The sequence below is a fragment of the Convolutriloba macropyga genome, chromosome 5 (genome assembly GCF_964194025.1).
Source record: "Convolutriloba macropyga chromosome 5, txConMacr16.3, whole genome shotgun sequence".
NCBI classification, from domain to species: domain Eukaryota; kingdom Metazoa; phylum Xenacoelomorpha; order Acoela; family Convolutidae; genus Convolutriloba; species Convolutriloba macropyga.
In genome coordinates, this window is record NC_134472.1 from 27,202,712 (window position 1) to 27,274,800 (window position 72,089).

The window sequence follows — 72,089 nt, forward strand, 5'->3', positions numbered from 1 at the left end:
ACCTAACGCCCTACCGGGGTTACCTGTTTATCCCGGTCCACTCTAATCAAAAATGTTCTAGGAGCCAAAAAACGCAGAGGCTTTATTTATTCAACGAGGAGCTGATGTGTACCTATTGCATCAGTGATCTGTGGCAACGGCTTCGAATGAAATTTGCAAATTAGAGTTGATATGTTCATTTTTCAAGAGATGATTCAATTTTGAACAGTTCAGTTGTCAATTTTAATTTTAGTTCAGTGACGTAAAAAACATCAGAACGGTGCTTAGCAAAGATTTCATGCCGGGTTTGAGAATTCTGCAGCTCCACTAGTGGCATCCTTGACAGAGCTCTCAGATGGTACGGAGATACTTACTGCAGCAGCGGCCGAAATTGAGACTTCACCGGTAGATGGCACGGAGAGACTATCTGACGAAGAAATTGACTGCGTGACCATCCTAACCAAAAAGGTTCTGGGAGCCAAAAAAAGAAGACGGTTTATTTATTCGATGAGGAGCTGATACATGGAGATATAATGCATCAATGTTTTGTTGCATCAGTTTTATATGAAATTGGCAGAATTGATGGTAATTCTTCAGGAGATTATTCAAGAAGATCGGTCAGCTATCTTAATTTCCCTTTCATTTTGTTGATCGAAAAGCGGGCTGCTGTATATCGATTGGGAAGTTGTGATCAATCCGTAGAAATTCATGACAACAAGTTCAATGTGAAATTAATTCTGAAGGTGAACAAGTGTTGGCGGTCTCTAAATACGGCCCTGGAGAGTTCAGGCGTCAATTTTATTTTTAGTTGAGTAGCCGACATCAAAACCGTGCTTAGCGAAGATGTCATGGAACTCATGAAAAGGTCCGGAATAATTTTTCGTTCTTCCAGAACTAACACAGAATGATGTCACGAGAAAAGCTCAGGAAATTTCGGTCTGTTTGCTTGTTGGTGGATTCTGCATTTTCTGGAATTGTAGTATTTGATAAACATTTCTCGTTGGGAGTTTTTCACGATCTGTGCAGGTTTCAGCTGTTGGAAAGCTGCACTCTGACTGTGATCGTTGCGGCTGATTGTGTTCTTTTTGCGAAGTTCTTGCGCAAGTTTGTTAACCTCAATGATGTCGTTACTTTGATTTTCCGCCAGAAATCAATTCATCAAATTGTTCAAATTTTTTGCCTTACTCTGTGCAAAGAAGAAATTTGCAAGTTCGGTATGTTTGAGTTACAATATTGTGTGATCAGTAACATTAAATATTGCTAAAATTAACAAGCTTTCTTTCGCACATGTATATAATGATCAGGCTATGGCTGAGCATAGTTTTCCTTCTATATGTTTGTTCAGCATCAATACTCCGCTATATTTATCAAAGTTTTCGCCGGTTTCTAACATGGTTTATACTAACATTTGAGTGTATGGCAGAATTGTAGTTTTCTTTATGTTAGTGCAGGCTCTATCTTTGTCCCCACTTGTCTTGGTTCGTTTGATTGTATTATTTCATCTGCTTTGTCGACTTTTAATTTGATTAAATTTTTAACAGGATTTATCAATATATCACGTTTTCTGAATAAACCGTTGCCTTAGAGAAAACAATTTCTTGGCCCAATTCCAATATAAAAATTTTAGTTGGTTTTTCAAATTGCTGGATGCGGGCACGTGTTCTTGCCAGGTTCAAATTAAAAGTTAAGGACAATTGAAGTGAAGCCATCATTTTGGCTAACATTATGGAGTTCAAATATTATTTCGGACTTTTCTGCTTTATGCATTGCTTTTGATGAATGTGACAAGGTTTTGCTTTTTTGGTTCGGTCTCGGCGGGTTAATTGTTTTTGGTTTGTGCTGAAAAAGGGTTGCAATTCCTTGAGAAATGGGATCTTGGTAGAGGACACCGACATGGCCTTTCATTTGGGTAAAAGAAGATTTTTGTAGATTGCGTTGTGTGCCTAGAAAAAAAGACTGGTTCCGTTCGCCCTGTACAGGCTTTTGTGGTTGTAACTGATATGATTACTGTTGTAAGCAATGTTTTAGCTGTTGAGGTGGTGGTGCTCAATGAACAGAAATGATTCTTCCTGTTATAGCAATTAGTTCGGTGTGCTCCCCGGTAAATTCCTTTGTTTTGGTTGAGCTTCCTCTGTATTGTTCGAAATGTATTTGTTGATACCTATTCTAATACATGTAGCTTCGGGCTGGGATTAACTTAAATGTTGCCAGGGTAATCTTGTTGATGTTGGCCAGTTTATTGTTAAGTTTGCTGTTTCTCAATCGTCCATCTATATTCTACGGTCGTTTCTCCCTTTTTTCGGATTTATTGTTCGTTTCTTGAATGCATTTGTTAAGTTTTTGGATATCGCTTTATTTATTGTATTGTGACAATTTTCAGGGAAATCTTCGCTTCTATTATTCTCCGATGGAAATTTGTTGTCCGGCGCCTGTACATCAGTCGTTGAAGCTGGCTGTTCCCTGTTTCGACCTTAACCACCCCAGTATGATTTTCAAAGAAATTAGTTACAACTGTGCTGTCTTAAAGTTTTCGGGTGGTTGCAATCGCTCTCCTCGTGCAGCTGTTTCTCTGTCGAATCTCGTCTGCTCGGCTGCTGAGGACCACCATCCCCTCCTGCTGCTTAGTTCAGAGATGCGACTTCCTGATAAATCGGCGTCGGGTATGATCGTTGCGCTTTCGTTTGAAGGATAACCAGATAATATTCGGTAATATCTTTCTTCGAATCAAAACGCTGTTCTAACTTAGGCATATGAAATTTCTACGGTTGTACGTTACCAAATATATCTCAAAGCTCAAAAACGTATACTGACATCCCCTCTTGTTGCTGCGGGTAGCGTTTGAGAAAGCGTAAGGCTGCGTCAAGAAGATAGGAACCTTGGATGCTGTGCTGCTGCGACATCAGCCTTGGCGATCATTCCGCGAAAAAGTTGACTGAAACAGTTGCGCGCAAGCTTTCGTTTTCGGAACCTCCACAGGCCCGATTTTCACTTGTGCCAGCAGCTATTTGTCGTCATATTTTACGTACTGACTGCGCAGCACTTATGATATGCGATGTAAAGTTATTCCAACTAAGGTGTTATTAGGTTTATGGGGCGATAGCTCCGATCGCCAAGAGAGTAGCTCTTGCGGTTAATTATTCTAATAATTTTTGTGGTAGAGCATTAACTTGAATTGATACAGACAAAACTAGGAACCTGTTTATAAGTTTAGTTCAACTTCCAATTTCAGGATCTCTTCTCTTTGATTTTGTTGCGCTTATCGAGAGATCCAAATTCAAATCCACTTTCCAGAGCTTTAAATAGTTCAGTTCTGGTTTCAGGGCGGTAAAAGATTTTTATTTCCAGCACTCTTTTGAGCTTGATGATATATATATATAGGCACAATCGCCAGAAGTACTGTTTAGAATTTGTTATTCTACTCGATCTTCGAAATAAAAACTAATTAGAAGAAACGCATCATCAAATTTTCAAACGCTAGTTAATTTACCGACTAAGAGTTTAGTGGTCAGAAATTATGATCAATTTGATAATAATTCAAATGAGATAAAAGTGAGAAAACGGACGAATAAAAACTGTTTTTGAACTTCAAAAAATAATTTGAAAACAGCAAGTATTATAACTTTGATTACAAAAGTCTACCTTTTCTTAGGCCTGAGCAGTTAGAAAAATCGGAGCGTGATCGGACAGAACAGTTCTCGTATTTTCTTTTGATATTTAAAGACCCACTGATCGTGAATTTGTATTTCTCCTCCCTCTTATTAAAATGGCGAACGTTTATTGATGTCAGTGATATTATGAATGGCAACAATATAAGAAATTTACACTAACGACCGTTTACATAATCAAGTATCATTGCTCTAATTCAGGTAACATAAAGGTTAAATATGTTGGCGAGTAAACAGCAATTATTGATATTACGGAAGCTTAAGCAATTTCGCTATTCAAAATCATTAGGGTGTAAATAAGGCATTTAAATACAAGGTTGCATCAATCTGTTTAACAGAGGTTTAAGTAGTAGAGAATTGTCAAAGTGCAAAAGTACAATTTTTCACTTTGTAAAAATAACCTTATCAGCAACCCTAAAATAAGTGAACATAAAAGAATCTGAAAGGCAGAAAATGCAGAAGAATTAGGCAGAACAGTTCAAACACAACCTATTTTCTAAAATATTTATAAGCGAAAATCTTAACAAGATCAAAAGGCCACGAAAACTAACGTAAAAACTAATTCTACACAAAAACACTCCTGACGCAAAAACTAAAAAGCGAGTACAAAGAACCGCTAAAAACCATTTCATCTGAAAAAGCGAAGTGAAAACTTAAAAAAACTGCTTAGAGAAGTCCATGCTTGCTGAAAATGTGCTCGCTTAGAAAGTTTCCTCACACCTACTTAAGTTAAAATTATCATCTCTCAACGATGTGCGAAAAATGTCCACCAATTTTATGCGCTGTGCTCAAAATTCATCAAATGAGACTAGGATATTTGTTAAAATGAGAAATGTTTGACTAAATAGCCAGGTTATTCAAAAGCACCTATCAATTGTCTCAGAGAAAGCGAAGACCCTTTCACTATTCTTAAATGTAGAATTAAATTCAATCAGAATTGATCAAACCATGCATTGTTTTTCGCTTTCTCCAAAAATTTAGCAAGTGTACCCAAAATTAACAATTCTACATATCATAAAGTGGAAATTCAACGGACATTAATTTTGGTCTTATAACTGCAAATATGAACCACAGCTGTTCGTCGGTACTCTCAGAAAGATACTTTCACGTAGATCTGGTATGATCATAATCACTTTCAGTGTTGACTCGTGACAGAAACCGAGAGGACAAAATGTCCGCCTTTTTTCATCGCAGCTCTCGATTTGTTTATTGAGAAACCACTTGTTTATTAACTGAAGATAAGATAGATAAGGAATGCCGAGTCACTACCATTTACTGGATGAGGGACGATGGTTGTGACAAGAGAGGGACGAGCGGAATGCTGGAAATTTAACTAGCAACTGCTACATGCTCCTCCTCCCGCTGCTCCTCCTGAGGGGTCGTGTGGGTTGGAGTGGGGTCCTCCTGAACCCTGTTGTGAGTTGGGTCCGCCTAGGTTGGTTCCCCTCTCCCTGTTGGTGGGAAGCGTGGTTTCCTCTACACTCTCTTCTATCCGCTTCATCACCATCCCCAGCAAACAGTTGATTGCCTCTTCTACATTCACTCCAGTCTTCGCAGATGTTTCGAAGTAGGGCAGACTTAACACAACACATACATTAGCTGCACCAAGTACAAAATTGCTTTGTACAAAACAGCCTTTAACCTCAAATGAATAAACTATCCAGAGAAAGAACGGAAAGGCGATTTGTCAATTGATTAATAGGAAAAATTTATCATCGACGATCAGCCATAATGTCAACATTCGTTTTGAGACCTTTTTCAGTAGTTGCAGTGCACACATTAATGTAACTTCTATACGGTACAAAACTTTATGGCACTCAGAATTTCATCGTTTTTAGAGCTTCAAATTCTACCCTCTTCAATTTCAATTTTTATAAAAAAGATTTTTAGGAAACAATGATACACGAAGAGCATGTTATATGACATCTCATTTCCTCGCATTTATCTGAAATAAATTCTCGGCCTGTGAAAACTAACACTAGATACTTTTAGGCAGAAAAAGTTTGTAAGGCAGTGATTCGATTAAAATAAGACATTCGATTAGTCGATGAAAACTGCATAGATCAAAACTAGTCTTTGGACGAAAAAATGATTAAAAGCTCATTCAAATCGGGCAACAGTACGATTATAAAAAACATTGAGCATGAAAAGAGCCTGAAATGAGCATGAAAAAGATAATTGATGTGAGACACATTTCACATAAAAACCTCAATGGCACCTGAAGCTCGATTCAATGTGCATGTATAACCTTCGAAGCAATAGGAAAAGCTTTTGATGAATTGGAACACAAAAGACCACTTACAATTCCGTCATGGCACAATTGAATGTACTTTGTTCCTGATTTCCTTTTAAAGCACTTGGAGAGAATTTAAAAACAAAACTTTTGATAGTCGGTTCAGAATAAGTCATTTCAAGATTGTTTATAGAAAATAACAAGGAGGCTCGGTAATGTGCGTTCCCACATTAAGTTCCAACCCCGCTCATCTACATTTTTAACTTAAGTGTCTACCAAAAGATGGAGATGAAAAAAAACTGACATATCAACAGATAGTTTAACAAACTACTAAACGAATAAGAACAATCTACCTTAAAGTTCCCAGCAGGAGACCTGCAACTCCCATAAAATGACTACCAGAAAAGACGGCGATAAAAATGAAATAGTTACATATATTTATTACGACCAAAACTCGTCGTCCATTCTGTTGAAAACCATTAATAACCACATCAAAGTGGCATTAAATAAAACTTATAACAAGTCGACAAGAAATAAGCAAAAGGGTAAAACATATAAAACATTGCTTTTTTTGAAAAGAATCAATTTCGAACTGATTAGAAATAATATGCATCAAATGAAATCATTGACAGATTCTTTAATAGCTCCATAGAGAGCGATTGAGACCTTTGATTATCTAGGATATGTTATACGACTACAAAAAGAACGACAAATACAGGCAAAAAGGAAAAATTTGCACGAAAACGAAGTCCTAGCCTATCAAACATTAAGCTGTTCAATGAAAACAATAAAAAATTTAAAAAAAAACTTCGAGTGCGTTTTTTCAATTGACAAGGACGCTCATATTGTGCTACTGTGAAAAAACAAAAACCTACAAAAAAGTGGCGAATAAGCAAAAACCACGAATATCTTTTGAAAACTTGTTGTACCAAAACCAAAGAACATTAGAAAATAAACCCTCGAAGAAGAGTAAATTGTATTCAATAGGTAAATGATGTTTCTTGTCTATAGAGTTGCTAAGCTACAATTTAACAAAATAAGATGCGCAAATCTCAAAAATCTATAGTCTCTTCCTAAAAAACAAAAATTTAAATTTTCATAATTCATAGCCAACCAAATCTTTCGACTCAAATGGTTGACAGTTTGTCTTGATACTAGTTGGAAAATTAATTGCGCCTGTAAGTAGTGAGACTAAATCACAAGACTGTAATATAAACCACAGTGTTGAAGGGATAAAGTTTGTACATTAACCACGGGAAAATAAAACTTTATATACCTCTCCCTTAGAATCTTAATATACCTCTCCTAGCAAAAAAAAAAACACAAAAAACGAAAAGTATCTAAATTTCACAAAACTCTTTTGAAACAAATTGTCTAAGCCCTGAAGACATCAGTCAAAACGATTAAACAACAGACATGTTATAGTTTGCGTCAACAAAACTTTAAAAAGAGCTCTAAATAAAGACGGTAAGTTACAAAAATGATACAGCATTATAAAATACGAAAAAAACGCAAACAAGAATAAAAAGGGATAAAATGAAAAATACTGTTAATCTTTTATTAGAAATTTAGTTTGAAAGTCAATAAAAACAATTAGCTATTTAAAGATATCAGTTATTAAGTTCATTTTTTAAATCTACAGTTGGCCACTGAGACGCTTAATTACCCAATTTTTGTCATACGACAAAAATAATTAAAAACAAATAGAGGGCAAAAACAAACTACCAAATTCTGCAAGAGGACGGTGTCACAGCCCTTAAAACCATGTTATGAAAAAAAGAAATATGTTCAGTTCTCAAGTTTGTAAAGCCTTTTCGATTTAGATTGTTAAGTAATGTGAAAATTTAGCAAAGAAACAAAAACAAGCAAAAATGGGCAATTATGCACAAAAATAGCGAAAATTTGGTATGAAAACTCGTAGTACCAAATCCAAGAAAACCTGTTAAAACAATCAAACACAAAATTAGTTTGAATTCTATAACGAAGAAAATTTCACCTGTATTTACTGCGAAAAAGCAAAAAGTTGACTAAATTATTATAAAAAATTGACAAGTGCAAAAAATCACCAATATTTCCATAAAACAAATATATTCAAATATATTCAGTAACCTAAGAGACATTAGGTAACAACCGACTGCATGTTAAACATTCACTTACAGCTCATGAGGAAGCCATTTGGATCTTAGAACGGTTAGATTTAAAAATCAGACCGCAAAAAGAACAATTGAAGGCAAAATACAAGAATTCTGTAAAGGTTTACTTAAACACTTTTTCAAAGCCATAAAAACCCTTTGGTTCTCTGAAAGCAAAAGATATCTATATTCGAACTCGTGCTTACGTAAGTGGGAGCTGTCATTAATGGAGCCGTGAAAAAAATTGTCATAAATATTAAGAAAACAAAAGCAAAATATTTTGAAAAACAGCAGCACCAAATTAAAAAAAAAGTTTCTGATTCTAAGAATCCATGATAATACCAGACCTATCCCTAATTTTGCCGGGGCCCAAATAACCGCCCAAGTGTTTGCAAATAAGACCAATTGTTGATTCAACTTCTTCAAATATTAAAAAAAAACGATGCATTTTCTATAATTATCGAGTTTAATCTGCAAAAACGGCAAAATTTTAACTCCAGAAGACTTTCATGAGGCGCCTAATTTCAACCAGCGCTGTTTTGAAGATTAGAGAGACTGTGTCAAGGTTTGTAGGTGAGTACGTCTGGCAGACTTTAACGAAGTGGACCAAAAAGGTAAAATTTGTGCCAATTTTGATAAAAAGTGCGAATTTTGAAAATTGTGTCAAAATTTTTAGCCAAAAAAACTTCAATCAAACACTTCAGCAACGCCCTTCTATCTCTTACGGTAACAATAACACTTTATCGTTAAAAATTTTAACTTCTTTAAAATTCTATTACCGAAATTGTGCCAAATTTTACTAAAAATTACTGAAAATGTGAATAAAAACAGTCTAATATTCACAAAACTTTAAACCTCGATAAATCCCTGTAAAAAATGGAAATCGAAAAAAGTTTTAATTCCGAATTCTAGGATGTACGTGCTTTTTTATGATACCGCTCACAATGCTCTACGATGAATATATCGATCGGCCAAAATTGTCTGAACAAAAAAAAAACAGTTGAGTATATAGTCCCTCCCTCCCCACTGAAGTGTGGGTCGGAACAAAAATGAGCTCAAAAGTGGTGACGATGTACTCATTAGGTTATTGATCCAATCCAGTGAGGGAGGCGCTATATGCTCCACAGTCTTATCGCCCAGTCATTTTTGACACGAAGAATGATACGAGTTGTAACCCATCAAGCGTAGAATATTTCAATTCCAGGATTTCAAATTTTCCTCTTTTTTCAAGACGCCATCGAGGCTTAAAGTTATGGTAACATCTACTTTGATTTTCACTGTTTTGTTTATTTTTTCAGTATTTACATATTAAACATCAATTTAATCACTTTTTCAGTATCGTTATATTTTGTTCTATTCTGCTAAAATTTGGCGATTAATCGCAATAACGTCATCGGTTTTATTTTCAAAGGTCACAAAGGGTTGCTAAACCTTTCCAGCAATATTTCCGTTAATTTTGATTGAAATTAGATTCTGTTCATATACAATGGAATCAAATCAGCAATTTAGCTCATTTTGTCAATAATAGTCAAATTTAATGTTCTCACTGACACAAACTTATTAAACAAACAAATGATCATTAGCGCTCCAATTTTCCGGCAGAGTGATCTGGAATACATTTCTGCCGGTTTTTGCTAAGTTAAATTAATGTTCATTCATTTAGTAAAGATCTTCAAGAATCTTTTCACTCAATACGAACTTTTTCAGCTTCTTTTCTGATTCGGCTGCTTGAATTCAAATGATGAACAACTACAATGCTTTGGCCAGATATCAGTCAATTTTAATTTTGGTAAATAAGTAGTAATCAACTGGTTTTGCAATCTGTACCAAATACTGGTTTTTATTATTGTAAATATTTTCACTTTGATTGCAGCTACCCAATCAAAACATAAAACTAATATATCAAAAGTTTTGCGCGGTGTTCACAAGGACAGAGATATGATTTTCAAATTCACTAAATCAGCCGGCAGAGTGCCGGACAACAGACGCAAAAAACCGCTGAGATCCTACAATTTAAAAAAAATCACAAACCCGAAGAAAAACACTGCGGTTGAAAACATAAATCTGCTTTCAATTCCCTTATTTTCAAGTTAAATTCATAGCGCTGATGTCTTTCAAGTAAAATAGGTTTAAAATATTCAAGCTTGGGGACCTCTATTCCATTCAGAGGTTACATTCTAAACTTGCATTTCATAAGAGTGCAGCACTCATTTTGAGCGAGGTTAAGTCATGTATGATTAAAAATTAGCACATCATTGACAAAAAAACCCTGGCACAAAGCGGCAATCAACAAAGTTACGCACACAAACCCACCTGCACAGTGGTCGAAGTAACCGAAAAAAGTCGCACCTTGATCGCACGTGATCAAATTGTCTCAACAAAAAAAGAAGACGGCGAGTTAAAATAACAGCAGGACAATCCCGAATTACATTCCAAAGAGTTGAACAAACTAATAACTATCATCAATTAAACGGAAACAAATTGTTGAAACTAGGCATTAGACCCCAATTTAAATAAAAAAGTAAGAAGTTTAAATAAAATTCAATTAATAAAAATAAAATATACGTGTTTTGGTAAACTAGTGGTGTCAAAACCATCAAAAACCAATAAAAACAAATTACCAAAAACAAATAAAAACAAATTACAAATTGCTGATATTAAAACCTTGAAAAACTTTCCATTACATCTAGAAGCTATGCAGTAACCTATAATCAAACCCTAAAGGAAATAATGTGGCTCTTGAGGCCGAGAAACCTAAAAAAAGACAAACATTTTTAAAAATTTTTCATATTAAACAATTGAAAGCTATTACATGGCAAATACATTTTTTTAGTAACTTATTATCAATCCCCAAACGACGTTTTTTGGCCCCAGTGTCTGGAAAGACGTGGATAATGAAAGATAAATGTCAAAAAATTGAAAAAATTTGCACGTTTTTTCAAAAACGCAAAAATTTGGGATGTTAAAATGTTGAAACCATTCCACTACCACTTAAAACAATGCAGTAACCTATTATGAAACCCTAGAGGAGGTTTCTTGACACCCAGGGCTGAAAGAACTCAAAGACAAAAATTAAAAAAAAAACTTGAAAAAAATTGTATAAAATTTCATGTTTTTAGCGATCGGTTGTTCGAACGTAGCCGGGGGGGGGGGGGGGGGGGGGGGGGTGAACGGGGGGCGGATGGGAGGGAGGATGAGGGGGCGTGGGCAAAAGTGTGGTGGGGGGGGGGTCAACAGTGAGGGCGTCTTCAAACTCTAAGAGCCGCCCTTCAGACCATAAGTATAAGTCTCCAAAACAGTTTGAGCTGAAAAGCTCTAAGAGCACTTAATGTCCGCTGGGCGCTTCCTGTTTATCCCTTTTTTGAGGACAAAAGTCAAAAGCGTCAGATGAAAAATCGGTCAAGCGAAAAATAGCACAAAAAAAGACCGACAGGACTAATATAATGGCTACAAACTTCGTTTGAGAGCAATTAATTAAAATGTGCTGTTCTAGGAGCTAGATGAGAACTGTCATCAGCGACAAAAAAGAACAAATAGGGCTAAAACTAAAAAATTAAAATAAATTTTATGAAAAAATATATTGTCAGAGTCATTAAAACAAAAAAAAAACTGACAACGTTAAGCAGATTCATTTACTCTTGGTGTGTAATGAGATTAAATGTAAAGACAAAAAACGAACAACAAAAACGGCAAAACACAAACTCACTAATACTAATACTAAAACACAGAATGTGCAAGTCATAAAAACCTCCGGCTATAGAAAAAACTTTTAAAAGGCTTAATTATGTCTTATTAGAAAACCGATGGGACCTGTCTTCAGAAAAAGTTGAAAGAAAGCAAAAAGAACAGAGAAATACAGGCACAAAAAATTCACTCAAATTTTTGATAACACGTATTGAGTCATTTATGCCTCATTTAACCACGGATAAGGCACGACATTAATGATTCTAAGTAACACAAAAAAGAACAAGATATACGCGTGAAACTTAAAAATTCAACGATATTTTTTGAAAGCAGATAGGGTCAAAATCATTAAATATAAACGCTATAGTTAAAATCATTAAAGATAATGTCATTAATTGTACTAACTCAGACAATAAAAAACCTACCCGACAGATTGCCGGGAAATAGCCGCCGTTGATTCCTATAATCAAGATTGGGATTGAAAGAAGAGAAAAACAAAGGAAAAGAAAAAGATTTTTGTACGCAAACAATTTTGAAGTGCAAACTATTTTGATGCCATTTTGGAGGCGAGCATTTTGAATTGCTTTGCTGAGCAACTGCTGTCTAAGCCTAGAGATGTGAAAAAGATTTCACGCAAAATGTTGAAAAAGCTGTGAACTAAGGTAAAGCGACAAAATTTTTATTCGACGAAGTAAAAAAAAACATATCAGGACAATTCCTGAAGTACAATTCAAAAAATTTTCATTGAAAAAAACGAACAACGAGACCTAGAACGGACTATGAGTGAATTGGGAAAACCATCTCGAAAAAAACAAAAAAAAACAGAAAATCAATGTCAAAATGCCGCATGTGATCAAAAAACCACTAGCGAGAAATGGAAATTTGTTCAAACGAATTTTTGTTCAAACAACGTTTTCTCACTCTACTTTAAAATTAGAGCAAAAGAACTTCACGCCGCAAAACCACTCGCTTTATCGCTCCATTTCCTGTTTCGACGTGACCAAAATCACTACTCCAATTTAACTTCAAAAATCATGAAAATGTGTGAACAGATCTTAAAAAAACAGCGCCCCAATACAATTCAAATTCTTTGAATTGTAAAAAATAGGAGCGCTATGATAGCCGACTGACAAGCTGAGGCGGCTATTAAAAAACAAGACTCACGCGCAAATTCCCGGATATTTTTTGAAAGCAGATAGGGTCGAAATCATTAATTCCAAACGCTATAGTTAAAATATTAGCGATAATGTCAATAATGATACTACTAACTAAACAATAAAAAGAACAAGAAATGCGCGCAAATTCACGGATATTTTTTGAAAGCAGATGGGTCAAAGTCATTAATTCCAAACGATATAACTAAAATCATTTTCAGTATGCTTGATAAAGTATGCCTCAGTATGCTTCATGTATACTTTGTTATTATGCTTCATAAATAAAGCCGACGAGACTTGTCACTTACGATACTAAGTGACAAGACAACAAATAGGACGACAGACGGTTCAGAACGCAAAAAATCACTAAGGTTTTTTGAGACCAGATAGTCTGAAAGTCACAAAAACTATTAGCTGCCCATTGGTGGTAAATACTGTTAAGTATTAGAACTAATATAACACAGGTGTAAAAATCAGTAGCATGCGTGGAAAACTATCATTTCAACAAATTTCACACACTTATGCTCTCTTTTTCGCTCCCTTTAATACTATAGCGCGAATGAAATCACTACTCTAAAAAGTCACTTTTCATTGACGTCGAAAAAATACACGAAAGTTCTGAACGAATCTTACGACAGCGCACCAATACAATCCAAATTCTTTGGATTGCAGTAACCAAGATGAGCCTCACCATCGCTCCACGGCTAATAAAAACACACAACCCGGATATTGTCGGTTATAGCAGTATAGCAGCGAAATAGACTTCCGTGCCAGAAAATACAGACAAACAGATAAAGATCAATTGATGAAGTAATCGACGCTGCATAAAAAACTATGAAAGGAAACTTACAGCAATAAATTGACAAGCCTTGTTCAGTTTCAATTCGCAAAAGTCTCTTTTAATATGGCTGTATTCGCAAAAGCATTTTTTATCAAAACATAGCTGGCAGATTGCCAGAAAAAAGCCGCAATAGCTTTGTAGATCTGCAGTCTCAAAAAAACAGTAAAAAAGACAGACCAATAAAAATTCGTCTTTTCATTGAAGGCCGATATGTTATATTTTGTTTATTAAAAATCTGTATAAGGTTTTGCTGCTTCTATTAGCTGCTCTCAAATAACCTTCATTTAGAGTGACACACACCCACTTGACCTTATCTCTTTGAATTAAAGTAAAAAAAGTCAACTTCAAAGTGAGGAAGTCATTTTTGAGAGTGAGGTAAGTCAAGTGCGACTAAAAATTTAATCACGCGAATGAACAAAAAAACTCGCTCTACTAAGAGCGAAAAATGACGTCACACACGCACTTCAGTTGAAATTGCATGAACGAATGAACAAAAAGCAGATTTGAACTGATTGTGACGTCATATGGTCGTAACAAAAATCGCGACGACGAAACAAATAGACATAGCAGGACCAAGTCCTGACGTACAATTCCAAGAATTTTCATTGACTTAACAGAAAACTAGAACTAGAACGTTTCACAAAAAACATTATTTCGGAGTGAGAGCAATTGAAATCACTCAAAATCAATCAGAAGTGCAAGAAAATTCCTTGAGAAGTCAAAGATTATTCTAGAACAAAAGCGCAAAACGGTCACGCAAAAATTTGCATAAAAAGACACACGTTGACAATAATTTCTTCACAATTGAGAGCAATTAAAAACTTCCTCCAGAGTGAAAAATCACGTCACGCACGCAATTCAGTTGAAATTGAAAGAACGATTGACCACAAAGAAGATTAGAGGTAATTATATCGTCATATGGTTGTAAGAATAATCTTGACGAAAAAAAACATAGCAGGACAAGTCCTGACGTAAAATTCAAAGAATTTTCATGGACTAAACAAAGACTAGAACTAGAACGTACTATGAGTGAATTGGGAAAAGAACTCCTAAGTAAAATCAGATAAAAGAAACAAAACAGAAAATCAATGTCAAAATGCCGCATGAGGACAAAAAACCACTAACGAGGAATGGAAATTTGGTTGAAACAAAAAACTAGGACTAGAATGAACAATGAATGGATTGGGAAAACCATTTAGAAAAAAATCTGATCCAAAAAATCGAAAAAACAGTAAAAATCAAAGTGAAATTGCCGCATGTGAACAAAAAACCAGTAGCGAGAAAGCGAATTTTTGTTCAAACACCGTTTTCTCACTCTTCTTTAAATTTAGAGCAAAATTTTCACGCGGCAAAACCACTCGCTTTTTCGCTTCACTTCGTTTCGGCGCGACCAAATCACTACTCCAATTTGACTTCAAAAATCATGCAAATGTGTGAACAGATTTTAAAAAAAAGACAGCGCCCCAATACAATTCAAATTCTTCGAATTATAAAAAACCAAGAGAAGGCCAATATTAGCCCCAGCTATCGCTATGTGGCTATTAATAAGCTAATGAGTCATAATATATGTTTTATATAAGTTTATGAACTTGACATAAAAACGGGAAAGGTGATTTTGTGAGTGTGCTTAGTCAAGTAAGATCAAAGGCGAGTTCACGGTCAAAAATTCTATTAGTGAAAGGGAAGAAGTTATTCAAAAATTCGACTTTCAGCTCTTCCTTGGACAAAATTCGAACAAGAGTAGGAAAACAGAAAAAGACCGGAAGTATTGAAATATAGCTTTTATAAGATGACAGCTTCGCAGTAGGAAGAATCAGTTCGTTTGGATAATTTTCAGCGAATGCTGTAATTTTCTTGTTAAAAAATTCAGGACAACGGCACAGCTTTACAATGTTGACAAAGTGTTGCTTGCACTCCAAATGTGATACTTTGTTCAATTACTAACAACAACAATCAAACGACATTTTTTAAAACATAAAAATTTAAATTAATCTTCAACATCAGAGCTGAGAGGGCGATGTAAAATTATCCAATTAACATTTCTTCACGTCATTGGTTCCATTCGGAGAAATGTGACAAAGAAGTTAAAGAACAATAACAACAAACTTTGATAACTTTTACAAAATGATTCTTTTTTATACCCCAAAATTTTATTATTTTTCGGCTGTTTTAATTTAAGCGACGCTCAATTACAACGCTTGCTCTAATAACTTGCAAATAACCCTTTTATTTCTAGTTCTGTTTTTATTAAATTAGCAACAATAATCGAAAAAGAGATCTTTTGTTTATCCAAATGTTTTTGAACCAAAAATTGTCTAGATTGATATCCAATTGTTTAATTGAAGCTGGCAACAAAACAGGCAACGTCATATTAATGAACCAATAGTTTTGCTCAATACTGCGTCCGTTACTATAAAGATGAAAAATACTATTTTGAGCAATAAGAACATACCCGGCAGATTGCTGGAAAATAGCCGCCATTGATTCCCATAACCTCGATTCAAAAAATAGAAAATAGAAAAAAAACTTTTTTTTATAAGTGCGAACTATTTGATTTCATTTTATTAGAAATACTCCTGTTATCCTGGTACTTTATGAGAGGATACATGGGCTAGTATCAAAACCAAAGAGCATTGGAAATGGTAACAGTAACTTATATGAACAAACTTCAAGTAGCGGGCATCTAAAATTGGGTTTATCAAGTCTCTATTTCTGATTTTGTTTTTTAAATGACTCCGTTCACTTTAGGTTGCTTTGCTGAGCAACTAGATTGAAACTAGAATAAAACCACATTGATTAGACTGAGCGAAGAATGAAACTAGCCTGAAGAAGTCAAAACGATTTCACGCAATATGCATATTAAACCATGCACAAGCCATAAAATGGGTTTATTGGCCACTGAAGATAGAAATATGACAAACAATTAAAAAACAGCAAAAATTATTGAAAATTTCCAAATTTTGCAATACTACTACGAAAACTATTTTTCTGTCCACTGAATCTGTCCAGTAGCCTATCTGCAAGACCTAGAAAATTTTATTGACCCTTAAAGCTGATAAACTTAGAAAATTACAAAAATTTTCAAAAAGTTAAAACAATTGCCAATTTTACTGAAATATTGCTTAAACTCGTGATATTATTAAAATCTTCAGAACCATTTCATTTCCACTAGAAACTATCCAGTGACATAATTTAAGCCATAAAAAGTTTTATTTTAAAAATTTAGAAACTCGGAAAATGAAAAAATTAAAAAACAAAAAATTACAAATTTTATCAAGAAATTTTTAAAAATCGTTGATATTAAAATGCTGACAACCATTCCATTGCCACTAGAACTTATGCAGTAAACTATTAATGAACCCTAGAGTAGGCTACTTTGAGTCCGGAAAAGCTCGAAAAATTAAGGAAATTTTCCAAAAAATACTTGAAAATTTTAAATTCTATCAAAAATTTACAAAAATTCGAGACATTAACAAAATGAAAACCATTCCATTGTCATTGAAAAAATCCAGTAACCATATTAAGCCCAAAAAACGATTCGTTGCCGTATAGATAAAAATTTAGAAAAAATGCAAATTACAACTTTTTGTTATTAACTTTGCGTTACCAAAACATACTTCAAGAAACTGTCAAGAATATCATTTCTAGCCTGCAAAATAATACTACAAATTTAGGCGAATAGGTAAAGAAAACGCTAAAAATAACGGACAAAAACAAGTAAAATAGCACATTTTTTTGGTAAGAAACTTCAAAAGTGAACTTTTCACCTTGAGTTTAGACGTACCCAGCAACTTCAGTACATTAAGCACCTTAAATACTATTGATGCCAGCAACGGGCCTCTATTGAAACCTAATTCCCAACGAACGTTACCTGCTTATCCCGTTTTGAAAGCAGAAATGTGTGAAAAGATTTCAAAAAAGACAGCACACCAATACAATCCAAATTCTTTGGATTGTAAAAAAACTGGAGCGCAATAATAGCTTTCTGATAAACTAAAGGCAGCTATTAAACACACCAAAGAGAAACTTTATCAAAAGGTGAGATGTTATATTTCAATTAAGAACATGTTCAACTTATTGCTGCTTCTATTAGCTGCTCTCAAATAACTTTCAATTAGAGTGATACACACTCACCTGACTCAGTCTCTTTGAATTAAATTAACGAAAAGTCAATTTCAGATAGAGAAAGTAATTTTTGAGAGTGAGGCAAGTCACGTGTGACCAAATACTTAATCACGCGAATGAACAAAAAATCAGACCGACTAATGTCGGAGAAATTGCTCTCGAAGGACAGGCGGCCGCACAATTTAATTTAGGGCCTGCAGCCTAGATAAATTTTTCTTTATGGATGCGAAAACATCATTCGAAGGTAGGATTCGCACCACGAACTCCTGAATCCAATTTTATCACCTCGATGGAAGTATTAACCACTCGGCGATCAGGTCCTTATCATGTGAACAAAAAACCAGTAACCAGAAAGCGAATTTTTGTTCAAACACCGTTTTCTCACTCTTCTTTAAAATTAGAGCAAAAAAATTTCACGCGGCAAAACCACTCGCTTTTTCGCTTCACTTCGTTTCAGCGCGACCAAATCACTACTCCAATTTGACTTCAAAAATCATCAAAATGTGTGAACAGTTCTTAAAAAAAGACAGCACCCCAATGCAATTCAAATTCTTTGAATTGTAAAACTTCTTTGAATTGTAACAAGAGAAGGCCAATAATAGCCTTAGCTATCGCTTTGCGGCTATAGAGAAATCTAATTTCAAAGATTTTCGCCAAATGCTGTTTTTCAATTCTTTTCAAGCGCAACTGCGTAACATGAAAAGCCTGTTAAAATCAACCATTGACTGGACTTTTACATCATTGATTTCATGCAGCTCATGAACAAATTTGCTCGCTGGGTGTTTACACGTAAGGCATTTGATCTTAGGAAGTTTTGATTAACATAACCATTTTTCATAACAATTAACATAACCAAGTGCGCTATTTCCAGCTGCAAGAAGTCCAAAAATCGCAAAAACGGGTATTTCTCCACCTCGAACTGCCTATTAAATTCTTGAACTGCCAAATGAATTTACCAAATTCATTGCTAATGTTTATAAAATCTTTTCATTCAACGACGTTCGAATATATTTTTCAACTTTTTAGCAACTTTAAATTAATAATGAAAGTAGAAAGTAAGAGACGTTATCGAGTAAGAGGATTTGTGCTCATACTGCTTTCTCATTCTATTTGGATAACGGATAGTTTTGTTTAAAAAATCACGAAAAAAACTTTTCCGCTCGATTTTCCATTAATGCGAGATCATGATAACAACTGGGAAGCATCTCCGATACAGGTCTTTATAATAATATTTATAATTTTATAATATACGGAGCTTGTTTCCATCCTTATTTTATTTGAGCTTCCCAAACTACTGACGTAATACAGCTCGGCTACCATAGAAAACGCGTGTAACAAAAAGTTGATCATCCAACTGATCGAAAAACTATTGCAATCAAACTCACTGATTAACCACAAAAGTTGTTTTGAGCTTTTCAATCGTTTAAAAACAGTCGGAACAAAATTTGACATTGACGACAATCTCAAACAACCCGAAGAACTTAGTGAGCAAGTTTAAGTTAAAAGGGGAAAAATACACCTTTAAGTAGTAACAACCATCAAATACTAAACACTTGACTACTGATGCCACTGAAATTTTCTTAGATTAATAGTTATAATTAAAGGTCGCCAAAAGTCTTGAACTGTATAAGAAACCCTTATCTCCACTCAGCTAAGTTGTTGTTCTTGAATGTAAAAAAGGGGGCAACAAGACTTGGCCACTTACCCAAACTTGTTGGCCATGTCTTTGCCCTGTTCGTATGAGATCTTCCTAATGTCACTAATGTCCTCTTTGTTGGCACAAAGCACTATGTCCGGGTTCTCACAGTAGGCGTGCATCTGTAGCTGAGAGATCCAGTTTCTCACATTCATGAAGGAGGCTTCGTTAGTCATGTCGAAGAGGAGGATGAAGCCCATAGCGTCTCGGAAGAAGGCCGTCGTCAGACTACGGAACCTGAAGACACTCAATGCTATTATGAAGACAGCTTTTCGTACATTAAAACTACTGTTGCAACTAGATCCCACTAGTTCTTTTCTTTTCTTTTCCTTTGAATCAAATATAGTTAACCGGCAAAAAACCATTGCAACACTACGCGCAAAACCTGTACGATTTCTTAAAAATAATTGGAAATATGTTTACAATTTTACCAAGCAGCGAACGGACGCTGTTGCTATGCTACTACGATAACATACACAAAATGACTTTCTTCAACAAAGTCAATGGCACAACACTGGTCCGAACAGGGCCAATAATTGGTAACAGAAAAAGATACGAATGAGTACTCTAAAATCTAATTACGATTGCAGTATTACAAAAAAAAACAAGTCGAAGGCCGCATAATACGTTCAAAAATGGCTGAGACCACATGACAATATTGCAACAATGGCAGGGTCAAAATGAACGCAAGTATGAAAACAATTCAAAAAGGAAAACAATTTTTCCGCAGTAGTTTCAATACCGCGAAAAAAATCAAAATGTTTTAGAGAAACACACAGCTTAGCGACACATACAATTACGCAAGCACATTTCAACCTCAAGACTTTTTGATAACTGAAAATAAATTCCATTTACCTGCATTTTTTTTATTGAATAGAAAATCTGAACAGAAAATTTTCGGTATGAGCTCCGACAGAATGCAAAACAAACTGAAGCTATGCTTGACCTCTGCATTAGAATTTGAAATCATACAATGCACCATATCACATTTGCATTAGCAATAAAATTTTAAAACTTTTTTAAACAAATTTTGAAAACAAAAAAGCTACTGCGAAAATGGCAACTGCTTTATAACTCAAGCCCAAAAAAAAGAAATTGTTGATTTTTCGAAGTAACCAAAATGCCCGAGTAACCGTCCATCACAAAGCAATTTTTATTTGCGCATAACTGCTTATTTTAATTGCATGACAACAAAATAAACAAGTTACGTCTCAATGTCATTTGTGTCAATGACGGTTTTGATTTTCCTTTATCGGGTCATCCCATCTTTACAGATTCAAAGTCAACTGTGTTTGCTACTTTGCGCTTTTCACACTAAATTCATTGTAGTCACTCACAAAAATGGCTGTACAAAGTTCAATAAATTTAATACGAATATAAAGTTTCATCTTGATAATAAAAAACAAACCCAAAAAACTGAAGAGGGAGCATAAGGAGTATGAAAGAGAATGAGGAAACTAGAGTGGTTCTATTGGTTCTGAACGAGTTTGCGAACCACAAACCCAAAAGCCGATATACTACTAAGACAAAAAGAATTTTATATTGAACAACGTTTGGTAAGTCCTAAAAATACTTTCTTTCTTGTTCGAAGCCAAAACTAATCGAATAATTGAAAAGTTTTCAGAATGCTTTTCCCTCAAATTATAATTGCTTATATATTAGCCCGTTAGAATGGGGGTTTGGATTTTATTATTTCCTTCCTTGGCTGAGCATGTTTTTGAGAGTTAATAATTAAGATGCGATGTTTTCGTTAATTGTGGGCAACTCCAAAAGTTATCACCAAAGGTAAAAAGTAGCCACACAAAATATTTCAAAACAAACTTGTCATCTCTCCTATCTATTTTTTCAAATGTACGAGCACAGAACATCCAGAAACAACACAAGCTGCTCACTTTTGCTCTTAAGTCCTTCCTATTTATGAATTGCAGCATCGTATCCATTCCTTGGGTACAGTAAGCACATATAAACAGAACCTTTAGAAAGAACAATTTCATGCATAAAATGGTGAAGAAAATCTCAAATTAATGCCCTCCAAGCATTTTCGGTGTCCAGTCGGCACTGTTTTAGTTTACTCCTCAAATGAAAATACTTTGAAACGTAACCGACTAACATAGGGCGAATCACTCACAAACGACTGGCGAGCGGTCGGCTTCGTCACTATCTACGGTTTAAGGCTTTAGCTTAATTGAAGGAGCGTGGGGTCGAGCGCACTGGGTTACGGGTGCAACGATAAGCAGGGGGTGGGTATTGGGTAACTGGGTTCTGATATGCGAGGAGGTGGCAAAGTGGGAGAGTGACGAAGCAACGGGGGTCAAACTCCGAACCACCCTTCACACTATGAATTTATGTCTCCAAAACAGTTTCAGCGAAATTCATGCATAGATTCTAGTAAACAGAAAGGCTCAAAGAGCCCTTTACCTGTTTATCCCACTTTTGAGCACAAAATGTCAGACGAAAAATTGGTGAGCCGAAAATTTGCATAAAGAGACCACGGGACTACTATAATTGCTACAAACTTTGTTTAAAAATCAACAATAGCCAACTACGCGTGCGGTAATAGCTTGGAAACAAAAAAAAATGAATATTTAAATAATTAATACATCAATGTTGAATATTCGGTTACATCGGATAAATGATAAATCAGCAAAACCAATATTTAATTGAAAAATAACGACCAAAAACATATTCTTTTGCCAAAACTTAAATATTTTGCGCAAAAACTGGGCGGTAAAATACAGAGGTCATCGCACCAATGTTCAATGACATCTAAAGCCGATTCAAAAACAAGTATCAAAATGACAAGAATAACTAAGAAATTAACTAACTTCTGTTTCCCGATAGTTAAGACAATTTAGAATGCACAAAATAAAGGCTGCAATTATGCTTTGACTTGCCTGATTAAATTAAGAAGCTACAAACAAATAACATACCCGGCAGATTGCCCGAAAATAGCCGCAGTTGATTCCCATAACCAAGATTGGGATTGCAAGAACAGAAAAAAACTAAGGAAAAAAATATGATTTTTGTACAAAAATAATTTTAAAGTGTGAACTAATTTGATAGTTTTGTCGTGACACCACACGGGGGTTAGTATTAAAAACAATAAGAATTAGAGATGGTAACTAAGAACAAAGTTTGAGTAACGGGCAACAAAAATTGGGCTTCATGGGTTTATCCCGTTTCCATTTCTGATTTCGATTTTTGATACTGACTCTGTTGATTTTGAATTGCTTTGCTGAGCAACTGCTGCCTAAAAAGACATTTAGCAGAATGAGAGAAGAGTGAAACTAGCCTAGAGAAGTCAAAAAGATTTCACGCAAAATGTTGAAACAGCTGTCAACAAAGGTAAAGCGAAAAAATTTTAGTCTACATCTATTAGAACATATTTTTAGAAAAAAAATAGCAGCGCTATAACAGCCAGCTGAGAAGCTGAGGCTTCTTTTAATAAACCGACTAACGTCGGAAAAATTGCAGGGAACGGAAAAATGACAGGTAAACTTTTCTTTATGGGTGTAAAAACATCAGACAAAGATAGGGCTCGAACCAAGACCTCCTGAGTACCATTCCTTTACCTCGACAAAGGCAGTAACCACTTGGCTATAAGGACTTTCCCATCGCATCTCTAACAATCGGTTTTGTTTGAACAACAAACTTAATTTCGGAGTGCGAGCAATAGAAATCACTCAAAAATCAAAAAGAAGTGATTGGAAAAAGTCCCTTGAGAAGTCCTATATTATTCTAGAAAAGCTCAAAAGCGGCCAAGCAAAAATTTTGCATAAAAAGACACATGTTTGCAATAATTGCTTCTCATTCGAGAGCAATTAATTACGACAGTAAGAAAGAGGAACTAATACAAATCACTTAAGAAAACAGCTCGAAAGATAAGAACGTCCCAATAAGCAGCGCCATTATTATAAAGCAAATACCGTTATTCTAATCAAACTCCAATACTAAGACAGTGATCACTGTTTGAGATCAATTTATCTTGAGAAGTTTCAGTCAAGATATGCCAGTCTGTTCGAAAGATGATTGCTGTGAAAAACAAACCGCCTGCACCTTTTCGCATTTCATTAGACTTATCGTACATAGATTACTAGCATTTTTAAGCCATTCGATATTCACATCATACAAGCATTACAAAATAATTGAATCTGCTTGTTTCAAATACCACAATAATTTTAAAGACTTTGTTGTAGTATTTGCTTTTAGAACAACACGTTAAGTAGTTCAGATCAATGATATTGATTGCACAAAACTAAGCCTTTTTTGTTTTTCCATTCACACAAAATGTATTTGACTAAAAGCACACAATAGAATGCAGGCATCCTTTTGAACTTAGAATAGATTCTCTAAAGTAATTGATTAAAAAGCAGCGTTTTGGCATTTTCATCAATTTCTACTTACTCTTCAACGCTTTGCTGACGTCACAACATGCAACTAATTAGCATGCCAAGTTTTTCTATTCTGAAAAGAAAGAAATACTCAAACAAAATAGCACACGCAAATCAACTAGGTAAATTCAGTTTTAACGCTTCTATGGCTCAAATTTTTTACTATAGTGAAGAGGGGTTTTTGAATACAATGGAAAACAAGACAGACGGAATTAATTCTCGACACTGCATTTCAAACCCCTTCGCTATTTTAATTTAGAGGCTTTCAGGATTTTCAGTCAACAATAATTAACCCTGTTGTTGATATTCAAGTCACTTCATTTCTTGTCAAACGGCTACTAAATGTCAAAGCCGATCTTGAGTTCGAACAGCATACATCTATTATATGTGGGATTTATGACGCTTTGTGCTTTTTTGAACATTTTTCAGTGTATTAGATAAAAATTATTGGAGTGATAAATTCGCAATGCACTAATTCCCTTAGCTTCTTTGAATAAAATTATCTTTTTCTCACAAGTAGGGCTGTTGGAAGATAAGATAAATTGGATTCATTTCAGACTGTCTACTCAATTCCAATTTCCTCTTCAACCCCTTTCCCCTCCCCTCTTCCAATCAAGTCATGGGCACTGCTCAATGAGCCCAAGGACTGCATGTAATTGGGAAACAAGTAGTACCCAACTACAGTACAAAAAAGAAAGTGAGAAAATGCATAACAGAGGAAGAGGGGGAAATGTTTACCCTTATTTTGCCCTGTTTAGTTTACCTCTCTTGGCCTGCCGTGTCCCATAGTTGTAAGTGTATCCTGTATGGCTTCACAGAGGGCGGTTGATCTGCGGGCTTGAAGGTCTAAAACATGCAACATTATACATATATATGTAAAGGCTCAGATAAAAGGGATCTTTTCCGTTTGTGTCCCCCACCCCCCCCCCCCCCCCCCCAGCTTAGTGGGTGCATATTATATTATTTGCACCCACCCGACGCACGTGCAATATTTTTACATAATCGTTTACTATGTAATGGCACGTGTTCTGTAACTGGGGAACTGGGGAGCATAACGTACTGTGGGCACAAACAGAAAAGATCCGATAAAAATGTTTGTTTTGTTTTTATCTGTAAGTCAATAGCACCAAAATAATTACGAAGAAGAAATAAAACGATAACACATTCTTTTTAAATATCTATTGGCCCATAGACAATGGAGTACCAAAAGGGAAAGGCGTATTTGTGTGGTTCTATGAACAGACAAATAAAGGACAAATAAAAAACAGCCAAACTGCATCAAAATTTGAATATTACTAAAGCCAATCAAAAGAGCGAGGCTCTAACTAATTTCTGAACGATTCACTAATTTTTACAGCTGATTAACTTCACTCTTTGATGCAAAATGTAGATTATTTTGTGTTGTTATAGAATACAGAGCTCAGGCCTTACAACTCTGAGCAGTCAAAAATCTGCTTCATATAAAACAGATCAAACAACATCTGACGAGAACACCAAAAATTTTATGAAAACGATTAACAAAAACCGAATAACAATTCATAAGCAGCAGGAAAATGTTTACGAAACAACTGCGATAGAGTTGCATAACTACAGCATTAACAAAACTTGAGAAATAATTGCACTCTCAACCAAAAAGAAAACAATTTTTTTCTAACCTAAAAAAACATCAACAAAAGGAGCTAGATAAAATTTAATTGAACGATAAGATAACCCAAAAACTCAAACCAATTGAAAAATAAATGGAAACAGAACTGCAAAAAAGGCAAGAATATTACTAAATACAACTAATGCTTTGAAACTTTTTTAGCGCTACAATAGACGAAAAACCCAAATTTCAAGTGGCTCCATCACTAGAAAAAAACGAAACCAAATCAGGGCCACAGATGAAATATTTGACTTTTTAGTTGAGCACTAGCAGGTCCGTAAAGGCTATCTGAATGCATCTCATCTTGAAACGTTAACTATTGATAGTTCATTAAACACTTCGTGATAACTGGTGTACATGCGATCGCTTCAATGAATTTTTTTGCAAAACTACTTTGGACACACTAACAAAAAAATGAAGAGAGCCAAATATGTCAGAGAGGAAGAGAGGTTTTATTCGAGTTATTCGAGAGAGTAATAGACGTTCTCACAGAGCGTTAAAAAAATCAAAACGGATAGAATGAGGTATAAAGAGGGAGAAAAAGAGATTGATAGAAGCAGAAATATATAATGATTCGGAGAGCAAATAGCTTTAAAATTGCGAAAAAAACAAAAGACAGAACAAAAGAAGGTTGAAAGCAGTGAAGGAAAACAGAAAAAAAACAAGAGTCTGGGAGAAAGCCAACGGGAGCCAAAAGCGAAAAGGGAATTAACGAGAAGAAAACGAAAAATCAAAATAGATGGAAGAGGAAAAAACAGAAAGAATACAATACAAAAAAACCATAAGAACATCAGGAACCAACCGTAAGAAAAACAATAGGAAACAAAAATTGAATCAAAAACAGAAAAAAGAAAAGAACAACCCACAAAAGAAAGAGAAAGGAAGAAAAAGGAAAGTGAGCGAGAGAAAGCACCCAAAATAAAAGAAAGTGATAGAATGAAGGAAAATGGGACAGCTTTGGAAGAAAGAAGCCGAAATCATGAGAGAACGTACAAGAACAGCGAGATAGTGAGCAGGCGCAAAAAGCAAAATGGTGAGTGCAAAAATATCAAAGTTAAAGAAAACACTTGAGGAGCAGAAAAAATAGAAGATCGCACAACAGAAAAAACGAAAGAAAGAGAAAGAAACTGAAGATACAACAGCTCAAAAGACGAGAAAACAGATCCTTGGTGAGGCAACTAATTCCGGTTCTCATTAAAAGGATGAATGTGCTAATGAGAACACGATGGGTGTGCCTAATACGAGGAATGTGCTGATAAAAAGGAATCGTTGGCAAGCCTTTGCCAATGCTTTTAAGAAGTCATCAAACACAAAACTGAGTTGGACAAAATAAACAATATTAACAAAACATTCCTCGAAAAAAAAACAATGACGGAAAATCATATACCTGTCAGGTTTTGTATGCAAAAAATTATTAGTAACAGCCCTTAATCAGAAAATGTTCTCTACTGAGCGCTAAAAAATTGTATTTATTTCAAGACCTCAGTTTTGTCGTATAATTTTTTGGCACCTAAGTTTGGTTTTTGCATCAGCACCTTTTGGATGTTTTACACTTAACAAATTTTGTTTGCTGAACTCTTCTGTATTAAAAAAACTTCGTACAGGGAAACAAAAAAACAAACTTCCATCATCCAGCTTTTAATCCTTGACATTTTTGGTGAGTGACTTTTCCTGAACAAATTTTTAAGAAAACCTTTTTCATCAACATTTTTTGACAAAGAATCACGGAAAACAATGTTTTTTTTTCGGTTATGAACCCTCTTTGTCTTGACACAACTTCGATTATTTACTTTTCCAGTATCAAAAGAGTTTCGGTCACAGACCGTTTTCTGAAGTTTTGTTGTTACAGACCTTTTTCTGAACAACTAATCGGCCAATGATTTTTTCTACACTTTTGTTTTTGTTTATTGGAACACCGATTATTGTCGTTTTCTTTTACAAAGAGATTTCGGCAACTGGCTTTTTAGCAAAGCATTTTTCGTTAGATGACACGACCTCTTAGCAACATTTTGGGTCAATGACCTTTCGGCAACACTTTCCGGTCAGTGAACTTTTTGGAACATTTTTCGGTCAATGACCTTTTAGAAACATTAATCGGTCAATGACCTTAAAGCACCAATTTTCGATCATTAACCCCATTTAAGCAACCGCTTAACCGTGCTCTTCGGTAGTACTGCTAAAACATGCTGCTCAGTGATGCCTCAAAAACATGCCGCCTTATGTGCTCACGCGATTAATATATAGATGGTGAAGCCACGATTTCATTAATCCAAAAGTCGCGTTCTAAAATGCTCTCCTCATTCTGCGAAAAGTCGCGTTCTAAAATGCTCTCCTCATTCTGTCATTTGTTCAAAAATGGCCCAAGAGCAATTTGTCGACGTTTCTGTTCCGAACTTCAAAATTATTTGAAGGTTAAGAACTTGATGCTACCCTGGCTTTTTTGTTAAGTCATTTTTGGTCGATCGATATCTTTTGCGCTGAGATAAAAAAAAAGTGCTATTATTGAAACCCTTGGAAAAGTCAATTTATTGTTGAAGACACATTTTCTGATTGAGAAAACAAGGCTCAAATATTTTTTAAATCACTTGCCTTTTCACTATCAAAACTATTAAAAACGATGGGCTGTCATGTTAAAATGGATTCATTTTAATATTCCTGATAAACGCTCCGAATCTATTATTGGCCCTCTTTTGATTCTTTACAACTCGAAGAGTTTAAATTATACTGCGGCGCTGTCTTTTTTCTTAATGTTTTCATACAATTATGAAATGAAAATGACGTGATCAAAAAAGGAAAGGTCATTTTAATCACATTTTAAAATAAGGGTCATTTAAGGGAGTTAATTTTTTAAGTCTCACTTGAAAATAGAGTGAGTAAACTGAGTTTCACCATGCCGAGTTTCACAATGCGAGTTTTTTCATTTCACATGCCGTAACTTGACTTCTATTCGATGTTTTTTCTTTTCACTTTTTCTTGACGCCATCAAAAGTAATGCAAGTGTTTTTATTACCGTATAGTTTCAAATGGTTCAACCCCTTGAGGGTCAACGATTGGCTTTGATATATGTTTTTACAAAATAGTTGCAATTTTTGTAAACTTTGCCCCCCGTTTTTGTTCTCTATATTGTCTGAAAACTTAAGACTTAAAAACCTTGCAATGGTTTTTAGCGAAGCATTACTTTAAACTGTTCAATGTTTAAAGTTGACTACTGTTTCTGATTTTCATGACTAAGTCCCAATGGGCTCATTACTGAGTTGTAAAAAAGCTTATTTAAAATCTCCAATTGTTAACTTATATTTTTAATGTGTTTTCATAAAATAAAGAAATTTACGAGTTCTGACAGTATTTATTGTCCCCTGCTGTCTTATGGCTTAGTATCAGCACTGACAGGTCCCATTGCCTTTCTCTGGTGTTATAAGAAACGTAAATTTATTTCAAATGGGATTTAATTTATTTAATTATATTTCTTAAATGATTTGATTTCCAAATTTAATTATTTTTTGCCAATTTCATTTTTGCCTTGGCAGTTGTTCTCACTTATGACAGATGGCATCAACCTTTCGATAGTTGTAAATGAGACTTGTTCTCAGCATTAGCCTTTAGCTACCAATTCATTGACAAACCATTTTTCAAATTGTTAATTGAGATTTGAGTGTGGCTGTACAGTTTCCTAGTTTCAATAAGAACATGTCTCATCGGTATAAACCATTCATCAGTATCATTTGTAGTCAAAGAATTCTTTCACTTTGACATTTGTTTTCGAATATACCTTAAAATTTAGCTCACTATGTCACTTTTTCCCATAGTGGTTTCAGTACGGGAAGTTATCTTAATTCATTCGTCGAATTTGATTTACTTAAAAATTGAAATATTTAAATATAAATCGACTAATGTCAGAAGGATTGCTCTCGAACGACAGGCAGGTGGAAAAACATTTGACCCCACCGTGGTTCGAACCATTGACCTCCCGCTAAATATCCAAATGCACTGCCCACTTCGCTATTTGGCCCTTGTTTTTCCTTTGCTGCAACCTACTAGCAATAAGCTTTATTTCGGAGTGAGAGCAATAGTGATCACTCATAAATGAAGAACGAAAGCGTGAAAAAGTCACTTGAGAAGTCAAAGAATGTTCTAGAAAAGCGCAAAATGGTCAAGCTAAAAATTAGCATAAAAAACACCAACACGTTTTCAATAATTACTATGAACTTCGTTCAAGAGCAATTAATTACTTATTCTGCTCTCTTGGAGACATTTTTTTGACAACATTTCAATTTCTATCAATGTTTTTGTTACTTTGGCTCGCATCAGTTAAAGTAAAACGTATGAAGTTCCAAACGACAAAAAGAACCCCTCAGCCTACAATTTTGAAGCTACGAAAATGCATGTCTGCTCTGAGCGTTTTGACAATTAAACAAGTACGTTCAGATGGAACTTTCAGTCAATTAGTCTTTTTACTTTTGCATTCCGATAATTCTAATTTTCTGATGAGGCTTACAGTTCAAATTTACTAATCCATGCTTATTGGCTATGCTGCACAGAGAGCCAAATATTTATTCAATTTTTAACGAAACTTTTTACTTGAGAGATTATAAACTTTTGTTCCATATTTGGATCTCAAAGCATTACTCAATGCCCATGCCTCCTCTTCAGTCATATCTTGCAAAACACTGACTTAATAGGTTGAAACTCCTGTACGAAGCATAACCGGTGCCGGGTCCTCTTTTTGGGGCCTTAATTATTCTCGATAAGTAATTTTGTTATCTTCAACAGACAGCGCCCTTACTATCCATGCACACATTTTACATAAGGTTCTCAAAACACTAAGAAATTTTCTATTAATTAAACTAGCAAGCTCGGCAATGTGCGTGCGCATAATATTCCGACCCCATATTCTTACACTTTTGTTTGAAGAAAACCCAAGTTGAAATCTAGAACGAATGATTTCATATCTTACAAACTGATTACCTTCTTAGCAGTAAAAACTTGATGTATTTTGAAGCCTCGAAAAATCAGCGAGGCTATTTTCGGTCTGAACGTTTTTCATTTACAATCAGAAGGATTTGGATTGCATTGGGGCGCTGTTTTCTTTTATTATTTGTTCAAAATGGTTTCAACCTTTTGAATTCAAACTGGAGTGGTGATTTAGGTAACGCGAGAGTAAAAATGAGTAGACGCAGCAAAAAACAACTAAATCTAAAGCATGAAAAATTTTCAAGGCTACAGTGAATGAAAATTTCAGGTTGAATGAAAATTTCTGAAAGTTGAAAATTTATGAAAGTTGAATAAAAATTCTGTAAGGCTCTAAGAGAAATTAATGCCCACTTGGAGCTACCTGTTTATCTCAATTTTGAGGACGAGAAGTCAAATGGGCCAGACGAGAAATCGGTCAAGCGAAAAATCGCATAAAAAAGACCAACAGGACTAATATAAATGCTACAAACTTCGTTAAGAAAGTTTAAGACAATTAACAAGAAAGGTTTAGACGCTTTATTGAGGAAGTTAGTTTTTAATTGGAATAGGCCCATTAACCCGAAAACTTTATGATATTAGACTTGGCTGCAGTCAGTCAATAAACCTTATTAGTAACTAATTTTACGATTGTATGGCAAAGTTGTTTAAAACAAATGACGAAAAACGTAAAAACTGAAAGGAATTGTTTCAGATTTATCTTAGCTTCGTATTTGTTCAATTTCCACTCATTTGGCGATCCTTAGGTCACTAATTGTCGAAGAAACAAATAGAATAGGGTCATGGAAATCTGTTTCTAATGATTTGAGCCAAGTTGCTACAAAATTAATATAAAGACCCAAAACTAAGCAAATACAAAGGTAAAATAGACTAAAACTAATGCAGTCAGGCTAACGCCTAAGAAAATTACCCTGTGCAAACTCCACAGTAAGTATGGTTCTACTTCTTTTCACCTCAATTTATTTAACCCCCTATAATTTAACCCCGTATATAATCATCCCTCAGTCATTTAACCCCACAATTTATTCAACCCGAAATCGGTTTAACACCGAAATCTTTCATCTATTTCGGCATCCAAAAGAACAATTAGCAGAGCTAAGGTTCAAAGGACTTAAATAACACAAAACTAAAGACCTTCAAGAGCGAGGCAATGAACAGCTTGCGTTTGTTTGAAATCAAAGAATAATGACGAGAATGCTTTGTAGATTAACGCCTTTGCTCGAAAAAGAACACTTGACACTTCCGACCTCTTTTAAGTTGCACTTTGATTTGAATCAAAAAAGTTCAAAAACTGTCCTAGTCTAGAAGACAGAATTTTCAGTAAACTCCAGATTGATATTTTTGCTAGCAGCTACGCTGTGCAAGCTTCATATCTAAATGTCGCAAAACTGTTCCTAATTAGGGGTCCCATCATAGGGTAAACGCCCGGGATCAAATTCCCTAATTAGTCACGATATGAGGCTTCGACGTAACTCCGTGAGGACGCAAGGAGGGCGCCAACCCAAAAAGATTAAGATGGATTTCAAATTTAAATTAACACGAAAACCAACACAATAAATACACAACTAAGTCAAACTGGCAATAGCCCTGAAAAAATGAATATCAGTTTCATCTATGTAAATCTGCATCAAGTTTTGCACTTTCCCTCTCAAATTCTCATACTCCTTCTTTGGGAATTTTTGCCCGGAGGAGGCATTCAAAATGGTCAATTTTTGCACCGCAGCGTCTTCTTGTAACCAAATTCCGGGGTGGGATCCGCTGAACAAGGCTTGTATCCCATAACGCCAGCCCTCAACAGCATTAGTTGTTCTGACAATTCTCTCAATGGCTGCGTCTTTGGTTCCAAATTTGTGGGGGAATGTGGGAGGACGGTTCAATAGTGGAAACTTGATATAATCTGATTGGAAATAGAAACCAAGCTCATCTATTTTCTCAATAACGAAGCTATCTAAATTCTGTTGATTTGTCACATTAGTTATTTCCTCGACAATCAACTCGAAAGATTTTTCTATTTCCTCATTTTTTTAAAAGCTAGGACAGGGATCATTTTAAGCGCCAGGGCCACTTCATGATTTCCCGATACCAGCTTTCTTAGTTCAAGTTTTCCAATTTTTCTCAAAATTTTGAGTTAAATGGAAATAACAGCCAGATAGCATTGAAGCTGGATGATGTTTTGGAAGGCATTAACAGGGCAAATTTCAAAATCCAACAGAACCTTATCGGGCGTACAGTCTGGGGCAAACGTTTCTAAGGCATGGAGTAATCGGCTGTACGTTTTTTCCGTTTTGTTTGAAAGGAGGGCTTATAAACAAGCAGGAGCAATGCCGAGAACATAAACATGAAGGGTGTATATTTGATAGAAGTTATTGGGCGACAACTTAAAGGTTCCATCCCTAAGCCAAAACTTGCAGCCTTCCAGAACCGATGTCATATACGGATCGCCAAAAACTAAAATATGCTCGTGGTCATCTTTTCTGCCGTCAGACAGCAAAAAATCCTGAAACGTATCAGGTATATCAAAATTCCGGTCCGATGGTTCATGAATTGACACTGTTTGTATATTCTCTCAAGCGCTGCGAGGTTTGTATTGAATTTGGTTTTGGCCGCAACGCAAACTGGGTCGAAAGAACGTCAGTTACTGGTAAGATTGCGGAAGCTACGGCTGCTGCGGGCGTTAGGTTTTCACTCAGGACTTTGATCTCATTTATAACTTTTCGTGTGGCCGGCTGTCCAATCGAAGCATTATGATTGTGCTCACCGTTCACCAAGATAAATTGGTCATCTTGTGTAAAAGCGGAAACGCGGCACTTATATATTTGATATTTCGAGCAATTCCAGGCAGTGGTAAATTTATTTATTCTTTTAACATAAAATTCATGGCCTTCTACAACCAACATTATTTCTTTGTTTTAGGAAGAAATAGTAAACTCAAAGTGGTCAGTTATCAAGCTCAATTCAAAATGCATCGAAACAAGAAAGGTGCTTGAGTTCCATCCACTTTTCAATTGCTTTTACTTTCCCCCATTAAGGACTAGATGAGATAACTAATTCGCTAATTGTTATAGATTTGCTTCAAACTATTGAGTCGTTAGCTCTATGTCCGTGACAATTATGATCCATGAATTTACAGATTAATATCGGGGTGAAATGATTGAGGTGTGAAAAGTATGTTCACGCCTCAGTCATTTCACCCCAATTTTAATCTCCGTTAATTAGAATAAATAGAATTGAGGTAAATAGAATTGAATAAATAGAAATAGGGGTAAAAATATAAGGGGTTAAAAAATAGGGGTGAAAAAACAGGACACTGTAATTATGGTGCTTAATACTTTGCCTTTATTAACCTTATTAGTATTTATTTATTAACCCTTATTTGAAAGGAACCTGCAAGATGGGACCAGAAATCGCAAAAATTAATTGATCCAGCGCCAAATTAAGCGACGTTTGGCTAAATTAGCGAAATATTAGTCTAAAATGATTTTCTTAAAAGGTAGTATAAATACTTAAGTAAATATTGTTAGAAGTAATGGATCTATTCTGTTTCGCCCCCCCCCCCCGTGTTTTTTTTTATTTTATGACCCCCAGTTACAACTTATATGTTGTTATATAGCACGTTACTATGTAAAAAACAGCAAGTCCGCCTGAGGGATCATAAAAGATTTATGCTCACTAACCTTGGGGGGGGGGTGAGCAGAAGAGATCCGAAATAATAAAGGGAAATAAGTATTAGTCGCTAATTTCAAAACTTGGATCTTTTCCGTTTGTGCCACCCGTTACAGCGTAAGTAACATTACATAGTAATCATTATGGAAAAATATGGTACGTGCGTGTGGGGGTGCAAATATAAACCCCTTAAGCTTGGGGGCACAAACGGAAAAATCCAGAAAAACATAAAAGATTAACTGCAGATCATTTGTCATTCATATAGCAGAAAGACTTCTTCTTTGCAACATGAAGAACGAATGTGGTTAGGCTATGACGACAACACTTGGCTGAAAAACTTTTATGATTTCACGTTAAGCCTATTTTAAACATGTTGAGTGGAAATGTTTCACGCTTAGAAGAGTTTACATGCCAACACTAAAAAAGAATTTATTTATCCGAACCTAAATGTTACCTCAATATAATTAATATATCAATATGTCAGCTCAGAGGGAGATTCGTAAAGGATAGGAAACGGGGCTAGAGAGCCCTCACAGTGCTTACCCTAAGAAATTTTAATTAACAAAAGCAAAAACTTGAATTTAATATGAAAAAAAAAATACGCAAAATATTCTACTTTTCTTTTATATTTATCTTTTAAAAGTATTGTAGAGAAAATTATACTAATGGACACAGTTAGTCCTTTGCATTCTGCTATTACTACTCCATTGAAGCAGGGAAGGAAATTTTCGGAAAAAAAAGAATAAAATTTTCCCCACGTCTAAAAATTTTTCCAAGCATTGACAGAAATCGAAAAATTCGATATCTCGTCTCCAGAGGGCACTAGAGGGGATCAAACTTCTGGGCCAAAATCGGGACCATAATTTCGTAGTCCTTTTGAATGCAACCACGGGTGAAGCGAACTTCAATAATTATAAATTAAAATTATGTTCCACTAGTTCACTGTTCTGCGGAATAAACAGAGTTAAGATTCAGTCAAGGTTTTATTGATTATAAAATAACGTACGTAGCTTAACGTACTGGGAGCCACAAACGGAAAAGATCCCCAAATCTTTTTAAATCCTCATATCTTTAGAAAAACGAAATGCGAAAAACTCTTGTCCTGATATTCTAATAATATGCCCACTGATATTCTAATAATATGCAAGTCTTTCTCCAATTTTTTTTGGGCAGGGGGCTTTGACAAACAAAACATCCGGGCTCGCTTATTTTTACTTTACATTTCCTCGTTGAGGTCGGGTCCGAACAATTAATTAGATCTATGTTATTTTAAAGTTGGGTGCACCCGATTGACAAGGTTAACGAACGCTTTATTAAATCATATCTACAGTCTGTCTTTTATGAGAGAATTAGCGATCAAATATTTGTTTGTATTTGAGGTCATCTGCATGTTAAAAACATGGTCCATTCAATTTCCTTTTCCTTATTTTCAGCCAAGTTCACAGCTAGTTACAACTCGATTATTAAAATTCCACAAATGCTGGAGTCTTTTCTTATATCTTGTATCTATATATAGTTCACACACTTCCCACGCATAAGCACACACGCACCCAGACTCAGTTTAAAATATCTCCCTCCTGCCGAGATAAGTAAAAAATTTAGTGGGAAATACTGCTAGTACTATTATCCATCCTTTTGTATCATGTAGCCAGTTTCTTTAGATAGCATTTAGACAGAGGAAAACTTGGTACAGCTAGTCGCTTGTGAACGCAACGCAACGACAGTCAATTTAGTGTCAACTGACACTCGTGAAGTCATTGAAAAGTTATGCATACACACAATACTACATAAGGAACAAATCTACTGAGTGCATTTTGCCTTCGATATTCTTTCCCTCTTCAGACCAGAAGATTGTTAGGAATTGTCCAAAGCTAAAGCTAGAATATGGAATCAATTAAGTAATAATTCAGACCTAATTACTTTCAACATGCTCACGATTTTCAAGAAATATTAAGGACAAGATGCAAGTCACCAAGAATTAGATTAACGCACAGTTAAACTAATGTCAAATATTTAGAAACAATATTGAAAACTAAATCGTAAAGCATTTTCATTTGATTGTTTGGGATTAAAAACATACCCAGCATATTGCCGGAAAATAGCCGTCATTAACTACCATAACGCCGATTGGGGTTGAAAGATAAGAAAACCAATGATAAAAATTGATTTTTTGTAAAAAAAAAACATTTTAGCGTGCGAACTCTTTTGATTGATCTCGTAGTTATACATGCTTCTGTTCCTTAAAAACCGGATGCAGGGGCTAGTATCAATACCAACCTGATTTAACGATGTTAACTAAGACTTATAAGTCTCAAAACATTTATAGTTTACCTCATCAGATTCTAAAATACCTGGATAAAAAATTACCTCATAACGCCAAAGATTTGAGCATTGACATCATTGAAACTAGTTAAAACAAGCACAAAATCAATTAGAGATCATAAGAAAAGACACAGAAACTTTAAAAAAGACCAATTTTACAGAAGACACTCACTGTGATATCTTGATACCGCAAACTTCCATACTACTAGAAATATATACGGTAACGTTGAAAATTGGTCAAAATTCTTAGGATAGAAAAATATGCTCAAAACCACTGACCGGGCTGAAAATTGTCACGTAATAACTAAGGATAATTTAAACGACCCAGAGCTCAGCATTTGCCTCTCTGACCCAAAAGACACAATCGGAGAGCATAAGGCATGTATCATTATGAGAAACTATTTGGCATTTCTCAAAAAAAAAGAAAACTAAAATTTTTATACTCAAACTAAACCATTATAAAACAAGTTTTTCACTGATTTTGCAACACAAAGCCCAAAACTAAACTAAATGTTTATAACACGAGGTTAAATTCGTGCCGGTGCACAGAAAAACTTTTTCTAGTAATTGGAAAACAAAAATAAAAAAAAAATTTAGACAAAAATCGCAAAAAACGGATTACTAGATGTACAATTCTACTTAAACTTATTTTAACTTACTTTAAAAATGTATTTAACTCGTTCGCATTTGAAAAGCATTATAAGGCTCTCAAAACATTGTGGTATCAATCTCAGAGAGCTAAATATTAATGCCGCATTGGTCAAAAACTATTTATACAAAAAACCGTTTCAAGTTTAACAGAAATTGAGACACATCGACAAAAAAACGGCCGAAAACGGTAAACTGCGTCATTTTCTCAAAAACATCTTTCGAAGTCAAAAAGTCATTCACTGAACCTAGAGCATGCTCAAAAGTTTTCTCGCTCACCAGTTTATCCCCTTTCAAGACGAAAAATTTGTTTATCAGACGAAAAACCGGTTGTACAAAAACTCCACTAAAAAGAACAATAGGACTAAAATAATTGTAATTGCTATGCGGATTTCGAACTCTCCTTGCTCAGCCAAAACTGAAACAAAATACAATCTTTTGTAGTGAATTCATGGGTTACCGCAATTATTCCAAAAAGCAAAATTGTGAACTCTGATCGCATTCTTTCCTAGGCAGCGTTTTGCTAACCGCTGTGAGCAGAATTCACTTGCTCCCAGCAGATCAGGGTATGGTTTGAGGTAGTAATGAATTTCATTATCGGCTAAAACATACTTAAGGGAATTCTACTAATGCTTTTGTACCATTAAAAGTAGCTTTGGAATCAATTGTAGAGCATGTTTTCCATAGCCCAACATTTTAATTTAGTTGGACAAGGCAAGGTTTTTATTTTCTAGAGCACAAAGAACTGGTTCTCTAAATTAATTTTACAATTTGGCTGTGTCACTAATTAGATCAAAAATCGCTGACATGTGATTGTAGCCCGCTGAGCATCAAACAGAGACAAAAATCTAGCACGACAAATTACTAAGACAGAAATTTAATGCGCGCAAATTGCCCTATTTTTATCTCTTTATTCGAACCTTTAAAAAGATTTTCTAATGAAGCATTTTCTAATATGAGACAACTAGCCATCAGCAAAGGCGTAAAAGTATAAACTTACAAGCTGAAGCAATGCAGCGAATAGGGGAAACAGTTTCCTGAAACGGCTCATGCAAAATCCATATTTCAAAAATAATTATACATTGTATTTATAAACCTCCTTAATTACTTCACTTCGTCAAAAAAAGCTCGAACTAACATTGCGAAACCATTTCGCGCATCATTTCGTCCATTATACACTGAGACTTGAAATGGCGAGAATTAGAGTACTAGCTTGTCAAGGTGGACATTGTTAGATGGATAGATTACAGCTCTGCAAACACGCTTAAACTATTACTGCAGTGCTGAAAATAAATCTGCGCATGAACCAACGACTGCAACATGGGGGGGAGGGGGATAAGTAGTAGTAACAGGAAGAGAGATTGGACAAATCATGTCAATGTGAGATAATCCATGTTTACATAGCCACACTATGGCCGTAAACATAGTACATGCAACACAATACACATTAACTGAGATAGTCTTAAAGGTATCCGTATCCCGGAAGTTTTATTAGCCGACAGATCACTATAAGGACAGGAGGCTACATGCAAACATTTTCTCCAGCATCCATTTCTCAATACGCATTGAGGCGCCTTACCAAGTTGACCATATTGCGAAGAGTATTGACAATGGATTTTCAACATTACACAACTTTCGAATCACCTGAATTTCTCATACCCATTTGAAGGTAAATATTATCGTTTACCTTGAACTAAATATTCAACGTTAGCAGCAATAATTGTACAAACCAAAGCATTCAAACAAACATGCTATTTTCCTCCAAAAAATTATTCAAACTCCAATGAAATTCTCTGCATTCGGCTGAATTGCATCTCCCATTAATAAGCACTCGCTTGCTTATGCAACCACGCACAAATGAAGTGTGCTATCTAGTTCCTGTTTGAGCTAACAACAGCAGCGCGAATTTCAAACAGGCAACGAACTGATGGAAGGGGAGGGGAAAGGAGGCCGGGCATGGAAAATCAGGGACTACAAACAGCCGTTGTATTTTATGAAGTGTAGAATGAAAACAAAAGGCAGCTCAATGGCGGATATCATAAGTATGAATTAAGCTGCAAATTGGGTCTTCGCAATATTTAAATGGATGTCATAGCTCCCACGTATCTTCTCCGTTGCACAATGACCTTTAATATTATCTTTATTCTCCAACTTAATTAAATTTCAAAAAAAACACTGACCGCAAGGTAATAAAATAATGAGTATAACCGATCCAACCCCAACCTTTCAAACTGATAAAAGCTTGATGACGCAATTCTTTTTTAACTACCTCAGTTACTAAACTGTTGTGATTGACTATTACCAAATAGAGCACATATGAAAAAGTTCTGGTAGAAAAAAACAAAGTAGTTCATGTTCTCTAATTCACGTCTTCGATTCAGAAGCAATTCTTTTATTTATTTAACGAGAAGAGACGATAAATAACTGAAACATTTAAAAATTGATGGCAGAATTTTCGGCCTCCAAAATTTGAAATATCTTCCACTATATTTTCTGAAGAAAGAACACTCCTCAAAGCTTACACCTATTTTTGCTAAGAGTTGTAACCCATAGACAACTTGAAAACCAAATTTTTGGCTCTCATGCAATTTCTTTTATCCACAGATTGTTCATCAAATGATTGAATAAATATTCAGCCCTCTCAGATTATTATTATTCCTCCCATCACATAGGGGGTATTAACATTAACTAAAGGCGGACCACTAAAACCAGGTTATCTGCAGGAAGGGAGGCTGCATTTAAAACTCGAGCATTAGCTTTAGAAATTGAATGAACTGTCAAGCCCACGCTCGTGGACAATAGCAGATCGTGATTTTGCTGAGTTGCGGAAACAGACTGCTCTTAGTTCGGATAACGGATACGACGTCGACATAGGTTTCTCGCTTAGCGGCGATTCGTTTGAGCGTTTTTGTTTCCGTGGCTCCTGCACTGTCGGGGCATGCCAACAATAGATAAATGTGATGCGCTCTTGGTGTGATGACCTCATAATTTCCATGTTCCATCCATAACTTAGCGATAGGCTGACAGTTAACTCTTATCTGGTAAAATTGCAATAATGCTTTGCCCGGGGGAAGCGCATTTAACCCAAGAAATTTTCAGAAGCCAATAATTGAATTTTCTTCTGCGATCCCGATGCTTTCACTAAAAATTATTCGCTAAGATTAATTACACAACACCTTTTATCTTTCGCTTTCTTGTCGCCTTGCTGTTTTTGCACTGAAATTGCCATTCTTCGTCAGTTAAAAATAAGAACTCACAAGCGTAGAGGAAGCAATACAAGTCACTTCACTTCTGAGGTCAGTTGACGTCCAGTCATGGACACAAAAATTAGACATAGGAACGATAGCTTGTTTGGAACTACTTAGGTGAAAAATAAAGTTATAGCCACTATGCAGAGATGTTTTAGCAAAAACTGGCAGCTTTTGTTTAATTTGGTTAACATTTGGTTTCGCACTGATCAGTGCAGCATGCTGCAGTAGACGGAAGAACAGGAAATAAGACGCCCGTGCTACCTGTGCTTTCAACTTCCGTGTCGCGAAAAAATCCATGAGCTTTCTATTTTAGATGTTGATTGGTAGGTATTTTGGGGACGTTAGCAAGGTAACCGATCGGTAGACCGTTACCATTAAGCATATCAAGAGTGGCATGGGCATCATCTGCTTACTAGTTCTGCATGACGTATTCTTAATAGCGAAACTATCAAAGGCGAAGTGCTGTTTAAATACATCACCATTGACGACGGATCACCTCGAGCTCCGCCATATTTTGATAGCAATTTTGTTCAGTTAACGTGGAGGGAGCAGCTGGGTAAAACATAGGAGTTATGAATAGCTCAAGCTACGACAGTTTCACCAGACATTCTCAACAGTCATTTTTGTTCGTTGTTGATTGCGTTTCTTGGATCGATTTTATAGATTGTATTCAGCTCAGTTTACTATCAATTCTTCGATTCGGCAATTTTGCCCCATACAAAGCTCCATGATTTTATCCAGAATCAATATATCTATGGACAGATATGACTGACAGCAATTCTTCTAATGACTGGCAGCAATGCAACGACATCTATAGATCAGACGCCGGGGCACTCTCCAGCGAAAGTTGTAAGATACCAAAATTTCTGCTACATTTTTTTGCAGCAACGTGCATATGCAAGCCTGGGATTGTAGTAACGGAGGTTAGTTGAAGCGTTCCCAAAGGCTCTCTCTCAAAAGACGTCTCCATTAATCAGCAAGAACTGAAGGACGATAATTTTGAAGTGTTCGAAAAGCTACTCTTTGTCATTGCAATTTAACACTAATATGAGGTTGAAATGCAATGCTTATCGCAAATCGATCTTTCAGACGCTAAAAACCTTTAAACGTGAACTGCTGCTAAAAGCTCGGGTAGTAGAAAGAGGCTATATAAAAAAATGAAAAAAAAAACAATTGACAAAGTTTGTACTGTACGAACAAGTGTAAATGAAAGTGCCAACTTCAACCACCATAACCTTAACTTAGAAAAACATCCATGACATTAGTTAGTACTCAGCGTAAAAAAAACATATCATTAAGGTGGCTCAGAATTTCAGAGGACCTGGATATGCAACAAAAGAACTCAAAGGGAAAAAGTTCATCTAATTCACGTTGAAAAAACTATTTTTAGAAACCAGAACTTTCACTTATACGCTGTTGTAACATTATTCGACGTGTGTCCGGGTCTTTTTAAAATTAATGTTGGGCATTTGATGTATTTTAAACAATAATGTAATTTTTGAACCTTTAAATAGGGGTTACGAAATAAATGAAGCTGCCTGTTTTGATGCCTGATTCGATCAGCCACCAAACTTAACGCAACCAGCTCCAGATAACCCAAAATATGGTGAGAAAGAACCACTTGAAATGACCAGTCCAATTGATAATTATTAGCACTTACAATTCTCCGTTCTCTGAAGTCTATTCCGACTGTTGAAATGAATTTGGAGCTGAATTGTTTGTCTGTATATTGGTATAAAAAGCAAGTCTTCCCGACCCCACTGTCACCTAGCGCCAAAAATTTGATTAAGAAATCATAGTCTCCGGAATAGCCTGCAGAGCCTGCAACGCCACCATTTTCCGCACCACCATCACCAGCAGATCCACTATGACTAGACATTGCGATCAAGTCAGAACCATTCACGACACAATAACCGAGCGACTTGTCAGCAAAATATCTGAAATGTAAAACTATCTCTAGCTCAAAATTGATTAACCAATATAAAAGAGTTGCATTTATATCAGAATGCTGGTCTCAATAATTCGGGGGACTTAGAGCGCTGATAGGATTGCGCCCAAGTACAAATGCCCGAAGCTGACCAGAATTTTGTTTTATTTAAACTCCAATATTGCTCCTGTTGTTGTTGTAGCTGTCGCACAGAGCTGCAATTCGCGGGTAATTTTGGCGGGATACTGGCGCTTCTTGCCGTTTTTAACTGGTACTCTAGTTGCATCATATTATAAATAGATATATTAGTAGTAGAGTGTGGCTGCCTATGCACAACTTGCTTGTTGTGCGGCGACCTTTCTGCATCTACGCCATGAGCGGTCCCCGGGTTAGGGGGCCAGGAGGGGAATCGTCAACATCGAGGGAAAGGCGCAAGGGAGGCGGATTAGTTTGTGCAGTGTGGTTGTGTGGACTCGTGGTCGTAAGTCCACGGGCCAATCCCTTTGTCCATGGTGTTCTCACTGCAGTTGAAAATGTGGTTTATGTCATGTGGTTTACGTCGTCAGACATTGTCACAGAACCAACTCAAGTATAGAAGGGGCAGTTCGCAGTTGTGCTAATTGGCTACCTGCAGTTCATGGCAGCGTTTGTTCTTCTATCTTTGGTGGAGGTGTACATAGTTGCTTGCTGTCTTTGTTCAACTGAGTATGGACCATGTGTCGGTGGATACTTTTGAGCCCAGTTTGTATTCTTTGCAATTTAATTGCTTTATTGTTTGTGTGTTGTTTCACGCGATCCCTATAAGTATCATTTTCTGTCGGTCTCATAGGAAAAAACTATTTGAAGAAGTTGTTTATGATCAACACAGTTTACTGCTTACAGTTTTGTGTGACCTTTAACAGGCAATATCTTACCATCATTGTCTAGGTTATTGATCGACGTTTTCACACAGCCAGTAATTTTAAGAAGAACAGTGCTTTATTGTTTTTGCAGGTGCTTGCAGTTTGTATTGCTTATTCTGGAAGCCCAAATGGCAGCACCGTTGTTGCGGAAGAAACTTCCAATAGCATTGTAAATCACTGAGAGTGTCTCTTTTGTGCAGCTCTTGTGACTACCAGGAATCTTTGCAGTATGTTACTACGCTTTTGTAATTTCTCTTTGGTGCTCCTTATATGTTTTCCAAATTTGAGCATGCTATCGAAGGTGACACCAAGTTCTTTAACTTTGGACTCTACTGGTATTCGTAAATTCTTGATAGTGTAGGTGGGTCAAACTTGGCCTCCTTGCTGCAGGTTGTGAACACAATTGCACTTGACTTCTCAGCTGATAACTTAAGTTTTCTTGATTCTAGCCAGTCGTTCAAGGTATTTAGGTATGGGGTTATCAAGTCATTTATTTTTGCAACATGTGGGTGAGAAATAGTTGAAGTTACATCATCAGCCTAAGACGTTATGTTTACATCTTTCGAGGGTAGAGGCAGCTTGCTCATGTAGATGTTGAAGAGCATTGTCGATTTTGCACCAAATTGGGGGACACCATCTTTTAGTGGCATTCGTTAGTGGCAGCAACCCATCTTTTAGTGGCATTCGTTATTGGTGCCTCGAGTATGTCTCGTAGAAGTAGGTTGTAATCAACAGTGTTGAAAGCGGCGGTGAGGTCTAGGGCTACCAGTAGAGTACGGTTGCAGGGTTTCTTTAAAGCATTTTTTATTACATTCATGACAATATTTAGAGGTGTTGTTGCGGAGATTAGTTTTTCTGTTAATTAGCAATGGGGGAGGAGTGCAATTGGTCTGAAGGTTTTAGATTCGCATATGGGTCTGCCCCGCTTGTGTAGGACTTAACTCGCCCAAATTGCCAGATGTTTGGGGTTTCTGCACTGTTTTAAAAAAGGTTTATTATGCCAGTGAGGTATCTCAGAGCTATGATGCTTGAATGGTGTAGGTGGATTGACGCTATTCAATTTGGCTCCAGCACCTTACGTTTCTTTGTGTCTCTTATATCATCTTTCACTTTGATACACTTTAACATTCTGCCCTCTATTTCGAGTTTCGTTTTTGTTCATAGAGTTTTTCTTTTCTGTTTTTCTCATTGTTATTGGGGTGTATTGTTGGTTGAATTCGTTGGCGCATTTCCTTTCGATCATGGTGAGGAGTAGTTATCTTGCCGCAAAAATATATGGCACTGTCTGCAGTTGGTTTAGCGTTACTTGACAGAAGTTTTTTACTGTGCTCCAGAGTTTAGAGCAGTTAACTGAAATCCATTTTCGACTTTTGAGTTTGAAAAAGTTTGATTACTTCATGGTCCTCAATTATTGACGCCTCTACGCGGTAGAACTACGAGAGGACAATCGCTCCCGGGATTCACACGCACTGTACACAGAGTGCTAGAAAGGTGTTTTTGCGACGAGATCAGGCGATAGCAATTGATTAGCACACGATCACTAATTTGATGGCTTTCTCTGATTGTGAGGGGGCTATAAATTTTTTGCCAACCAAGCTGCGGGGCTATCACGACAAGTACCCCAGATTCCTTCAACATCCAACTGACCTTGTTTTTAGGCATGACGCCATCAACAAACTACATTCACTAGAAACAAATCAAAGCGTGCAATCCTGAGGACCTCGTTGAATATCTGCAGCAAAAATTTTGAGGCCCATCTTGACACTAGGTTGCCTAATAGTTATAAAAATTGAGAAGGAAATCATGGCTCTTTTTTGTTGTAGCCCCCCCCCCCGCCTCAAATAGCCAATCTGTTTGCAAAAATTCATTAGTGCTATATTGAAGGGATTTTTGCCCTCAATTACTTAAAAAATAGATTGATAAGACTAAGATACATATCAAATTGATGAAAACACGCATTATTCATCAGTCACTTATATTATATGCGAATTGCAATTTTTTTAAATATGAGTTAATTTCAAATCTTTGCTGCATCTGTAATATCCGTGCACTGTTTACGGTTACGGTTTGGGTTGGATGTTATTCTTAAGCACTTTAAACCTCGGAGTTACTGAGGAAAATTTTCCAAGTTTCAGACTTGAATTTAATTGAACAGAGGCGGCCCGATTGTGTAAGGTTTAGTTTTGAAAATGTTCAGTGGTTTCAGTCCTATCAATGGTTAATTAATCATAGGTTATTTTTACCCATTTTCGTTAATCTCTATGGGATTTTCTCATAGTTATTTTCTACCGCACGGGTCCCTGTTAGTCAAACTATCAGATAACAGGTTTACCTGCTTGACGAATCCCGTCATGAACAAAAATTCCTTGACGTGTCCCGTCAAGATGAAATTCCATGATGATTCCCATCATCATTTATGATGCCTTCTCTATATTGTTAAAATCCGGTTTACTATTAGTAACCATCTCTTTTTGTTCTCCTATTTGTTTGTGAAAATTTCGAATTATGCGTTTAATATGTAATTTATGAGCATGTCATACGTTATGGTTCACTATACTTGCAACGGCTGACGATTAGGTTCAATCCAATCATGACAGAGATCACTTAACATTTTTGCAAAGGAAGCGGCATAGCACTACAAATAATTTGTAAATTCTAAAAAAAAACAAAATTTCTTTAAAACTTTCGAAAACTCAGAGTCGAAGCCAAAAGAACGTGAGCAATTCGATGAAATCGAAAATTTTGTTCATTGGCCAGCATTTGACTTTATATAAAGTTCGTCATAAACGGAACCCCAATTTGAAAAGTGACTAGTCTAAAATGGACTTGAATAACCAAAAATTGAGAAAAAAATTTTTTTAGAAAGAACAGCTCTCAAATAGAATTCCAATTCTCTTGATAGTAATCTTCCTTATGAGACCAGAACTTGCATTTTATCGAGTTTTGTCTATTGGCACCACCAAATTGTTTCATGTTGAAGCGTGAAATGTAATTTTTGAATTAATATTTTATTAGAAAAATCTTTGTTTTTACAAATATATATATAATTATACAAATATATGTTTAATATGTAATTTATGAGCATGTCATACATTATGGTTCACTATACAAGTGGAAACCTTTGCTCTTGAATCAATGACATTTGCTGATGATGCAAGATTAGATAACAATGCCAACGGACTTTGGGAGTCAAGGTTCAATATAACCTATTTTGATTTAAAAATTATCAATCCACTGGCAAAAAATTGCCCTGAAAGGAGTAGCGAAGCCTACAAGCCATCTTTTATTGGCATTCGTTATTGGTGCCTCGAGTATGTCTCGTAGAAGTAGGTTGTAATCAACAGTGTTGAAAGCGGCGGTGAGGTCTAGGGCTACCAGTAGAGTACGGTTGCAGGGTTTCTATAAAGCATTTTTTATTACATTCATGACAATATTTAGAGGTGTTGTTGCGGAGTGCTCAGGTCTAAAGCCATGTTGATGTTGTGGATATTCTATAAAGTAACTTAATTAGTTTTTCTGTTAATTAGCAATGGGGGGAGAAGTGCAATTGGTCTGAAGGTTTTAGATTCGCATATGGGTCTGCCCCGCTTGTGTAGGACTTAACTCGCCCAAATTGCCAGATGTTTGGGGTTTCTGCACTGTTTTAAAAAAGGTTTATTATGCCAGTGAGGTATCTCAGAGCTATGATGCTTGAATGGTGTAGGTGGATTGACGCTATTCAATTTGGCTCCAGCACCTTACGTTTCTTTGTGTCTCTTATATCATCTTTCACTTTGATACACTTTAACATTCTGCCCTCTATTTCGAGTTTCGTTTTTGTTCATAGAGTTTTTCTTTTCTGTTTTTCTCATTGTTATTGGGGTGTATTGTTGGTTGAATTCGTTGGCGCATTTCCTTTCAATCATGGTGAGGAGTAGTTATCTTGCCGCAAAAATATATGGCACTGTCTGCAGTTGGTTTAGCGTTACTTGACAGAAGTTTTTTACTGTGCTCCAGAGTTTAGAGCAGTTAACTGAAATCCATTTTCGACTTTTGAGTTTGAAAAAGTTTGATTACTTCATGGTCCTCAATTATTGACGCCTCTACGCGGTAGAACTACGAGAGGACAATCGCTCCCGGGATTCACACGCACTGTACACAGAGTGCTAGAAAGGGGTTTTTGCGACGAGATCAGGCGATAGCAATTGATTAGCACACGATCACTAATTTGATGGCTTTCTCTGATTGTGAGGGGGCTATAAATTTTATGCCAACCAAGCTGCGGGGCTATCACGACAAGTACCCCAGATTCCTTCAACATCCAACTGACCTTGTTTTTAGGCATGACGCCATCAACAAACTACATTCACTAGAAACAAATCAAAGCGTGCAATCCTGAGGACCTCGTTGAATATCTGCAGCAAAAATTTTGAGGCCCATCTTGACACTAGGTTGCCTAATAGTTATAAAAAATGAGAAAGAAATCATGGCTCTTTTTTGTTGTAGCCCCCCCCCCCCCGCCTCAAACAGCCAATCTGTTTGCAAAAATTCATTAGTGCTATATTGATGGGATTTGTGCCCTCAATCACTTAAAAAATAGATTGATAAGACTAAGATACATATCAAATTGATGAAAACACGCATTATTCATCAGTCACTTAAATTATATGCGAATTGCAATTTTTTTAAATATGAGTTAATTCCAAATCTTTGCTGCATCTGTAATATCCGTGCACTGTTTACGGTTACGGTTTGGGTTGGATGTTATTCTTAAGCACTTTAAACCTCGGAGTTACTGAGGAAAATTTTCCAAGTTTCAGACTTGAATTTAATTGAACAGAGGTGGCTCGATTGTGTAAGGTTTAGTTTTGAATATGTTCAATGGTTTCAGTCCTATCAATGGTTAATTAATCTTAGGTTATTTTTACCCATTTTCGTTAATCTAAGGGATTTTCTCATAGTTATTTTCTACCGCACGGGTCCCTGTTAGTCAAACTAACAGATAACAGGTTTACCTGCTTGACGAATCTCGTCATGAACAAACATTTCTTGACGTGTCCCGTCAAGATGAAATTCCATGATGATTCCCATCATTATTTATGATGCCTTCTCTATATTGTTAAAATCCGGTTTACTATTAGTAACCATCTCTTTTTGTTCTCCTATTTGTTTGGGAAAATTTCGAAATATGCGTATAATATGTAATTTATGAGCATGTCATACATTATGGTTCACTATACAAGTGGATACCTTTGCTCTTGAATCAATGACATTTGCTGATGATGCAAGATTAGATAACAATGCCAACGGACTTTGGGAGTCAAGGTTCAATATAACCTATTTTGATTTAAAAATTATCAATTCACTGGCAAAAAATTGCCCTGAAAGGAGTAGCGAAGCCTACAAGTAACATTAATCTATTAAAAAGAACAAATTCGAACAAAGAATAACTGAGGTTGAAAAAGCAACCTTTTGTCCGCTTGTCTTCGCATGCACTGGTGGAGCTGGCCCATCATCTTCAAAAGCGCAGAAACAACTTGCATCAAAGCTCACTAAAAAAAGGACAGCTACGCTGATATTATATCATATTTAAGGACAAATGAGCCTTTCTCTCCAGAGGAGTTCCATCCTCTGCATTCGTGGGTCATGGCCGGTAAGGCGGCAGGAAATTGTTGATGCTTCAATGGGAACTGTGATTGAAGAAAGCAGGCTGCCAGTTTGACTCATCTAATCTCGTCATAAGTTGTTTGTTTTCTAATGCTGTCTGTCTTTTGTTTTACTTTCGCAGCTGCTGTTTGTATTTACTATCATTCAGATAAGTTGTTATCAGTTAAACTTAAATAAAAACTACTTGTGTGTTTGAATTATTTACTTACGCTTATTGTATATATAGCCTCAGCTATCTCTATTCTTTAATACAGTTTTCTTTCTTCCTCCCTCTGTTTAATTGCCGCACAGCGATAGCTGGGTCTATTATTGGCATTTTCTTGGTTTTTTTCCAATGTCGCAATTTTTGTTACGACCATATGACGTCACAACCATTTCAAATCTGCTTTTTTTCATTCGTTCAAGCAATTTCAATTGAAGTGCGTACGTGAGGTCTTTTTTCGCTCTTAGTGGAGCGAGTTTTTATGTTCATTTGCGTGATTAAGTTTTTGGTCACACTTGACTTACCTCACTAACAAAAATGACTTCCTCATTTTGAAATTAACTTTTGTTTACTTAAATTCCAAGAGATAAGGTCAGATGGGTGTGTGTCATTCTAAATGAAGGTTATCAGTGAGTAGCTAATAGATGCAGCAGAAACCTTTACAGATTTCTAATCAAACTATAAGATATCAACCTTCAATGAGAAGAAGAATTTTTTGGTCTATCATTTTAATTGTTTTTTTTGGGACTGCAGATCTACGAAGCTATTGCAGATATTTTCTGGCCATCTGCCAGCTATGTTTAGTTAATATTCTTTTACATACAGAGGTCAATTAAAAGATGTCATTCGAAAGAGGTCAATTGAAGAGGTCAATCACAATTTTTTAAAGGAAACATGTTCTAGTTTATTTGTATTTTGGACTTTTTTGCCTGACCAATTTTGATTTTGTGAAACTCAGCTAAAAATTAGGAATGAACAGAGTTTGGATACTAACCTGAAAAACTAATTCTGCGATTTCCATTTTTCAGTTGATATGAGTGAAATGGAGAACAATTAAACAGCTGATAGACGGGGCGTGAGCCTGCCAATCAGAACACTTAAACCTAATTTGTTTCTTATTTTCTTATGTTCTCAAGAAGATTTCGTCTCTTTTTTTTTCTAGCCCGCCACGTCGATTTGAACCCCCACTTACACATATAATAGCATTTTTTGGACTTTATACACATGGTCAATTAAACACAAACGTCATTTACAATACAAAGATGTGTAATATCCGTGCACTGTTTACGGTTACGGTTTGGGTTGGATGTTATTCTTAAGCACTTTAAACCTCGGAGTTACTGAGGAAAATTTTCCAAGTTTCAGACTTGAATTTAATTGAACAGATGTATATGCACAATCAGTTTAATACAAAGTTAGAAATATGGCTTGTAAATATTAGAAAATTTGTGAAGATGAGAAATGTAAAGCAATTAAAGAGAGGCAGCTCGATTGTGTAAGGTTTAGTTTTGAATATGTTCTTTGGTTTCAGTCCTATCAATGGTTAATTAATCTTAGGTTATTTTTACCCATTTTCGTTAATATCTATGGGATTTTCTCATAGTTATTTTCTACCGCACGGGTCCCTGTTAGTCAAACTAACAGATAACAGGTTTACCTGCTTGACGAATCCCGTCATGAACAAATATTCCTTGACGTGTCCCGTCAAGATGAAATTCCATGATGATTCCCATCATTATTTATGATGCCTTCTCTATATTGTTAAAATCCGGTTTACTATTAGTAACCATCTCTTTTTGTTCTCCTATTTGTTTGTGAAAATTTCGAATTATGCGTTTAATATGTAATTTCTGAGCATGTCATACATTATGGTTCACTATACTGCCTCCCTCTTAGAATATGTGAGTGTTCCACTCACTCACACAGCAAGAGTTTCAAATGTCCATTTTCGAGTTCATATATTCTTGGGCTTTTTTAATCCCGTACTTGTCATAAATATTACGGGCCTCCTCGTCTTCCACAATTTTCTTTGCTTGAAAAATGATTTTGAACATGTCCTCACGACCACCCTTGTCCGGATGACAGAGCATTGCCAACGTTTTGTAATGTTTCTGGATAGTACTGGTTGTGGCCCCCTGTGGCAGGAATAGAAGTTCATAAAATTTGGAGGTCGACTTAACGGGCTCTGCGCGTTGATCGCCTCCAGCCTCCTCTGTATGACCTTCTTTGAGGTTTGCTCTGTTTTTACTCTACCCCTTAGCTTTCTATTGTCTATCTCGGCATTCTCCAACTCCCGAGCTAAGCACTCCCGCTCGTCCACCAGAGCGATACATTCCCTTGTTTTTGTTTCGGCTACATTTGTAACCTCCTCCAACTCTTTCTTCAATGTTTCCACCTGCCTCCTGCAGGACTCCCGTTGATTCCCAGCATATTCAAGTTGGCGTTTGGTCTCCAGAAATTGATCACCTAATCTTTGACTTTCAACCTTTAACTGCCGGAGCTCCTCTTCAAGCCGAGCCTCGGCTGTTCCCAGCATTTCGCTGTTGTCAATCTTCTTTTGTTGTTCCTCGATTCTGTGTTGCATCTCACTTAACTCCCCAACGCTAATTGCGGCTCTTATTGGGTGGTTGCAGCTGCGTCAGTGGCACCACGTACCTTTTGTTTGAGGTTACTCCAACAATCCGATACACTTGGTGCCTGACTATCGACCTGACCTCGAACAACTTGGGTAGATAGTAGCAATAATCACCGAAATTTGGTTCTGCCATTCCTACATATCATACACGTAAATTAGTTTAATGTATCAACCTCAATTTCTGCTATATCTGGTACAGATTTTGCCTTTTTTGCTTTTATAACTACGATGCTTGTTTCACCATCACACCGTTCGACTGTCCTTTTTCTTGTCACTTTGTTCCTTTGTACGTTGCTTTAGATGATAAAAATAACCTAGTTCCCCCATTGGGTTAATGGGTTGCAGTGCAATTACAGGATTGCTGCCACTGCGTAGCATATCGATTGAAAGAAACACGCGTACCAAACAAAATATGATTTTAGATCCAATAAAAATAGTCATCAAACTGATGGCTTTTTCCCTGGCCACATGCCAGATTTGTTTCACTTCATTACCCAAGTATTCAAAAATTAGCAATTCATGCCACTGATTATTGTACTTTAAGTCCGTGTTGAAATACTCTAGAGTCTCATGCTCATATAAACCTCCTTGTCCCAGGAAAACTTCTCTTTCTGTTATCGTCTTTCTCGAATGCCTTAACCTTTTGGCCCTTTTGCTAAGTTCCAGGTCCTTGTCATTGAAAAACCCTTCCATTGGCGCCGAAGTTGACCACTTGACGTTAACTCTATAATTAGGCATATCATTGGGTTTTTCAATTAATTGTATCCTTCGCCCATATGTTATCCATGACCCATTCTGCAATTCAAGAGCGTTCGGGTACATGGGGTTGCAATTATTCAGTGTGAAATTTCTATAGAATACTCTAGAAATGGGGTCCATGAATCTAATTACTTCTGAGGTATTGTCAGAAAACACCCTAACTGCTACTTCCTCCGTACAGAACTGATTTTCGACAACATGTACGATTACTTTAGCGCACCTATGGACATAAAGTATTCCTCCCGCTCTTTCTGCGTGTGTACCCAGAGCGTTTTGTTGACTTAAGAAAATTTGGTGTGATTTTCCGTTAATTGATGTCGTTAGAACCATAGCTCTCTGCAGTTTTTCTATGTGACAATTTAATAACTCTATTTGTTTCAGGTTTTCAAACATGCCTCGAAAATCCCACACAAAAAGTTGATCGAGTTTTATGTCCCTGAGATCTGTCTCAGATATATCTGTTGTTGAAAAATTTTGTTCCGTGGCGGTCAACTTTTCCGTTGTGTAAAACAAGTTTCTATGGTTTGTTTCAAAAAGCAGAAAATTGTCTATATATTTTGTCTTGTTTTTCAACTGGACAACTAAATTTCTTTTTCTGTCTAATTTGCTCGTCAAGTACTTTTTGCTTCCAGCGCGGACTATTTTTGCTGTTACCGAGTCTGAAAATTTAACGATCGTTAAGATGTTTGGTTTTTTGTCTTGGTCAAACAGATATTGAACTGAATCTATTTCAAATGTGTCTCTTTGATATAACAAGGTCTACTCCTGCTTCAAAGGGTCTTTAAAATATAACCACGTTCCTTCATTTGCTTCCCTAGTTTCAATGAACAAAGTCCCCATGAAAATTTCAGCATTCATCATGATGTTACCTTTCTGTGTTTCACTTTTTGGATTGATCCAATCCACGGGGTTGACATAATTCACTCCTTTCTCATCTCCGCCTTTCATGAAAGTTTTTGATATCTTCTGAACAGATTCAGCATCGGTTCGGTCAACATTCATCTCGTTGAGGACTTCTTTGGGAGCATTGAATTCAAAATCACCAAGACCCGGTAACCGCGTTTTGTGTCCCTGCCATAGATGTTGACAGACTGACTCTTTTATTGGGTAAAACGTTGGAATTATTTGTGATTTTTCGTTTAAGTAAGTTGCGTTGTCACACCAACTACTTTTTTTCAGCACAGTTACCGTATATGCAGCCCTGTACATGCAGTATTTTAGTTTACTCATGCTGCTTTTGGCGTAGATCAGTCCTCCTTTGTTTACCTGCTCCTCATTTATATGTGACGTTTCACAATTTGTCGGTTCCGTCATTGCAAATTTCTGCGTCTGTAGAATGTTCTCAAAATCATACCCGACAATCTCCAAGGATTGTGAAAAACCTAATATGCTAACCAACTGAAGAAGTTTCCAGTTCAGCTGCACGATCCAATGTGGGTTCCACGCCCTCTTCATTTTGTCGTATCACCTTTTAAAAAAATACATCATTATCAAATTTTTCATCTGCATCGTTATCCTTGAATAAAAAATAGTCTTTCAGTTTCCGTGGTCTTGTTATTCCCGACGCACTTCTTGTTTGATATCGTCGTTCGGCGACATTTTGCGAAGTAGAAGCCGTGCTCCTATTTGGAAATTCTTCGCCTTCACTCATTTCGGATGTTGACACAAGACTATCCCCCTTCTGCTGTGTGGCTACTTTGGGCGCAGGTATCTTTGTGCTCCTGTTCTTATTGTTGGTGTTAGTATTTATTGATTCTCTTGTACTACCACCCATAGGTGTTTGAAACGATTCGTCTTTGACTCTCTCATTGTGAGTTTCAGTATTAGGATTAACTTGACTATTTCTTTCAGGTTGAACTTCTCTTCTTTCTGTGTCATTCAATTTTGGGGTCACCACTTCAATTTCCACAAAATCATTGTCCTCCGTAAGGTCGTTTTGTGTTATTCTTGGTTCAATCTTTCCTTTTTTAGGTTCTTTTTTATCAGTGTTAGCACTTCTACTGTTAATACGATTGAGTCGATCGTAGTGGACCTTTTGTTGTTTTTTTGTTTTCACATCCTCAATAACAAAGTTCAGATCGTTTATTATTTCACGTATTACCTGCGGTCCGCTGTAAAAAGATTTAAATTTCTTTGTCTGGCCAATTTTTATTGTGGGGTTGAACACCATTACTAAATCACCTACTTCATATTGTGGTCCAAATGTGCTACGCTCATAGTAGGTTTTTTGTCTTTCTTCTTCCACATCCAATCTTTCCCGTACCATCTCATGGCACGTTTGTAGTTCGTCTTTGAAGCAACCAACGTAATCACTCCAAGTTGGGTAGATTTTGGTTTGTATTGTTTGATACATGCAATCAATCGGCAGCGCGCATGATCGTCCAAAAAGGAGGTAAAAGGGGCTGTACTTTGTAACAGAGTGAATTGATGATCTGTACGCCATCATTACTAGCGGAAGGTAGTCGCTCCAGGTGTTGTGATGCTCACCCACATATTTTGCAAGACTCTCTTCGATTGTGCGATTGGTGCGCTCTATCATTGCGTTTCCTTGAGGGTGATAATCTGTTGTTGACGTCCTGTTAATTCCCAGCTCTTTACACATGTTCTTGAAAAGATTCGACATAAAAATACTGCCTTTGTCGCTATGAAGATTTGCCGGACAACCAAACCTTGAAACCCATACGTTTACAAAGGCCCTAGCTACCGTTGAAGCTTCTTGGTTGCTCATGGGAATTGCTTCATACCATTTTGTAAACTGATCTCCAATTAACAGAATGTATTTGTTTCCGCTGGACTCGGGTAAAGGTCCCATAATGTCTAAGGCAACTTGCCAGAACGGATGACTTGGTTTCCACGTTGTCAGGCTGTGTATGTGTTTTTGGTGTGGAGATTTCTTTTGACAGCATTCTTCGCAAGAACTTACCCACTCCTGGACATCTTTTTTCATCCCGGGCCAGTAGAATCGTTCTCGAACCCGATCAGATGTCTTGGACATACCAAAGTGTCCGCAATGTTCATGAAGGAAACGTAGAATTTCTTTTAAAAGTGATCTCTGAATGACTATCTGTGTTAAGTTATTAAATTCGTCAATACGTTTCTGTCTCTTGATTAGATCATTTTCAATCCGTAAGTTTCTGAAATCAGTCCAAAGTTTCCACAGTGCCCTAGAGGCTCCTGCCATGTGTTTTCTTTGAGGGCGTTTCCTGTTCTCAATCCAGTTTCTCAGTATAATGAGGTCGGCTGCATTTTTCTGATGTTCAACTAGTTGTTCAACAGATTTCCCTAGTCCAATGGTCCAGATATTTTTTTCTTCCGTATTTATTTGGTTCACTTGATCGCAGTCTTTGACTTTGTCTTCAGTCTGTGGAACTCTCGATAGAAAGTCCTCGTGAGGGATCTTTTTTCCCGCTTCGTGTTTGATTTCAAAGTCAAACTGTCCGAGCTTTTCTATCCATCGGGCCAATAATCCGTCTGGTTCCTTAAAACTATATAACCACGTGAAGGGCCTATGGTCAGTAACAATTAAAAAATTTTTGTCCCGGAAGATAATTTCTGAAGTGTTGAGCAAAATAAACTATTGCAAAAATTTCTCGTTTTGTCGCAAAATAGTTTCGTTGACTTTTGCTGAGCGTTTTGCTTGGGTATGCAATAACTCTTTCACCCCATTGTTGTCTTTGGGAAATAATTGCCCCAATGCCAAACAAAGAGGCGTCGGTGGTTAACGTATAGGGATCCGTGTAATTCGGATAACCCAAAATTGGTGCTTTCTGTAAAGCTTGTTTTAGTTGTTCAACTGCTGATTGACATTCCTTGCTCCAAGTAAAACGTTCTTTTTTGTTTAATAGCTTATAAACTGGCTCTGCTATTTTTCCGAAATCTTGTATGAATCTTCTGTAAAAGCCTACTAGTCCTAATATAGCCCTCAATTCTTTTATTGTTCGTGGGGTTTTCATTTTACTGACTGCCGCTACTTTCTCCGGATCCACTTCTACGCCTTTATTTGATACAATGTGTCCCAGGAAATGAGTTTTTTCCTGAAAAAACCTGCATTTTGAGCCTTTTATTTTCAATCCAGCGTCCTTAAGTCGCCCAAGTACAAGATCTAGGCGATTGAGATGCTCCTCAAAGGATCTACCGAAGATGATTATGTCATCCAGGTATACTAAAGCCACTTTGTAGGAGAGTCCCGACATGATCAATTTCATTAAATTTTGGAAAGCTCCTGGCGCTGACGCCAAACCCATGGGTAGTCTCTTCCATTTGTAGAGTCCCATTGGAGTTACAAAAGCTGTCACGTTCTGTGACTCTTCATAGAGTGCCATTTGAAAATATCCCGATGTCAAATCGATATTGGAAAAGAAAAAATTTCCGTCTAGAGAAGCAATAACGTCATTTATTCTTGGTAGCGGCCAACTGGTTTTCTCGATTTGTTTATTCAAACCTCTGTAATCTACCACTAGTCTGTAGCTGCCATCTTTCTTCTTCACCAATATTGATGGTGCTGCCCAATACGAATGAGTTGGTTCAATTAATTTTGCATCCTCTAGATCTTCGACAATTTTTTTCATTGCTTTTCTTTTATCATAGCTCATACTGCAATAACCTCTTCTGAACGGCTGTGCATCTTTGTTGAGTTTAATCTGGTGTTTAATTTTGTCACAATATCCTAAGTCATTCGAGTTTCGTGAGAAGACTTGTTGATGTCTCGTGAACAATTCCTGTACTTTCTACTTCTGCTGGTCATTTAGTTTAGAACCTTCCAAGCTTGCGTGTTTTCCCATTTGAAAAGTTTCCAATGTTTTTGGCTTATTTTGATTTGTGAAAATTCCATTCACAACTAAGTTCTGTTTGTTTTCAAAGTAAGTTCCCACTTTAGTGCTTTTATACACGGTTACTGGTGCGTCCCTTAGATTTAACACTTTTATCAAACTCCAACCATCTTTCATTGATATCATACAGGCGGCTAAAAGCAAACCAGTCGTTAATTCAAAATCTTCATTTACTTCCACTAATCCTTCTACTCCCGGAATTTCTTCTCCGTTTTCATCAGCTAATCTAAGTTTCATTAGACTTTCGTTTTTACTCTGTATATAAGTCTTTTGCTCCGCAATTGCAAAAATTTGAAGACCTTGCGTTTTCTCTGTGGTGAGCGGTATTGAAATTTTAAAGTGACTGCTATATAGTTTCTCTTCGTGTAAGTTCAATACACATTTATTGGTTTTCAGGAAATCAATTCCCAGCAGACATTCTATACCTTCGTCTGCCGTTATCACAAACTCTTGTTCAACCTCCGGTAGTCTTGGTTGCAACTGTACCAAAAGCGTTACTCTGCCTATTATTTTGACAGCTGAGTTATTGGCTGTTAACACTCGTTTTGTGTATGTTTGTACAATTCCCGGTTTTCCCAGTTTTTCGTATGTGGACCAGCTCAAAAGCGATATACTACTTCCACTGTCTATTAACCCAACGCATCTGTTCCCGTGAAGTATGATTTCTGCGTTTAGACATTTAATTGTGTTTGTCGAACAAACTCTAATGACTTTGCAGTTCTCGGTGGTCTTCCTTTTAAAAGGGCAGTTTCTTTTCAAGTGTTGGGAACTTCCACATAGGAAACAATTTCGACAATTCCTCGAAAGGTGTCCTTCTTGTCCACAGGCTCAGCAATTGAAACTCTGCCTGTCGTTCCTCCTAGACGGTTCCTCTCTTCCAAAAGATCTGTCTCGGTGACTAGGTCCTGGCGTTGGAAATCGCCGCCGATCATTAAACCCACGATCTTGTTGCTGTCCTCTGTCACGTCTGTCGGCACCCCACCGGCCCGAGAACTGCTTCGCTCCCTAGATTGTTTTCGACGGTTTTCTCGCTGTTTGTCATCTACTGACAATTGGTTCAGAAGCTTGGTGACGGCCTCCACTAAATCTTTTGTTTAATCTCGTCTAATTACCGCAAATTTGGCGTTTGCTCTTCCTCCTCTATTCTTGTTACAGCTTCCAGATGCAATGCTCTTTCCAAAACTGCTTCAATTTTCATATCCTTGTCGCCGATTTTCTTTCTGAGATCTAACCTCACCTGACTATGGTTGATTCCTTCTAGAAAACCTCTCAGAACGAGATGGTCTCTAATGTCTTGCGACTCCGTTGGGTAAGCTTTCAAAGCCAACTGCTTTAAATCTCCCAGAAAATCTGTCAGTTTTTCTCCTGGTTGCTGTACACGGCGAGCTAGCCGTCCCCAGAAAACAACCGGTCTTTCGCTGTAGTTTTCTCGAAAAGCTTTAACGCATTCATCATAATTTTCTCGTGTAGCTTGCGGTAGAGTGCGATAGAACTCTATGGCAGATTTTTGTAGCCTCAATGCAAAGTAATGCGGCCGTTCATCAACTTCGCGAGCCGGATCTCCTTCAGTTCTCCTCCACTTTTGTAGTTCCGCTAATAGCTCAAAATGCGTCACGTAACTTTCCAAGTCGTTTGAACCGGTAAATGCTTCCGGTAATAGCATTCTAGAGGTTGAGCCCGTTGCCATTTTATTGTTCCCCTACTTGTATCGTGCCCTTTTAAAACTTAGTTAAGTTGTTGAAATTAATAGTTTCTACAAAATAATTATCAAGTAGATTGTAACTGGAAGGTGTTTTCTATTTTTATCTTTTAATTTCTATAGCACTCTCTTTATTTTAATGTTTAAAAAAACTTTTGTTTATATAAATCTAACAATAATTTCAATACGGTATTTCTTTTTGTACTTATTTATTCACTTTTCTTTATTTTTAGCGAAGTTTTATTTTACAGTCTTATAGACGACTGTCCCACCTAATTTCTCTTTTTTATTTTAATATGATTCTGTCTGAACTTTGATTTTCCTTTTTTCTATTGATGTTTTTAATATACATTTTTCTTTTCTGTTTACGGCAAGGATGATATTAGGTGCTTTATTTTTCATTTACTTATTCTGCTTATTGTTACCTGATCAACTTTTTTCGCTTTATTTTCTCTTTTTTTAATGGTAGTTTCAGAAGAAGTCAATATATAACTTTCAGCAACTGTTTAAATTGATTTAACAACGCGACTATCCCGCACTGTTTTTTCCGATGGTTACGCTGCTCGTTTTCTAAAAGTCAATTTAGTAACTAAGGTCAAAAGAAAAAAATATTTCCTAGACTAATAAGAATTACGCAGTGGCGATCAGTTTCAAATACGAACGACAAAAACAAGAAAGAACGCTTTATGATGCGGTCTTTCCTTACAGGGAAGTTTCTGTCTCCACCAACGAGCAAAAAAATAGCACCACGCAATTAATTTCTCACTTGTTTTCCTGCCACTGATGTCTTGTGACTGATGACCTCCGCTGTGGCTTCTCCAATTGATTCCCACAAAATTTGGTGGAAATTGGTGGTAATTGAAGATTTGTTATCCCAAATCTTTGTGTTTGATTCGAGAATAATTCGATTCTCGGAGTTTTTTTGGGGTTAAAGTGCTTTAATTTGCGTCAACCTACCGACAAATTTGTTAAAGATTTTAAAATGTTAACTTCCCATCCCATCTCTGTCGCCAGTGTAATATCCGTGCACTGTTTACGGTTACGGTTTGGGTTGGATCTTATTCTTAAGCACTTTAAACCTCGGAGTTACTGAGGAAATTTTTCCAAGTTTCAGACTTGAATTTAATTGAACAGATGTATATGCACAATCAGTTTAATACAAAGTTAGAACTATGGCTTGTAAATATTAGAAGTTTTGTGAAGATTAGAAATGTAAAGCAATTAAAGAGAGGCAGCTCGATTGTGTAAGGTTAAATTTTGAATATGTTCTTTGGTTTCAGTCCTATCAATGGTTAATTAATCTTAGGTTATTTTTACCCATTTTCGTTAATCTCTATGGGATTTTCTCATAGGTATTTTCTACCGCACGGGTCCCTGTTAGTCAAACTAACAGATAACAGGTTTACCTGCTTGACGAATCCCGTCATGAATAAACATTCCTTGACGTCTCCCGTCAAGATGAAATTCCGTGATGATTCCCATCATTATTTATGTTGCCTTCTCTATATTGTTAAAATCCGGTTTACTATTAGAAACCATCTCTTTTTGTTCTCCTATTTGTTTGTGAAAATTTCGAATTATGCGTTTAATATGTAATTTATGAGCATGTCATACATTATGGATCACTATACTTGCAACGGCTGACAATTAGGTTCAATCTAATCATGACAGAGATCACTTAACATTTTTGCAAAGGAAGCGGCATAGCACTACAAATAATTTGTAAATTCTAAAAAAAACAAAAATTTCTTTAAAACTTTCGAAAACTCAGAGTCGAAGCCAAAAGAACATGAGCAATTCGATGAAATCGAAAATTTTGTTCATTGGCCAGCATTTGACTTTATATAAAGTTTGTCATAAACGGAACCCCAATTTGAAAAGTGACTAGTCTAAAATGGACTTGAATATGAAAAAATGTGAAAAAATTTTTTTTAAAAGAACAGCTCTCAAATAGAATTCCAATTCTCTTGATAGTAATCTTCCTTATGAGACCAGAACTTGCATTTTATCGAGTTTTGTCTATTGGCACCACCAAATTGTTTCATGTTGAAGCGTGAAATGTAATTTTCGAAAAAATTTTATTTGAAAAATCTTTGTTTGTACAAATATTACGCTAAAATTGAACAAATTTTTGCCAAATATCCCGTGTTCACAAAAAAATTAACCCTCGATAATTCCTCGAATAATACGTAAACTTGAATTTTTCTCTGGGCGGGCTTTTTAATGTTACCACTCACATTTCTATACGATGATTATATCGATCGACCAAAATGGACTGAACAAAAAAAACCGTTTACGAGTGGGGTCGGAGCAAAAATTAGACAGTGAAACGTACGAAAACCGATTATACGAATATTTTCAGTCAATCAAAAAATAACAGTGATCAATCGCCATTTTGTCTCAAAATATATCTCAAAAGAGAAAAAAATAGGAATAAGTTTAGTTCAATAGAATTCGTTTTCTCTCGAAACCATTTCATCTGTTTAAATGGCTGTTATTTCTACTATCTATTTACATTAACTAAAACATTTCATCTCAATAACCAAGCTTTTCTTTGATCACTCAACCTTTTCTTTGATCAATCGAAATATTTGTTTGCCGGGTTGAGGTTTGGCCAAAATATAATGTAAGATTAGCGGTGAATAGCAGTGAAAAAATCTTTTTCACCGCAAAGCGCCCGCATCTTTTAGCGTTGAATGCGGTGAATTTTTGCGGTTCTTAGCGGTGAAATTTTTTTTTCACTTTTCACCGCATTCGCCGGAATTCCTACAAAAAAGAAACTGCCGTATAAGGGTTCGACCTCTACCTCCTGTGTGTCACCGACTTCGTAGTCCACTGCGCCATCTGTCACTTATTACAATCATATTTCCTGTGAACGTAAGATGAGCGTTGAATTTAGCGCGGTGAATATTTGCGGTTTTAGCGATGAAAATTTTTTTTCACCGCATTCTGCTGGTAGTGGTGAAAATCTTTTTTTCACCGCGTTCTGCTTGTAGCGATGAAAATTTTTTTTACCGCATCCAGTTGGTAGCGGTGAAAAGTTTTCTTTCACCGCTTAAGCGGTTTAAAAAAATTTTCATCGCTTAAAAGTTTTCTTTTCACCGCACTCATCGCATTGAACGCAAATTTTACACTTTTACTCAAACTCACCGCAAGTCTTACATCTTTTAGCGATTTTTAGCGGTGACACCTTGACCCGGGCTGCCACATGTTGCATCCTAATTATCAAATTTAGGATTCAAAATATATCAAATTACAGATCAAAAATACTTTCAGAAACAGAACATTGTGGATATTTGCACATCCATAATTTTAAGTTTGCTCATTGACTCAAAACAATATGGTGGAATTGCAAGCCAAATGATAAAACGCTTGCAAAGTTCTGTTCTTGCTTATTATTTCAAAACAACTGGAGCAAAGATTTGACTGAGCATACGATTCGAGATGGCTTTTAAATTGAATCAGCTACCTTATTTTGCCTTTCAAGTTTTGGCACCTTTGCAGCCAGATGAAAACAAGGTGACGTGCGCTTGCGCATAATGTTTCGACCACGCTCATCCACACTTTCAGCTTAATTGTCTAACGAATGAGGAACAGATGGACAAAATTCACAAATTCACGTAATGTTCAAAAACCACTTAACAATTTTGCAAAGGAATCGGCATAGCACTACAAAAAATTTGTAAATTCTTAAAAAAAAACAAAATTTCTTTAAAACTTTCGAAAACTCAGAGTCGAAGCCAAAAAAACATGAGCAATTCGATGAAATCGAAAATTTTGTTCATTGGCCATCATTTGACTTTAAATAAAGTTATTCATAAACGGAACCCCAATTTGAAAAGTGACTAGTCTAAAATGGACTTGAATAACCAAAAAAAGTGAAAATTTTTCTAAAAAAACAGCTCTCAAGTAGAATTTCAATTTTTTTGAGAGTAATCTACCCTATGTGATCAGAACTTGCATTTTAACGAGCTTTGTCTATTGGCACCAACAAATTGTTTCATGTTGAAGCGTGATATGTAATTTTTGAATTAATATTTTCTGAGAAAAATCTTTGTTTGTACAAATATTACGCTAAAATTGAACAAATTTTTGCCAAATGTCCCGTGTTCACAAAAAAATTAACCCTCGATAACTCCTCGAATAATACGTAAACATGAATCTTACTCTGGGCGGGCTTTTTAATGTTACCACTCACAATTCTATACGATGTTTATATCGGTCGGCCAAAATGGATTGAACAAAAAAACCGTTTACGAGTGGGGTCGGAGCAAAAATTAGGCAGTGAAACGTACGAAAACCGATTATACGAATCTTTTCAGTCAGTTGAAAAACAACAGTGATCAGTCGCCATTTTGTCTCAAAATATATCTCAAAAGCGAAAAAATAGAAAAGAGTTTAGTTCAATAGAATTCGTTTTCTCTCGAAACTATTTCATCTGTTCAAATGGCTGTAATTAATAAATGATAAAACCCTTGCAAAGTTCTGTTCTTGCTTGTTATTTCAAAACAACTGGAGCAAAGATTTGACTGAGCATACGATTCGAGATGGCTTTTAAATTGAATCAGCTACCTTATTTTGCCTTTCAAGTTTTTGGCACCTTTGCAGCCAGATGAAAACAAGGTGATGTGCGTTTGCGCAAAATGTTTCGACCACGCTCATCCACATTTTCAGCTTAATCGTCCAACGAATGAGGAACAGATGGACAAAATTCAAAAATTCACGTATTGTTCGTTCAAAAATAACTATTGTACGAACAAAAAAACGCTTTAAACTCAAGCCACTAAATAAATACATTAATGTGCATATTAGAGGGCCCCCGGGACCTGCCATTAAAAAGACCACGAGACAAGAAAAATAACAAAATCAAATATAAACAACAAGCATAGTTAATACCAAAATTCAATGTAATAAAAAAACCTAATAACAAAGTTCAAAAAGCATCTGATAAAAATAGTCCAGCAACTTGTACTTCTTAGACAAGATAAAAAATCTGCCCTTAATTAAAACTAGGTAACAATTAGAGGAAAATGGCCAAATTAAAAAATAGGGATGAGTTTTGTGCAAAAAAAAATGATTTCAAAGTCAGGAAAACCATTAGCTATTAACTGAAATCTTTGGATTGCTTCTTTTTACATCAAAAAGAAGCCATTAAGTTCTTTAATTAACAATAACAAGTCATCAACTGCAAACAAACGACAAATACCGGAAAAACCGCGAGGTGGTTGTGCTTTCTACTTTCCAGATTTTGATTCGCGAGGCGAAATCTTAACTTATTTTTTCTTCGTTTACATACGGAGCGAGTTTGCAAAGTAAGAGATTCAACTGAAATTGAATTGGAATTATGAAAGTCTGAACTCAAGAGCTTATAAGCAAAACTAGAAGGTGTGATCAGACATTTCTGATCACGAAGCGGGAAACCAAGAAAGGAAGAACTAAATAATCACGAGACAAGAATTGAACAAATCATGAAATGAAATAGAAAGGTAAACAAAATGAACTAAATAAATTTACATCATATGGAATTTTACTTCATCAAATAAATAAATGGCATATAGTATATCCCCGTGTATCACATACCCTCTATTGCAACAAAAAAATAATTGTTATCAATTTGTCGTGATGATATAAATAATAACAATATTTACAAATGAGTACTTGGTCCCCAGTTAAATAAATAATAACAGTATATTTTCGGTTTATCGTAACTAAAAATTATCTAATATTACAAATACGAAATGAAATCAGCAGTTTCTACAGATTTAATGAGGATCAGAGTTATTCTTGTAGATCTTGATTTTCCTGATTTTCCACCTCCAGAATTGTCATTGATCGCACCAGAGTCGGGGTATCTTGATGATCTAGGGTTGCAGTGGTTATGCAGGTGGCGAAACTTCACCGATTATCTGAGAATTGTTGCACTCCTCAGGTTGTTGTATAGCCATGTGTTGAACAGTCTCTACAACTGATGCGGACGGTGGTTGAAAATTTTCTATCTCCCCCGGTCGGCGTGGGCGCTTGGGAGGAGCTGCAATTGCTGAGTCCGAGAAGGAGTTGAAACCGTAATATGAGGGGCTTCTTCCATTACGATTCGATGTTCGTTTGCTTTAAGGTGGTGCTGGGTCCACTTGCTGTTATGCCGAAGAAGAAGCCGATTGTGCTGGTAGAATTAACTTGCTTGGCGAATCAATTTGAGGCTCCGCAGTTTGATTTCGTAGGGCGGCAAAATCGGGAATTCGCGGAATGCGCCCCCGCATCGCGCGTGATGACGACACTCCACTGCCCGAATCTCGTTTACAATGTTTCCTTTTCTTGTCGCCTTTAAATTTTCGCGTGAATTGTTTATATGCGACTGGATTCGTTCTTCCACTAATTTTTCGCACGTTCGGGGTCCTCTTCGATCTGAATATGCATTTAGTGGAGTTTGTCTTTCCTGCGCCGTTTTAAATTTTGCAATATCGCTATTGCGAACCGTTACAATTGATTTGTCGGGCTCTTTGATGGTCGAGATTGTTGGGCTGGACTTCAATATATGTGACCGTGGGGCCAAAACCTCGTATAGGCCCTCCAAACTTTCTTCGACCTACGCTTTCCGTGAGCTTTTCGGGCCAGTCTGGGTTGCACTGTTCGTTCTGTCACTGGTACCGGTTTACACGCGCTTGTTCGGAAGAAACGAGACTCGTCGTCCGTGCTCGCTTGTTCCCAATTATTTGCGTCTCCCGCTGCGCGAGACACCCCGAGTTCCACCTCAATATCACTGCGGTACCCGTTAACCCATTTGACATCGGGAAAGATTTTCTCGGTTGTTACTGTGTCCTCATCTAAACAATGATTAACGATATTCTCGCAGGAGAGATTAGACAATTTAGGTTTAGTAGCGATTACGCTCAGCAGGGTATTAGGTTTACATCCGAAGTATGCTTCGAGCGGCTAGACCTTTGATGTTTTGTTGTTTGCAAATTCGCAATTGATTAATGACTATCTTTTACGCAGGTCTGACATGGAATGTGTTATTTAATGATTTTTCTTCTTTTATACTTGCCAATCTATTCTTAATCGTTTGAATTAATTTTTCCACTAAACCAATAGCACGATAGTCATTAACTGGAGCTTCAATAATTTGAATGCTGTTCTTATTGCAGAAAGTCTTTACTTGATTTCCAACAATTGGAGCGTGGAATTCCATGTTTTTCAATATACATGTCCAAAAAATTTAGAACATTCGGCCCATTGGCCTTTTCATATATAAATGCAGTTGGATAATTAGGAAATCGGTCTATAGCAGTTAAGAAATATACTTCAGCGCATTTTTCGTCAAAGATATGTCCGCCAAAATCAAATTGCAATTCTTGATTTGGTTCGGCGCATGGTATATAAGGTTTAAAATGCTTGGCGGAAAAAACAGATTTCAAATTCTTACCAATAGCAGTGCAAGGCTTGCACTCTGTCGCTTGACAAAAAGTTCGCGGTTCATATATGGCCACCAGCAGTGCGTGGCCCTACAGTTCATCCCCCACGTACCCGGGTGGCTCGCGTGTATGTCGTCAATGAAAGCCTCTCTCAGTACGTTTGGTATCGCCACCTTGTCATCAATGCAAACGCAGCCGCATCGTACGTGAAGATCTTTCCAGTTTGAGTGTATATAGGGATTTAGGTCTTTTAAACGACTTTCGTTTTTAGTAAGAATGCAATCACGTACTTCTTTTAATACAGCGTCCTTACTAGTCAGCGAGGCGATCTATGATTTGCTGAATATTTTGCTGATAATGTGGTCAAAGGCAGGACATGGGGACCTGGTGTGAGATGTGTGCTTAGATTGGAAGATAATGCTGGGGATGTCAGAGATGAAATTAATCGCGAATTTGCAGCGGGAGTTGCATTTGGTGGAGTTGACGTTTGATTCGCAGTGCGAGTTGCATTTGCGGATTTTGTCGCTTGATTGGTGGCGCGAGAGGAAGTCGCAGACGTTGAAGGTAAAATTGCGCTTTGAGAAGCATCATTAAAACGAACACTAGTGATACGTTTCTTTGGACGCATCTTGTATGTTGTTTTGTTGATATGATTGATATTTACTTTATGGTTCACTTTTGAGAGATTATTTGAAGGAAAGCTAGTCTGCTGATTTGCAGAGTGATTTAAGGCAAAACGCACTGATGTTAACCTTGGGTTGAGACTTTTAGAATTATTTGTGGAATGTTGCTTAATTGGCGGGAAATTAGGCTAATTGAATTGAGTCTCCCGCTTTGCGAGATAGCTATCATTCCAATTTTGGAATGGTTGCTTACAATAAAATGTATTTCGCATAGCGAGTGAAGTGTTAATTGGCAAACGGGATGCGGGATATGCATATTTTGAATTACTCAAATTAGGATTAGTATTTGTAGCTTGCTTTAGGGTTGCGAGAGAGACGTTATAATCACGCTTGTGTACGCGAGCTGCGTGTGTGCTAATTAAATTTATCGCCTTATCTAAAGCCTCATTTTTAGGTGTGATTTGATGTGCGGGATCATGTGCTTGTATTAATTTATGTAATTGGGATGCAGGTTTTGAGTTGTTTAAATCAAGTGAACCAACAGATGCAGAGATTGGCTTTAATTTTGTAACAATAAAGTCCTCATCATAGGCAGAAACTTTTTTAGCTTTTTGATTCGGGTGTCTTGAAATATAGTCAACCAAACCCATTTTAGCACCTGGTAAATGTACAATATCGAAATGAAATGTAAGTAAACGATCAATCCAGCGAATTGATCGGCTGTTGTAAGATTTATTCGAATGCTTTTCTTTCAAAATAGAAAGCACAGCTCTATGAACTGTAATGAACGTAAAGTGTTTACCATATAGATAATTTTTAAAATATTCGACAGACCAGACTACCCCGAGAGGTTCAAGTGCATTTACGCTATTTTGTTCTTCGCAGGAGTTCAAAAATCTGGATGTAAAAGCGATTGGTTTTCAACCATCGACTGTCAATTGTTCGAGTGCTGCCCCTAGACCGGAGCGAGATGCGTCACTTTTTACGCGTGTTTCGAGTTGCGGGTTATAATGACCATTTTCCGTAGTGTTCGCAATGCGATTTTTTATTTCAAGAAAACAATTTTCATGCACACCAGATAAATTTAGACTTTTTTTCAGCAAGGGGCAGAGGGGAGGACTAATTTCAGCTAGGTTCCGAATGATTTTTCCAATATAATGTACTGAACCCAAAAAAGAACGGAGTTACATTAAAGTCGTTGGAGCTTCGAGAGCTAAGATAGCAGACATTTTACTCTCGATAGGTGAGATTCCCGATTGAGAAATATGATATCCTAGCCAATCGATTTCTATTTTTGCGAAGTGACATTTTGAGAGGTTTATTCGAAGATTTTCGTCATACAATTGCTTAAGACAACTCATGACATAACTTTTATGTTCTTCCTCTGACCCCTTACTTACAACCAAAATGTCATCGGGGAACTATATGTGTTCTTCAAACCAATTAGGGTATAATCCATTGCTTTTTGAAATTCTGCCTGCATATCTGTTAACCCATAGAATCCCGTTTGAAATCTGTGTGCCGGTGTTATCACCACTAATGATGTTAAAATTACAAAGATTTGCCGTGTTAAAACCCAAGTTCAGTTGACTGTACGCGTTCTTCATATCTAGCGTAGAGATCTATGTTGTGTTTTGCGACGAAGGAGCAAAATTCTCTTGAGAGATAGATTCAATAAGCGTGTCGATATTAGGCATTTCATATTTGTTCTTAAGAATAGCTTTATTTAACCTTTTGGATTCCAATTTGATTTTAATTGTTTGGTATTTTTTACGATGACAACTATTGAGGATGCAAAATACTTATTGGGGCATATGGAAAATTTTATAACATACTTTTTGTCCAGCAATTTTTTGAGTTCATTATTGACTTTGTCTTGTAGGTTGATTGATATACGTCAGCTTTTCTGATGTCTAGATCGAAAGTTTTTGGGAAGGTTAGATTTAGCAACACGATTTTTAGATCTTCCAATACGGGATCTTAAATTCGGAAAATTTTTTGCGATTTTTTCTCTGAAATCTGACGAAGAGGAAATGTTGTTGACGAGATTACCTTTAGGTGATGAAGATTGTGTCACATCTAGACAAAGTTGATCGATTAAGGCTCGGCCAATTAGGGATTTGAGACCATCTGCGAAGATTGTGAATGTTGCTGAGTCAAAAATCTTACCGTTGTTTGTGATTAGGGACTGTCTCTTGCCTTCAAAGTGAATTGGCTCATTCGAGAAGGTCCTAAGTTGTGGATAATTCTTTTAATGGATCCAGAAGGCGCGAGGATTGCTTTTTACCACTTGAGACGCGAGTGAACGATTCAGAATACTGTAAGCGCTCCCGGAGTCCACGAGCAGTGTAGTAGTGTTATTACCGAGAGGCATAGTATTATTTTGATGGGCATCTTGAGAGTATCAATTTTCTCTATGTCTCTTTCAATTAAGGCAACCATATCATCCTCCCCGCAACTGTAATCTGATTCATAGAGTTTTGCCGGCTGAAGGAAAAAAGGAAAATCACCGAACCTTCTTGGTGTGGCTCTTCGTCCACAGTGTTCAAAGTCCCTTTCTTAGGGTTTTGCGGTTTCGTATTCTTTGGTTTCCAACAAACTTTTGCAAAATGGTTTAGGAGTCCACAATTATTGCAAGTTTTACCTTTTGAAAAACATTTGTAGCGGTGATTTGGGAGCCAGATCCCACCACAATTTGAACAATAGAGTGTGGAGCGGTTGTTTAGTCTCTGAAAACTATTCGAACTTCACAAATTCGGTGTTTGGGAGTTGTTTGGAAACTGTATTGCATTTACACTAGCTGGAAACTGCGTCTTGTTATGTTGTTCAAAGTGGTGTTGATTACGCATCCCACGTTCCATATTAACTGCTAGCTCTATCGCCTGACGCGGTTCCCTGTCTGTTTGAGAAGTTCTTTTTGAATTTCCGGATCAATCAAGTTGGTGACGAAGGCATCACGTATCAGAGTTTCCTCTTTATTTTCAAAGTCACAATTCTCTGCTAACTCTTTTAGCTTACCGTAGAAATGTTCTACTGTTTCTCCCCGGAGCTGTTTTGTAATGAGAAAGACGTGTCAATCAAATGTGATGTTCCGAGGACGGATGAATGCCTCTCCCGCAATCTTCCAAAAGTCTGCATTGGACAGTGTATCGATCATGATGTGCGGGTTCTTGCAGTTTAAGATCCGACGTCCTTCCACCCCGATATTCAAGTAGAGAGGCGACATTGTTTTTGTCTCCAAGTGACCATTGTTTGTCTCCACACATTATGCCAAGTTCAATTAGACGTTGGAACTTGTTTTACCAATTCATCTTTTGCTGGGCGTTGCGAGCATTCCTTTCCCTTTCCGATTGTTCAGAAGAACCGATTATGGTTTCCTCATATCTAGGTTCGAGCGGAAGGTCCACCATCTTGGGATTTGGTCTAAGTAGGGTGCCGAGAATTTTATTCTCCTTTGCCAGTAGTGCCAATTTGAATTGCACTCTCCAATTATCCCAACGAAGTGGGGGGTTGGGTGTTGGTTTATCCCAGAAAGCGTTTATTCCGAGCGGTGTACGCTTGTTTGCTTGCTGCGAAATCTTCACTTATTTATTCTACAATTACTTACGGAGCCAGTTTGCAAAGAAAGAGATTCAACTGAATTTGACTTGAGATTATGAAAATCTGAACTCAAGAGCTTATAAGCAAAACGAGAAGGCGTGATCCGACATATCTCATCATGAACCGGGAAACCAAAAAGGGAAGTACTAAATAATCACGAGACAAGAATTGAACGAATCATGAAAGGAAATTGAAGGGCAAACAAAATGAACTAGTTAAAAACATCATATGGAATTTTACTGCATCAAATAAATAAATGGGATATAGTATATCCCCGTGAATCACAGATTGATTGCATTAAATTTAACGACTTGTAGAGCATGATTTAATCACTGAAAATATTAGATATGTTAAATTGCGCTTCGTCAACACCAACAATGTGATATATTAAGTGCCATTGATAAGACTAGTTAACAATTGGTTGAAAAAAGAACAAAAGTTGCAAAGTTACAAGAATAGAGTAGGTTTCTTGAAAACAAATAATTTTAAACTAATGAAAACCGTCAGCTATCAATATAAATTGTCCAGTATTCTCTCCTAAGCCCCAAAAAAATTCGTCCAGACCTCTACCAGTATTCAGAATACATCATAAGTCAACCAAAAGAACGGTTAATACAGACATAGATCAAAACTATATTAATTGTTCCGAGAAAACGGCGTCGAACTATAATCTTTTCACTATAAATTTTAGATATACACACCTGCGCTTTTCTCAACGTAATGGCTTTTGCTTACCATAAGGTAAAAAAGAGACAAAAAAGTGGGAGATTGGCAAATTTAAAAGCTATGTTTAAATTTTTAGAAAAACAATTAATATAAGTCGAGAGAAGCCTTAGCAATGGACTGAGAAATTTTAATTGTTCTATCTATACTGACAAAGCAAGCATTAATTTGTATCTGATATTGAACAAAAAAAATCATGTGTCTACAAAAAGGGCAGAAAATACCGACAAAAACAAAAACTTACAAAAAAATTTGCGAGAAATCGGTGTCCAAGCCGTTTAACCCATAATCAGTTCATGAAAATAGAAGCAATTTTCGATTGAGACCTCTTGAACATAAATAATGGGTTGAAAAACCTGTTGTTATTGCTTCTAATTTGACGAGTCAAAAAATTTAACACCAAAATTGTATAAATTTTGAAAAATGAAAGTAATAACTCATAAAACTTGTAGTGTCAAAGCCAAAATCCAATCCACAAAACACAAAGCCGCAATTTAGACTAAAATATATATCACGAGAAACTTAATACGACTTGTCTTTGTTGACACTGAGCTAAGAGTCGGTTATGGGAAAGAAGGTATGAAAAAGAGAAAAAGTTTAAGAAAAGTTTTATTTTTTCAAAGTTTTTAAAGTAATTACAGCAGCTTTAAAATTTCCACTGAAAAAAACTAGTTAGATTACGTTATTATTCCTCATAGAACCAAAATGACAGCAAAAGTCATAGGACTATGAAATACCCATTAATAAAGAGGCAACTCGAACATTTGATCAACATTTTTGCGCAGAAACTGCGTTAAAGCCAAAGGAAACAATGAGGCTTTAACTAAAATGATCCTTAGGGGCTTCGTAGGTCCCCTAATTGGCAAGAAAATGAGATTTTTGAATAATGGTGTCTTCATTTTAAATAATTCAGGTCTGTAATTAATATAAAAGAATAAAAAAAATCGAAATTAGTTT

General features: G+C 36.4%; 1 protein-coding gene across 1 annotated transcript; it reads right to left on the reverse strand.

The window, feature by feature from the left end:
* Positions 1-4,417: 4,417 nt before the first annotated feature.
* LOC142339281 (ras-related protein Rab-27A-like) lies at positions 4,418-42,330 on the reverse strand. Its single transcript, XM_075389187.1, has 4 exons — positions 42,058-42,330; positions 24,664-24,746; positions 19,519-19,746; positions 4,418-5,221 (listed from the first exon to the last, which is right to left on the reverse strand). The coding sequence occupies exons 1-4, from the start codon at positions 42,274-42,276 to the stop codon at positions 4,978-4,980; spliced, it is 774 nt and encodes a 257-aa protein (XP_075245302.1). The 5' UTR covers positions 42,277-42,330; the 3' UTR covers positions 4,418-4,977.
* Positions 42,331-72,089: the final 29,759 nt, after the last annotated feature.

Bases quoted from the DNA above. Each gene is read 5' to 3' on its own strand.
- LOC142339281 (XM_075389187.1), bottom strand. From the start codon at position 42,276: ATGTCTAGTCATAGTGGATCTGCTGGTGATGGTGGTGCGGAAAATGGT. The intron at 24,747-42,057 runs GTAAGTGCTAAT...TGCATGTTTTAG, and splicing joins ACTTCAGAGAACGGAGAATT to ACCTTCAAGCCCGCAGATCA. The intron at 5,222-19,518 runs GTAAGTGGCCAA...TGTTGTGTTAAG, and splicing joins GACATGGCCAACAAGTTTGG to TCTGCCCTACTTCGAAACAT.